This window comes from Protopterus annectens, chromosome 8.part0, assembly GCF_019279795.1.
Source record: "Protopterus annectens isolate FY-2018-M chromosome 8.part0, PAN1.0, whole genome shotgun sequence".
Classification (NCBI taxonomy): Eukaryota; Metazoa; Chordata; order Ceratodontiformes; family Protopteridae; genus Protopterus; species Protopterus annectens.
Window position 1 is genome coordinate 820092662 of NC_056741.1, and position 72089 is coordinate 820164750.

The following is a 72089-nucleotide window of genomic DNA, read 5'->3' on the forward strand; positions in this document are numbered from 1 at the left end:
ACATTAAAATTCAGCACAATAACAATACAATGCATATTTATTTTAAACTAAGGTTAGAAGTAAAACAATGATGTAAAAATTCATCCATTTTTCTATTTATTCAAAACTGCTTGTTTTGTTGAGAGTCATAGTGTTTGCAAAACTAGAAGAGTTGACCAATGTTCCCTAACACCACTAACAATCTCCAATTCATCTTGTGGGATCACAGTACCTTTCCAATTAAGAAGAAAGGTGTAATCCCTCTGATGTGCCTTGGGTTTCCCCTAAGTTCTTATCTTAGTGAGCTTGGCCTGTACATCTCTCTTTGGAAATGCCCAGGGATCCAGGTATCTTCATCATAAGCTGTTTAAAACAGCTCAACTGACTCCGCTTATCATGAGTAAACAGTGGCTGCACTCTGACATCATCCTGGGTGGCCAATTTTCATATTCTAGTATGGAGAATGAGTCTAGTTACCCTGAACAGGAACTACAGTTTTGCCACTTGTGTCTGCATACTCATCGTTCAGTCACTATCCAAAGCTCAAACCATAGATGAGAATGAGGACTTAGGTAGGTACATTGAGAGTATTGTCTTGTGCCCAGCTATTGTTTCATCAACATAGTCTAGGATAATGACTGCACTGCTGATTCTACTGCAACAGCACACTGATCAGTCATATGATCTCCTCTTCCATCACATACAAGCAAGACCCCAGTAATTTTCCAGTCCTCTTTCACCTACAGAGGGAAATCCACTCCTTTCGAGGAGCGAAACAGGACCTGTGAAGTTTTTATTTTATTCTCAACTACTTTACTCTTAGCAACAAATCACTTTAGTGCATGCTGTAGACCATAGCCATTTGAAGCTAAGAGGAAAATCATCACCTGCAAACAGCAGATATGCAGCTTTCATGTATACCAGCCATGGCTATATTTTGTCATCTTGACAAGAAAATAATAAACTGCCAGAGATAGAAAGCACACACTTGGTGATGTCCTATGTCCAGGCCAGAGACAGAAAGCACACCCTTGGTGATGTCCTATGTCCAAGCCAGAGACAGAACGCACACCCTTAGTGATGTCCTATGTTCAAGCCAGAGATAGAGTGCACACCCTTGGTGATGCCCTGTGTCCAATTTGAATATGTTTGGCTTAATGCCAGGAACTTGGACGCAACTTTTACTGTTCGGATACATGGCTGAATAGCATGCCAACAGTATCCTGGGATCTTGTACAGCAGAAACACTTCCCACAAAACAGTTCTGGATATATGGTGATATGCTTTCTAAAAATCCACAAAACATATGGAGATAGTACACTTTCCAAGACTCATGTCTCCCCCCTCCAATGGCCCCTGCAGCATCTGTGCTGTTTATCTACTGTTCTATTGCCAGGATGGAATCTGCCCTGCTCTTCCTATGTAAATCTTCAGTCATTGGATGAGGTTTCCCTTCCAGCACCATGGCATATTGTTTACGTGGAGGTTGAGGATCATGTTATCTCTGTAGATGAATACACCCAGTTATCCTACATATGATCATTCACAAGATAATTGAATTGTAACTGCCCAAATACAAGTAATCTTATTCACTTTCCATCAACGGTTTGATCACTAAGTGTTAGGCATTGCTGGATTGTTTTTTATGTGAGAAAACTGCGTGTTCTCTCAGGCGAGTTTCACATTTTCCTACTGCTGTGTGATTGTAGTGTTAATATGTTATGGAGTATGGGGTGTAAGAATGATTTATCCCCACAAAAACACTTATGACAGTCTTATGACAGTCTGTCTGATTAGGTTTAGATGAAGTGCTTTTGCCAGTGAGCAGTTTCTTTTAAGCATCATGTCTCAGTCATTCATAGGAGATGCACTATATTCCATACTCCTTGTTAGAAATAGGAAGTACTTCTTAAATTTGAATGTCCAGATATACTGTATGAGCCTTCTATGCAGCACTGAAAATGAGTATTAACCACAACACCCCAACAATGCCTAGTGCCTTTAACACTGCCAGCTGGACCTCACTCACTCTCATAGCTTTTCAACAGTCTTTAATTATGGCAATGTCTTCATTTACTGAAATGGATCCAGTTCTGCCATATGCTATTGGCAATCCTTCATGACAATAATGCAGGCCCACAAAATGAAGGTGTTGTGCAGTGTGTTCTTTCCACCTCACAACCCTCTCCATAGTTGAAGTCAGCATTTGTCCATGGGGAAAAACAGCCTGGAAAATATCGCTCTACCCCTTTATAAGTCCCTAAATAGGTTACCTAAAGCTCTCTGAGCTTAACAGCAAGCCATTCTTCCTACCATCTGTGAACTCTTGCCACATTCAGAACTTTACCTAGATAACTACTGTAACTGTTTCTCTCCTGTTTTGTTGGTATCTATCAGTCAAATCCAGAAAACATCCCTGAAAACAGTGTTAGGAAGGCCTCTTTCTTAACCTGACAGTATCCCTATCTCTAATGTCTACTACTGGGTCCTAGGGTTAGTACTATTTCAGACAATGACCACTTTTTTGTCATAGGTCATTGCTACTACCTCAGCTACTGAGGTCTTGAACAGGGTCCATTTGTATGCCAGTACTCGCCCCAGCCTCACTACGTGCATAGAAAACATATTTGGAGATGTGACAGTGCACACACAAGCATTGACTAGTCATTCTCAGGGCACCTTCATTGCATGTTTGGGGTTCCTGGGCCTGCTTAGCCATCAGCCTGACCGAATTCAATACCAAATGATGATCATATGAGAGATTAGCAGCTGCCTTAATCTAAATGTCCAGATCATATAGCCCCAAGTTTAATGATAGTACCGCAATGTCATTCACTAACTTATGACTTAAGGTGTTCTGTTGTTAAGTGCACTTATAATCATCCTTGTGTTCAAATGTGGCAATTTTTATGGACATGTATGAGTAATGATTATCACAGACATCTAAAACCAATTCAATACTCAGGTTCATGTCAGGTATAGCTTTCCTCCCAGACAAATCTACCAGTATTACTGCAGAATCCATTATGATACTTGGTCAGACACCACACCCAGTGTGTAGAAAGGCTGAAAACTTCAAAGTGCTGTTAGATGCACATGCGCACATAACTCACATAGTTTTCCTGTTAGTAACTGACAGTCATGTTAAAGCATCCCTTTCCTTTACTTCTACAAACTCCATATGAGCAGAATCCAGCCAGGAGCTCCTGACTATTGCCTACATATTCATATACATATTCATATACATTCTCAATAAATATAGATATCCCACAGCAATTCATGCGAGTTAAGAACAAATGCTAAAGAACATATTGAGAAAAAACTTTCACTGCCCTTAACAGAGTGATTTGTTTTATGTTAAGCAGCAAATTAGGGAAAATGAGACCAAATATTAAACTGCAGCTAGCCACATAAAGTTTATATATATATATACATATATATATATATATATATATATATATATATATATATATATATATATATATATATATATATATATATATATATATAGGGTCTACCTGAAAACGCCGAAATCTCAAAACACCGACGACGAGAACACTGACACCAGAAGATCGACAACGGAGAAGACTGACAGTTGAGAATCCCGACGCTGAGACCACTGACATGTAAAGGTAAGTGTGCAATAGGGATGGACGTTAGGGTCAGGGTGTGGGTAAGGTAAGTGTGCGATAGCGACGGTCTGCAGGGTTAGGGACGGGGTAAGTGAGTTAGGATTAGGATGTGGGTCAGGTGAGTTTGTGATAGTGACAGATGTTAGGGATAGGGGCGGGTTAAGTGAGTTAGGGTTAGGGTGTGGGTTAGGTGAGTGTGCCATAGTAACGGACTTTAGGGTTAGGGTTTGGGTTAAGGTTAGTTCATAGATAGTTGTTTATGTAAGGTTCAGTGTAGGTTTGTAAGGTTTTTGGTATGCTTGTGTTGTGTGTGTGCTTTTTGACAGGGGATTTGTTTTGTTTGTTGAGTGTCAGGATTGTGGTTTGTTGGGTATGTGAGATTTCGTGTTTCTGAACTTTTGGTTTTGTGGTATCGGTGATTTCGTTGTCGGTGTTTTAGCCCGTCGGTGTTGTCAGGTAGACCTATATATATCCCTCAGTCTGTCTGTCTTCCTATCTATCTATCTATCTATCTATCTATCTATCTATCTATCTATCTATCTATCTATCTATCGATCAGTCTAAGCAGAAACTGTATAACTGACTTTTTCTGATTGTAAGTTGTTTCATGTTTCAAAGACTACATAATGTAGCACTGTATGTATTCAGGAATGGGTCAGATGAGTGATGCATATAGTGATAGAGCGCTCTTCCTGGAGTGACTATATATATCATTTATGACTACAGGGGCTGCAGAAAAGGTTTTGTGAACCTGATGGCTATAAACAGCTGTCTGTTACTGTTCACATATCTTTAATGATGGTGTTATTTTCCATAATTTGACCATTTATCTTGTAATCATAACTTATGTACTTTCTGCCAAGTCTCATGTTCCTGCCTTTACTGGCAGTGAGGTCATTATGAAGTCATCAGCTAAACATTTTTGTAGACACCAGCTAAACATTTTTGTGGACAATCCTTTGAATTTAATCATCTTTTATTAATATGATTATGTTATCAATTTTGCAATAATCAGCATATTTCATTATCCAAAGCCATTTCCCCTTTTTATATCTGAGAAAAATAGTTTGAATAAAATTGACCTCAGTACTACAACACTGCTGGTGACTCCCATTGGGATAGACAAGTAATCCCCAGGTTGGTGTTTTGTGGCCTTTTTCATTACCTGTGTATTACCCAGTGAACTGACATTTAATGTTTTTAAATTTTCATTTATTCGCTTAGATGGAGTAGTGACTGACTGATTAATTCTTGGTTTGAAAAATGACACTAGATAAAGAAAGCAAAATTCCCTCTTCACAAATGCATCCAACTTCTTATTTACCAGAAATAGGTCCCTTGCCCCATTTTTGGATAAGCACCATCATGACTCTCTCCGTGATTTTACAAAAACTGATAGGCTTAAAGTGACTCCACCTTTTGTGAACAGGTACCACTACAGTCTGCCACCACAGATCAGGGATGTGCCTACATACTAGCATGTTGTTTGGCATAACTAATAGAGGTTTAGTAAGGGTTTCCTTAATTCTGAGAACTATTTGGCATTTTGAGTGGAGCCATGGAATTTGAGATTATAATTTTACCTCTGGTGGTACTTAACTGCAATTATAGAAATTATGTATCCTCTTGTCTTTGTAGCATTCAGGCATGGTAATGTTTTTTTATAAAGTCTTTACAGTTTTTTTCTATCAGTATGCTCACCGTGTCTTGTAGCTGAGTTTTAACTCTATTGCTTGAGAACAAGTTAGCTTCATAACATTTTCCTTTCAGTTTTTTGAGTTAATTAAAAATTATTATTTTAACCTTTGAGAACAGTCTGAGTTTATAGACAAATCAAGAGCTGACAAGTAGCTTTAGTGCTTTATTTGATTTCATGACTATGTTACGTTCATCGGTTTGATTCTCAGGTTTATGAACTTCTAGCCCTCAAGAAATTAAATTACTATACAATAGTTAATGTGTGTGTGTGTGTGTGTGTGTGTGTGTGTGTGTGTGTGTGTGTGTGTGCATATGTGTGCATAAATATATATATATATATATATAGAGAGAGAGAGAGAGAGATACAGCTCTACTAAATGTAATGTGTGTGTATAAATAAATAAATAAATATATATATATATATATATATATATATATATATATATATATATATAGAGAGAGAGAGAGAGAGACATAGATAGATACAGCTCTACTAAATGTAATGTGTGTGTATAAATAAATAAATAAATAAATAAATAAATATATATATATATATATATATATATATATATATATAGATAGATAGATAGATAGATACAGCTGTACTGAATTTAATCGAAGGACCCAAACACTGGCGTTCAGAATGTCGACTACAAAATGTTGACATGGTACTATTCACATACCAAGCAATAACATCAGCACATTTTTTGCAGTGGGGGTAGAAAGCCCCCTGCACCCACCCCATCCATGTGAAGTAGAGTTCCTTCCTAACCCCATTCAAGTGTAACTTGGACAATTGGATGGGGAACAGGAAATTCATCCCTGTTTGGCAACTATGTCTCTAATGGATGGAGGGAGCCTGTAAATGGTTCATCTCCCAGGCCGCTGCTTGTAAATGTTTCATCTCTCAAGCCCCTGCTCGCACTTATCAAGGGTAACAGAACTTGTCAGAGGTTTGAGATGCATGGCTAGGCTTAAAAAGGCCCTTTTGGTTGTTAGCCTAGTAAACACTTATGAACCTATGAACCAAATTCTCATCTCTGCATGTATAAATAAATGATTATTTTTCATGGATGTTAATGACTAATTTCTAATTATACAAAGACACTTTGAAATGAAATCATTGCATCAGTCACATTTTTATTGCTGATATTTATTTTAAGTATTAAACACTCTGATATAGTGTTAGCTTCCCAGATGGCCATTCCAGGCATAATTTACTTATACAACAGGAGTAAACATTGCCTTACAGATCAATCAATGATTACCTATATGTAACCTGGAAGAAAATGGAAGCATTGGAAGTTTCTGAATCCTTTCCAAACTATTCAGATTTCTGAGGCCTATGCTTTTTTTCTAGCAAGGAATCATATATTTTCAGGTTGTTTTGAGTAGCTTGTTCTAAAGCTAAAAAACACAGTATCACATTTAATAATGGATGGATGTTTGGTATAAAATGGTACAATTTTCTCCCTGAAGTATCTAGATATGCCCTTTAGAATTACATGGACTATAAGGTATACTTTTCTTAGGTTGATAGCAAATACTGGTAAAAATTGACATTGTCTATCATTAATGTCCTTAGATGTTTAATGTGGTGTCACTTTTATAATATTAATAATTATTTTGTAAAAATCAGGCTTATAAGGAGAGGATCTAGTGATCTTCGGAATAAAATTCTGCAAGGAAAGATCATTCATATCAACTGACCCTCCATCTGAGGATATCAATCATAACCTTCACCAGAAGTATCCCTGTACTGTAATACAGTGTTAAGCCAGGACTCCAAATGATATCTGACATCACGTCAGTCACCCTGCTAGACAGGGGTCCAGGGAAGTAAATAATGTGGGAAGAAATAGCCAGGGAATTGTTATGGCTAGGCTTGTATAGGCCCTAGGGTCGATAGCCTAGTACCAACCTATGAACATTATGGGGTACCAAGTTAAATTCTAGTTTTGAACTACAGTTTTTTAACAGTCTTCACAGAAAAGGAAGGCTAGAGGCAGTAGAAAAGTTACCTTGTCATTTGCAGTTACATTGATATTTATTCTCTTGAAGAGTGGAATCACCAAAACCTGTTTCAGTGTATTCAGAAACACTCGTCAATAAAGAAATGTACTGATGCACACAAAGAACAAGTGAGTGCACAGCATTACAAGCCTTATTAGGCCTGGGTCCAAACCACAGCCACAGATAACTTCATAATATTTTAGAAAGCCTTCAGGATGAGTTAATCCAAAAGTAGACTCAGCTAGTTTGGAATTATTTTTGCAGTAGCTTTTAAATGATCACCAAAATCGGTGGCACAGCAAACGAATGATTGCAGTTTGAATTTTTCACAGAGGGAGGAGAATGGTTCAGAGTTCAAAAAGAAAAAAAAGAAGAATTTGAGGCGGGGGGGGGGACAACCAACTAGCAGAGGTGTTCCAAGTTTGCAAGGCTTTATAGCAGACCTGGGTAGAAGTACTCACCCAACCAGCAAAGCCGTAATGCCAGTCACACCCAAAGAAGTAATGGCAGCAGAAGACATACAATTAAAGTTAATTGACATCAGTACATTGCATTTTGGGAACATAAAAACCTTTAGGATACTGAATTTATCTAGTTGACATTGAGTGATGACACCCTTCTTCTAAGTGAGGCCTTCTTTTTTTTTGTCAGCAGAGACAGACAACATTAGAATTTATGCCTAAGAGTATCTGCATAAATTGAACATAACACTGAGAGTGATACACAATGCAAACTTAAGTGCTGATTCTAGCATGCCAAAAAACAGAGAATTTATAACCTATTATTATTGCCAGACCTGTTAGCTTTTCAAACTACATGTTTGAGAGCAATTAGAGGGGTTCTAGCAGCACTACCTCAGAAATGTTTTTATGTCCCAGTCAGTAATAGGCAAACCCTTAAGAAGTTATTTTATTTTAAATTTTTGACCGGGATAGTCCGACTAGATACATGTCCATTTTCAGCGGATGCCCGGGAAGAAAAGCTCCAAACTTACAAACAGATAGAGAAAGCAAGTTACATTATATGCACAAACATATTGTATTAACATACAAGTTACAGTCTCACATTTCAAGTCTATGAAGAATGCAGTTTATATTCAGAAATATACACAAATATGTTACAGTTTCTCTTATCAAACCTATAGATGCAACTATATACAGAGTATCTGCAAAGATGTTACGCTTTCTCTTTTCAAACCTTTTTAGTGTAAGAGGTAAGTTACTGTGAATAAAAATTGCAGGGATATGGAAGTAGGTGTGGCTTTAGTCAGGGTTAGAGCAAGGACGTAACCAGTGAGTTTTAAAATACTAGGTTAGATTTTTTTTTGAACTGGTTAAGGGAGGGGTTCAGAGTTAAGTCAGATGGGAACGAATTCCAGGTTTTGCCTAATGAATTTGCAAACAAAGGTTCTGCAGAGAGGTTGTTAGCTTTAACAGACTGAAACAAAAGTTTTGTAGTGGAACAAAGTGGCCAAGCGTTTTTGTAGGGATAGATAATGTTTTTAAGGGAGGGCTTTTTTTCTGGATGGCTAATAACCTTGAATACTACAGTAAGCTGATTATATTGAATTAGCCTGGGGAGTTCTAGCTATCCTAAGAGGTTTATGTTTTGACAATGGTGTATCCTGTAGGGAGTTCCTGTGGCAAACCTGGAAATTTGATTGTAGTAGCTAGAGAGTTTGCTGAGATCAGTTTTGCTCAAGTTAGTGAGTATTGGCAAGCATAGAGTAGAGTTGAAAGCAGATGGGTACGGGCAATGACAGTCCTAGCCAGAGGGGTGAGAAAAGGTATGTTTTTGTATAGGGAGCCAAGTTTTTTATTAATGGTTTTAATAGTTTGGTTTACGTGCATATCATATTTGAGGTTGTTGTCTATTATAACACCCAAAAGTTTGGTATACATATCTGCTGAGATTATGGTCCCATTGTTAGATGTTATAGTAAATGAAGGTTGACAGGATTTGCAAGTAGGGGAGAAGAGCAATAGCTTTGTTTTATTAGGGTTTAATACTAGCTGTTGATTAGAGATCCAGTTTTCCACTGTATTAAAGGTTTTCTGGTTTAAACTAAGGAGATCTGTATGGGTAGAGGCTGAGCAAATCAGGGTGGAGTCATCATCATACTGTATACAGGTTGCATCTGGGATTACAGTGTAGAGGTCATTGATATAGAGGGAGAAAAGAAGAGGACCTAATATGAAGCCTTGAGGGACACCAACAGTAATGGGAAGAAGGGTAGAGAGTTTGTCCTGCCAAAGGACAGCCTGCTGTCTTCCACTAAGATAAGATTGAAACCATTGTATGGCATGGTTGTTAAGGGATATTTTATTTAGGGTAAGTAAGAGTAGCTGTCGAAGGCCTTGGAAAGATCTAGAAGCAGGGCAGAAGATAGTTTGTTGTTACGGTTGGAATTTATGACATTAGAAAAGGAGAGAAGGGCTGTGGTAGTACTGTGCTGTGGTCTAAATCCATGCTGGGAGTTAGCGAGAAGATTATGTTGAATAAGGTAGTGTAAGAGTTGTTTATGGATACACTTTTCCATAATTTTAGCCAGGATAGCTATTGGTCTCTAGTTTGACAGCTCAATGGAGCTGGCTCATTTGTGGAGTGGTATGACGTGATAGTTTTCAGATAGAGGGGATATAGGCTTTGTTATGGTTCTGTTTATCAAAATAGAGACAGAGTATGCTATAACATCAGTAGCTTTTTGCAAGTAGTCTGCAGGGAGGAGTTCAGCTGAAAGGGTGGTTGGTCTGGGTTTTTTAATTAGGGCTCTTATGAGTAAAGCTGGGACTTTTTGGAAGCTAAAGGAGAGAATGTCACTAGATTTAGGGGTTTCAGTGTTAGGACAAGTGGGTTTAAGTTTGCTAGCAAGGGCCTGGATGGTTTCTGTAAAGAAACTGTTGAAGGTGTTGGCAATGGACTCTGGCGATATTTAGATTGGAGCTGAGGGGGTTGGAGTTGTGGATTGCCCTGGATGGAGGAGTTCATTACCTACCCAGTACTTCTGTGTCTTGTTGTGGTGTTACTGTTGTAGATGGCAGAAATTGTTTTTTTTTTTTGTTTAGTAATATGGATTTTTTTGTATCATTCCTATATTGTCGAAATTTGAGTTGATCTTGTGGGGCTTTAGAGGAGCACTAGGTGTTCCAGGCATTATTTCTTTGGGTGATCTTTAGTTTGATTTCTTTAGTGAGCCAGGGGACAACTTTTATTTTAGTTCTAATAGAGCGTGCACGTGCATGGTTGTCAAGGATGGCTAGGAATGTGTTATTAAAGTGTGTTACTGCCTCATCTAGTGGTAGTTGTTTTAGAACTGGCGAATTGCATAATTTAAGTTCTTCTAAGAATTTATTAAGGTTGAAGTTTTTATTTCTTATTGTTTTATGGGTCGGTAGATGTGGACATTCAACTTTATGCCTAATAGTATGAATTAAGAAATGATCACTTAGATCTTCAGGGAGAGTACCTGATTTGTGCATGTTGTGGAGGCTATTAATTAGTATCCAGTCTAGGATACTTTCTTTATTGTTAGGCTTGCTGATCCTAGTAGGGGAGGTTATAGTTTGTGTAAAACCATGTAGGTTTACTTGGGTGGTTGGGGTCTCTGCAGTGCAGGTGTTCCAATCTATATTGAGGTCCTTGGGGGTAGACATTGGATATCCAGTAGAGGATGCCTTCTAGGTTCCCTGAGTTATTACCTGGGGGAATATAGACACATATTATGTTTATACATTTGTTTTTATTTATTTGTAGTTTAGAAATCATAATTTCTGCTTTGTTAAATATAGGTGGTTGAAGGTTGCTAGAGTAACATTTAAGGTGGTTTTATAGAGAACGGCAACCACTACCCCTTTCCTGGTAGTACAATCTAGCCTGAGGAATTTCATTATCTGGTGTAGTTGGTTTGAACCATGTTTCGGTGAGACAAAGTATGTCGGGGGAGTAGGTTGTCAGGAAGGCATGGAGGTTGTGGACCTTATTGTTGATGCTTCTAATGTTTAAGTGGCAGGTTAATAGTGAGTTGGGGGGTCTATTTAGGCTTTGTATTATGTTTGGACTGTTATGATTAGAGTTAGTGTTGTCTGTGGATTGTGGCCCAGGGTTGGGATGGATATCCCCATCAAAAGTAAGGGTGTGGAGCAAACTAGCTATGAGCTTTAGAAATTTATTTATCAGTTTTTGGTAGTATTTAGTTTTGGTGTTAACATATCTGGGTATAACAGGGTGGGTGATAGCAGGGGTAAAGGAGTTGGTGACGATGTACATGAATGAGTGGGCAGAAAGGTTTGAGAGGATTGGGGTGGTAGTAAGACGTTTGGGATGGTTGATTCCTATAGGGATTGGTTTTCATAGATGGTGAGAGAATAAAGGTTGATTAGTAAAGGTAGGGTGTAGAGTAGAGGTGGTATTTTAGAAGACTTAGTAAGGATTAGAGACATAATGGGGGAGATATACTCCAGGTAGGTAGGCAACCTAGGTGCAATAGTACGTGGGGAGATAGTGAAAGGGATGGGTTATAAATTAATTCCTATTAATAGTTGGTGAAGGAGGGGGAAGAGTATGGTTGGCAGGTTATAAATTCAGAGGTACTGGGGGCAGGTGGGAATAGGGGGTGGGGAGGGGTGCGAATCGAGCCCGGAGGGTGAGCAGAGCGGGGCTTAACCATGCCAGAGGAATCCTCAGAACCTGTGATTAAAGTAAGAGGCTTTTTTCTTGCTTTTTTACTTGCTTTCAATTCTAATTGGATGCAGTCCTTCTAACTGTGCAAGCCTTTCAGGGTGGGAGCCATGAGAATAGATAATACCTAATAATAGATATTTAGTGTTAGCTCATCACCAGAAATAGAACTATAGCAAAAAATAATTAAATAGTGTTTCATGCCATATATAATACAGCGAATGAGAGAAAAAGCATAATCCTTACATTAATTGTACACTGCACTGCCCTAAGAAACAGTTTCAAGTATTTGGTAGCTAAATAGAACAAGTAAGCAAGATTTAGCATGTATAAGAAGAGGAAACGCTATCCGGGGTCATGCTATTCTGCATACGGCATCTTGTATCTTTAGCATGAAAATGGTAGTAGCGTTTGGGACATAGGCTATTTGTACAGAGTCTGGAATTTAAGAATTAGATTAAATACTGCAAAAAAGTTATAGTGATCCACAATCACTTCAGTTTAGCAGTAACAAGAAAGCACAAAATCAGTTGCCCAATGCATTTGTCAACCTCATGTATTAATGCACTTTTAAACATTCAGTCAGCATAAGATTGCACATATTATTAAATCTACAGTTGTATTTAATGAAAGAGTCAGTAATACAGAAAATTACATACCAAGTTTACAGCAGGACAGCTGTTGATACGATGATAAGTTACTCTTAAAACAGGACATTTATAATTCTGAAAGTTATAAAAAGAGGGGCAGGACTCCTAAAATATAAAGATGTTTGAGTTATTACCAATTCTAGATAGATATCAAGATTATTCTTAAAGATATACAGAAACCATACAGATTTATTGATGCTGTCATTGAAGAATGGTTATTGGGGGAGGGCTATTATGGACATGGCACTGGCAGATAATTTATGAATAGACAATCAAAAGGCCAGCTTCATTTCTGATTTACCCAAGCTATTTATAAACTGTTTGTGTCTGTCTTTTAAGACCTATTATTGCTGACAATGGCTCTAAAACAGAATAAGTAGAAGACAAAAAGGTGGTACTTTTTAGCACTTTTATTGGAGGCTGCTGAGATTTCATTCAAAAGATTAAAATATGTCAGCATTGCTGATAAGGACACATTAATTACAACAGACATCATATTATTGCACTCAATAATTCCTAGAAATAAATGCTTGGTGGTGAATGAGTTCCATATTCAAACTGCTTTCTCTCTATTCGAAATTAAGTTGGTGACTAAAATGTTAGATATTGTTTTTTAAGGGAAATGTTTTTAAGCAAAAACACAAGTGTGGCAGTGGGAGGTGCTATGGCCCCCAAGAAGGCAAATTATGTATGGCAGCATGTGAGTGTGAACATACTCATCAATCTAGTCTTATGCATACGATGACATGTATGTTTTAAATATTTTATAAGCAACATTTTAAAATCTGGAATGATAATCCCCGGGATTCATGAAGCTCGACGCAAGGCCGGCGTTAGGCTTGTGCCGACTGTGTGGCGTGAAGATGGCACAGTAGCGCCAAATGCATATTAATGAATGCGTGCTGCCGCCACAGCCACGTGCATAGGAAATGAGTGCGAGTGCATAGGGCGTGTCGAAGTGCCGCACGGAGGCGTGGAAATGTGAGCTGTCGATGTGCAACCTAAAATGCTTGCATATAACAATTTGCATGCAATAGTAATCACATCCGTCAGTGTCCATGGATACTGAAACGTATGCAAAGCATGCAAGACAGTTCCTACAAACACAAAATGAAGAAGCAAACACAAATGCACGGTAGGGAATAACGGGTCCCCATCCCTCGAACAAATGACATTGAAAACCGTGTGTCCGTAGTCCAATGCAGTGTAGATAGTTATACCAAGTGGAAGTGAAATGCATCATGTTAGCACGCCGCCAATAGCTACATCCAGCCCAATGGTCAGGGTCACCAGCTGTCCCACATTGTGAGGGAAAGTACACAGCTGGGCAGATATGTCCATAACAAAACCACGATAAATGTAAATATCTAGCGACCCTATGACAGAATTATATCCCCACAACGCATGTAATAGTCACATACAATAGGTATGTCCATATTTAACATACCATATGTGACAGGAAATAGAATAAGCATGAAAACGAAACAGAAGGAGCATATAAACTGCTACAACAATAAGGCAACATGTAGGTTTAAAGGAACAGTATTATCCAGAGCGCTGACTGTGGGTATGTGTTGTCGAGTACAATCGGATATGTGTCCGGAATATATCCCATCCTGGACATAGGAAAAGGTGGCATCCTACCAATGATCAGAGCAGTCAGCCAAAATCCACACATATGTGATCCAAGCCGTACTTGTCAGGATGTGTCACAGTTGAACGGGTATTACCCGGGTGTACCAACAATGTCATGAACGTTAAGTATGGGCGTGTACCTATGTGCGTGATGTATAGCATGTAAAGGTGAAACATGCCAGGGTAGTCCACACAACCATACAGGTACCTGCCATATGTAGTGTATGCCATGTGTTACCTTGACCGTGTCATGGGCCATCAACCAAAGCAGTGATGGATGGAGTGTGAGGAATATGTGTGTGTGGGGGGGATGGGTAATGGTATAATCCTCAAAGGCGAGAATGTATCGTATGCAGAATAGGTGAATTGGAGGTGTATGAGGGAGCAGCGGGTGAATCAGAAAGAAACACAAAGAACATGTATACACATCTGCAATACAACCTGACAGGCCATACTGTAGAACACAATCCCACAAACATATGCATATTAAAATGTGCGATGCAAATGTACAGAAATGTCACCGGCACATACCCACAGATTGGTCCTGATGGAACTGGCCAATTCATATGCAACACACCTGGATGCAAAATGGAATGCCCATCATCCCCTCCACAGCACACAACCTGCCCCCATACCTGAACGTCCACCAAATCCAGCCATACTTGGCCTACTAGCTTGGCAGCCTGTCTACACATAGTGACCACTACTCATATGTAGTAGGCAGTGTCACCCTAGGCAGTTTCAGGATTGCAAACTATGTATCCCTTGCATGTAAAACCCCCAGCACATTTTCGTAAAGCCAAAAGAATGGTCGGTATTGGTCTTGTTAAATTTTTGGATATCCCTCATGGGATAAGTAACTTGTGTAAACACCAGAATGGGTATCAAGACACGATGTCCAATCCTGTAGACATCTGGACACAAGTTGGAATGTGCAGTAGTGGTGCACGAGATGTCCAGCCCTAGATGGTCATGCAGAACCTACTACCCAGGATCAAACACCTGCCAGTGACGCACGTGTCCCGACATGAATAATCGAGAGAATATATTGTACACATTTGCATAGTGGCACTTGGAAATAGGGTGATGAAGGCACTGACGTAAACAGGATAGCCCCTGATCCACTGTGTGAGGGACAGTCACTGTGTGGGTAGGTGTGTCCTGACCAGCAATAATACAATGCCAAATGTCCTGTGATTGTAGGAAATAACTATGTACCATACTGCATGTAACAGTTGCCTAAAGTGGTCATGTCAGGATAGAAAATACATAATTCGTACAAGAAACAGACTAACAACTAAAGTGCTAAAGGTATAGGCTCTCAGCTAGGAAAATAATGAATGTTCTAAACCTGCACTGACCGTGGGTATGTGTTGGCCTAAACAATCTGGTGTCCCCAGAATATATCCCAACCTGTACATATGACAATGTGTCAACCCTACCAATGGTCAGAGCATTTGCACAATAACTGGCCAGTCTCTTAATCACTCACAAAGCCAGTGACCTTTGGAAGAAAGGTGTTGAATGAGAATGACTAATTACAACAATTAAGAGTAATAGATGCATTTAACTGCAGAAAATTAGTAGTAATACGAATCTGTCAACACGCTCCAAGTTAATAGTACTAATATGGTAGAAGTGTCCGCGATTGTCCCTGATTTGTCATAGCCTTGTCCCTGTCACTGTAGAAACTAGTCCTCAAGTATCACAGAGGTCCGTACACATATGTACACCAACTGTCACATTTGTTGACAGGACTATTGCATACCTGTAGTGAATTTATAACTGATGTCCAGAATAATATTCATTGTATCTATAAATGAATGAAATAGTCAAATGTGAAGGGAAACGCGAGGTTACTTTACAGCAATTAGGGGTAACATATTTACAGCCCAGGCATATGTGACTGGGAGGTCCAATAAATAAATGTTGTACCCCCCACACCGCCCAGCTAGGCCGGTCAGACATATAGACAGACAATAAAGATAAATACACTGCTGCTGTCCAAAACACCGGCAGGAAAATACCAGTGGGAAAGATCTGCAAGGTCTACACTTTAAACATGGATAACGGTGTCCCTTGTGGGGCCCCAAAAATTCAGTGTACGTGTGAAGCCGTTGTCATCGATGCGAGCAGGATGTAGGTCTACATGGAACAGTAGGTTGTGCAAGTGTGATAATACATGGGTTGACAAAACGTACGACATGTGTCTTGAGACGGGGAGAGTGGGGTATGCTCATACCCCAGCTGCGCTCACAGTAAGTATTTGTCATGAGTGCTGTAAAGGGGTGCCAGGTAGGTGTACCATGGGTATGCAATAATGGGCTTAAGTGTGCAGGTGCTGGTTGGCAGAGATGTAGTGGGCCCACCCAGTGGAAGTCATTAATATTCCTATGTGGGCATAGCAGACGTCTATACCTCCCAAACCTGAAGAGCACATCTACTGGATAGATTGTAAACCATCGGGGAATACATAGGGACCAAATCAGTGCTGTGTACCCGATTAGCATGGAGGTCCATAGTTATGAATCAGAATGTAACAAAGTCCAACTAAACACTTCCAGAACTAGTGATATTAGGTGGACAGGTGGAGGAATACAGGTAATGACAGATGACAACATGTATGAGTCATAAACAGCATGTACCTCGACAAACGTGAATGAATACATATGCTCTGTGACTGTCAACGTGTCTGGTTAATAGAACCAATCGTCTAAACGTGTCCCACAGGGTGTTATGCAGTGTTCCTGATACAGTGTTCATTCTCCCCCATTGGTATGTGAGGTCTGCTAGTGACGGAAAGTGCATAATTTGCTGACCACCTTAGGTAGATGATAGCATAATAGATGAGGTTTACCACCTGTACGCCTTTGAGGGACACACTCGTCTGGGCAGTTGTGTCCTGCAAAAATGAATGTTATGGCACATGGCCTGTGAGTTCGGGAAAGGAGGCCATATATTGTGTGTAGTGGTGTCAGAAATTAATTTGTTGTATCAGAAACAGCTGCATGTAATAGGGAACAGTATTAGCAATTATAATGCTACAAGAATAACCTTAACGTATGCAAACCGTTGAAGTAGTCAATTTACTACTGGCTGTGGGTATGTGTTGCCTTGACACATGTGATAGCTCTACATATAGGATCTATAGGGCCACCACCATTCTGAATGGCCAAAGTGAGACCTGCACTGTAGAAATGTCAGACGTACCAGGGCAGAACATACCTACAGCCATGCATAGTACAGAAATATACATATCAGCACAAATCAAAGTGTAGTCTAGCAGCAGTAAAGTTACTTATGCTACTTCATATAACATATCGATGTGTCAGGTATACAAGACCTGTAACAAGCAACAACTACAGACACGTAGAATATGAGAATGCCCCTAATCAGGACAGTTGCAATGGTTAGAGTATTGTCACATGACATATGCCTAATGAGGGACTGTCCCATGCAAAGTGGGAAAGGTGTTACTCCTACAGTCTCCCGCCGTGAAATCCGAAAGGTGGAAAACGTACAGTAGGTATGCGGTAGCATGACTTGGTGGACAGCTGCGTTAACAAAATAATATTCACATGTCAGCATTGCAGAGTATCGGTTCCCATGTATCAGGCAGATGGGAGCAGATCGTATGAGGAGCACACATATAATATGATTACGTCATTATCATTGAAATAAACGAAAAGCGCTTTATCACTTTTACTACCAGTGTTGTACTACGGTGTGGTTCTTTTCTCTTTTCTCGATATTTAGTAGTTTGTTTTTGCCAGTTTTTTTCATCACTGGACAGGCCGCCGAGTCCGTACAGTCGAACGCCTGCCGTCGCCAAATGGTTAGACATACCCGATACTGTAGTCATGTAATCCAATGTAATATGCATCACAAGGGATCGCACACACCCAGCGTGAGTGACAAATGTAAGCAGAAATGTCGGTGAGCGAGCGGCTGTAAGCGTGTTTGTCTACCAGTATGCCAGTAGTGCACTGTCAAAGAATTGTGGAGTCTAAACGGGTATAAGGTGCTGTAACCAGAGGTCAGCAGTGCTTAACACTGCGCAAACCCATGCACAACTGCTCCCACCTGCTGGAATGTGCCTTACCCAGTCCGTATCCAAAGGCGTCGGTCTGTCCGCAATCAAATAGCAGTACCCTGTTCACATAGCTCATGTGAATTAACAATAGACCATGGCATATGTACAGACAATAGACCACACACACACACACACACCATACAGCACAGTCATCCAACAGTATAGCAATGTACTGGCAGATATTTCCGGATCACTGGTGTATGCATGCCTGGCCATCGTGTTTTAGTGTGTGAGCATGCCCAGTATGACTGTTACGCATGTTGTCGACCGACATTACCATCATACTGTCATGTGTGTGAGCATGACAAGTATGGTCAACTGTATCGCATGTGTCACATGTCAAGATAGTCAGTACTGTGATTTCCGACCCCTCTGTTCTACACAGACAGGTGTCATGCTGTGTCTGCAGGGTAGCTAATGGTCATGTGGCATTGACAGTTGCTACATGTCTGCAAAGTGTGGGGGGACATCCAACCGCATCCACAGTCCTACACAGCACCGTGGGTGGCGCACATGACTCTCACATGTGTAGGTTGGACGGGGGGCACAGCTAACTGTTGTACACATCTGCCGCTACTGTACTGGTATGCCAGGTACTCCATGTCAGTGTGTGGGCCTTCCTAAATTGCTGGTTGTAGGGATACCAGAGTACGTCAGATCCCAGCTTTAAATACCAGCATAGTGGTGTTGGACGTCCTAGCTTTCACAACCTACATCAAACTGCCTGGCCTGCTGTAGTCTGTGTGTGTCTTTGGGGGTTGGGGTCATTCATTGGGCATATCCATAGGCCATTGTATATCATTTGTCTGTATTAGTCCACACCTGTCCAGCTGCATGGAACGTGTGTGGGCTGTACGGACACACATGATGTTCAGCAAATAATCTGCAGTGGGTTAGGACACCCTGTGTACTACTGGCTACCATTGTGACCCCCGTATGTGCTACAGATGTCATGGTGCCACTATAGATGTGTACTGTCTGTTGCCCTAACATTCGGCCACCATAGTCTCTTGTATGCTCACATACATACCATAGCAATGGGTAAATACACATTCTAATACAACTGCCAATTGTTAGGTCGATAGATGTACCCTGGGGGTTTTCTGGACCTGAGGACGGTGCTGGAGGGCTGCCTATGTCGGATGCACACAGTGCACCTCCTATACATGGCGGAACACAGGTAGTGTCATGTTTGGCATCCATTGTATTGTGTGCGGGTCAGAGAGGGGAAATCTGTGGGTACCTACTGTGTCAGTGCATATGCCTTGTGTTGCCTCTTTGCCAAGGGCAGGTCAGACTGTGCACAGCCTTTCGCCGACTGGGCCCTGCTCAGGTAGTTCCTTCGCCAAGTCACACTGTGCCTGTACAGGCCTTGGCAGTGGTGTTGGGCCGTGTGACCCTGCCCCATGCTGTTCCTGCTGCAACTGTTACTGTAGGATCAGATTGTGAAGCATAGCAAATACCATAACAAAGTGTGTGCATGTAGCTAGTGAATACTGCACGGCTCCACCGGATTTATCTGGATACCAGAACCATGAACTGAGCATCCAAAACACATGCTCAATTATATGTCTTGCCTGTGCATCCGCCTCATTATGGTGTGAGGGTTCAGGTTTGTGTGAATTGCTGATGGGTGTCATCAGCCACGACACCAGTGGTTACCCAGCATCCCCCACTAGGAGACTGTAGGGGATGTTCATATTGGCAAAGGTGTGGTACAGCTGTGTCAGAAGCCATAAATCGGAATCATCACAGCTTCCAGGGCAGACAGCATGCACATTCAATCTAATGCCCTGGCCATCACATATGGCCTAGCTGTTGGAGGGTATGCCCCTGCAGTGACTGTAGGCCCTACCCCGCTCACCGGGTGGTGTTTGATGTGTACGTGTGTGCAGATTATAGCACCCAGTACCACAGGGTATTCATCCATGTGGTTAAAGAGATGCATATTGCTGGTCTACTAATCACGTGTGTTGAGGACTGGTGCAATACTCTGGATGCAGATGCCTGTAAGAGCCCCATGATATCCCCAGTTGTGCTGTGTGAGGTACCTCTGGCTAGTATACCTAGGCCAACACATACCGTGGTATCCAGTGTGATGGGTTTCCCTCAGCCTGTTTGATGTGCCAGGTGTGGCAGGCACAGGTCAACAAGCCGCTGTAGGAGGTCTCTGTCCACCCCATAGTGCCCCACCATCCCCAGCTCATGTAGCCCCAGTAAGGGTTATGTCACCCCAGTAAGGGTTGTTCGGCAGCATACACATCCTCACTGCCCTCAGCCTCCTGCACATGTTGGTCTATGTTGACTGCTGCAGCCCTTCTCATTTGGTTGGACTGTGTTGTGAAATGTCCCCGCCAGTATACACCAGTGGTGTAGAGTGCGGAAGAAACCTGTGCGTATGCTGCTTGCTCACATTACCATACTGTTCAGGTGCAGGCTGGCCATGTCATCTGCTGATTGTACTGATCATCACCTGTTTGTGCAGCCTGTATACCCTGACTACCCCACTACTGCTTTTGTCTCTCCCAATGTCACCAGGCAGGTATAGACACACCCCTAGCTTAGGCGTGTTAAGGCAGGAGCACTCCCGAGGCACAGTTCTGCAATGTGCATACAGTATGCCTGACCCCCCTCCCATGCTGTCAACTATATTCGAGCCCTGCACCCGGCTAACTACACATATACACTCCAGGGATCTGCATCACACCCCGCGAATAACTAGGATACACTATTGTCAACCTCATCTGCATAGTATAGTCTTCTAATGAATAGATATATGACCCATACCGAACCTCCAAATTAATAACCACTGCTTAGTGTCACTCAGATCCATACACAACTGGCAACAGGTGCCTTGCTATCACCATATTCGATGTCCCATGGTCTTCCCAGCAACAAAATAACCTATGTCTACACGATTACAACCTGGGACTCTGCACACAACAGACGATGTGCATTACCACTACACCATGGCAGATATACATACATCCCAGGTTATCGCTTACAGATCATCTGGCACAAACATTCAATAGTGCTGATGTCCCCAGATATATATGTTTATATCTATGTCTATCTCTCTATATCTACATATATCATATATATTATATGTATATATATATATATATATATATATATATATATATATATATATATATATATATATATATACATAGATAGCTATATATGTATAGATATATATATATATATATATATATATATACATATATACACACATATACATGTACACAGATATGTAGATATTGCATTTATATCACAACAGCGGACCACATGACAGCAAAGCATTAGACAGGAATGAAAAGGAAACTATATGTGCCACCTGCATCATGTAGTGTTGTTACTATCAAGGCATGTGTGTTTTGTTGCGTCACACGGGTCAGACTGTATTAAGGGTAAGAGTAGGGCTGCTGACATTTACTCACCAGACCTATTGGCGAATGTATGTGTTGACAACCCAGTGTCTTGGCAGAATATGAGGGCTGTGGACACTATATAGGTTAGCAACAAAACACACTGAACACATCCGGCAGCTAGCCACCCACAGATACCAACACATAGGGTATAACTGCCAAACACACACACCTGCCATGCCATGGAATCGAGCACCTACCTGTCTACTCTACCACACTACAGCATTACGCAGTAACAGAATGTGCTACCGAGTTTCAGCATCATCGCACTTCCAGAGGCATACTTCTGGGTGGGTGACATCATCAGCAAAGGCAAAGACGCCGATAGGGAGTGTACGGAGAGTGAGCTGTCTAAAAACATCATTCTGTTCCCAGGCAGCTGGAAACACACACACACACACACACACACACACACACACACACACACACACACACACACTTGGCAGGGCTGGGAGTCGAACATACACCTAACTACCTTATCACACTACAGCATTACGCAGTTACAGAACACGCTACCAAGATTACTGGAACACAGCACTCCCAGAGGCATACTTCTAGGTGGATGACATCATCAGCAAAGGCAAAGATGCCGATAGGGAATGTATGGAGAGTGAGCAGTCTAAAAGCATATTACTGTCCCAAGGTAGACGGAGACCAACACACGGCAGTGGTGTGAGCAGGACAACTGCCTATCTACGGAACACTATTACAACACTACATAGATACGGGACGTGCCACAGACAGTACACCCTTCAAGACAGTCAACCAGTGTGTTCAATGTAGGAATCCATCCTGACGTGGGGTATGGACATCTGTTGCCTGGATGACCACTATCGCTATACAGGATTTCAATGGTCATGCCCATACACAGAGGCACATAACCAACACAAGGTGTCACCGGGCATGCTCACACACTTAGCAGCACACATCTGTTTGGAATGTACTGTGTGTCCATCTACACAACGGCATGCTGGGCATGCTCACACACTTAGTAGTAGCGAAGGGCTGTCTTGTATGCACATGGATTCTAAACACAGAAGGGCAAAGTGTGTCGATAGTGAACATTGTTAGCACGAACGCTGCACTACATATATCTGACACCGGTCGTCAGTGCTAGATGTGTAGCATTCGTAATCACAGCTGACAATCCAGATCCAACAATGGGGAATATGGACATCTCTGCAGTGAGGAACACCTGACATATGGCACAGTTGTGCACAATAGCACTACCACCGTATACCTCAGATACAGACATGTGGGCCATAAGACCGTGACGGACCACTCCAGGTGTTACTGTACCCACATACATGAAGGCCACTCACATGTACTGACCAGTACACACTCAAGAGCCATCACAGATGTCTCAGGTGCAGATCACAGTGGTAAGCCGCATTCTGCTATGTAGCCCTCAGACATCACCATGTCCTTGGACAAGCAACACACATCCATACATTACTACAATACCATGTTACTCATGACCAGTGGACTGTACATAGGTCTACATCAACTTTGCAGACTACACATGTACTGACAGGGTTCCATCATGTGTTATGCAATGCAATGATACCACTGTTCATAACCAGGTCGGCTCTACACATAACAGGGGCCCTGGGTCCTACACAGCTGTAACAGATGACTGTCGCTGTACACCAAAAAACACTCATGTTTGGATATGACATACATGTAATTGCCATAGATATGTACATGGCCCACACACACACACAACACATATGTACACAGCATAGCTTTTGCTGTCCTCCATGCAGACAAGTGGCTACAGCAATCACACGCATGCACATGAAAGGTAGGTCCATGGCTGTTGAATGCTAACAGTACATAAGGTAGCAATGTTGACTGAGGTAACATTCCCTCTGTACTAGTTACCCATAACAACCATCATATCATACAACAGTCCATGTGTCATGTATGTCATCACGCATGTCCAGCAATTGCAATGCATACAAACATGGCTACATGACAGGAATGTAGGACCAACACACATGTACATGTAGTGGTGTGCATTCAGCTACCATGCATGTGCAATATCTGATGTATGCCGTTCATCTGTGTCTAACTACAATATGCAGTTGCAATGCAGCCCCATCATTGACACCTGTATATGGTGAAATAATGACAGTACGGTAGGATGTACATCAGGTATGGATGGATGTGTGTACATAAACTGGTGGTCCACCTTTGCAGATGGATGTTTGCTGAAGACAGCTCACAGGTGTGTCACAAGCCGTCCTACCATGACATGTGCAAACAGTACGCTATGTTACTATTACTTGAAGGTGAAGACATACAACCTACACAGCGGTCAGGGTGTTACTGACTGTAAATCACTTGACACCTGTAACACTTACGTCCTCCCATGTGCATATAGCAACACAATTGCCGAAGGTAGTGATGGTACACATAATGCGGCCAATACTGCTGCATGTCTGTCAGACGTATCATCATATAGCAGGTGTATGATTCACAGTACTGCCATGTGTGTTTGCTTGTGTGACCATATATGCCACGTATGGTGGGGAATACATCCCAATTGTTACACACCCCTGTAGACTGTTGTAGAGATCTGTACATACTGCAGTGTAGAAAGCAAGACGTAGGCAGGGGTGGTGTGTGTATCACACACATGTCAGCTATCTGCATGTGAATGACATTTGTGGACTCCACAGTGTGTGTGTGTGTGTGTGTATGTATGTATGGCTGTCTGGTGCATGGAGTGAGGGTGTATGCTACCATGCAGAACAGACAGGATCCCTAACCCCTCATGGTGATGCAGTCTACTACCCTGTTGATGCCATTGGTCTCAGCCTTAATGGATACCTGTACATGTTCATTCTCTGTGTCGCGTCATGTGGGTGCACAGTACTGTGAAGGTGATTACCAGATAGGCAGGGGTCCTCACCTCAACACTATCGAGTGTGTGTGTTATAGTGTTGATCTTGGGGCATGTTACTGTGTGTTTCTGTGTATGTCTGTGTGTGTTCTTATCCTGTAATGTGACAGTGTATTACTGCTACACAGTGAGGCCTCATGCTATCAACTGGCCTCTAATGTTGACATCAGCCAGACCGCTGTGTAAACCCCCCGCACAATGTCACTATATCTGTGATGTGACCCCGGTGTGGATGTCACATCTCTAGCCACTGTAGCCTATTAAACAGCTCACATGCTTCTGGATCAGTAGATGTGTGGACATCTGTGGAATGGTAGCCTTTCTAACAGTGAGGCTGAGGCTACGTATAGCATGCTGGTATTGCCATATATGTCTGTGAGTACTCCACATTTACACATGGGAAACTGCAAACACTGCTACTTATTGGCACATGCAATTAGACCTTAAGGAGGGAAGCAGGGCATCATTACCAACATGCTGTTACTGTTGTTACCAAAACACATACTGTGAACATGCAACAATGCACTCTAACTGCAAACACTGTAACGTAATGGCACATGCAATTAGACCTTAAGGAGGGAAGCAGGGCATAATTACCAACATGCTGTTACTGTTGTTACCAAGATGCGTACTGTGAACATATAACAATGCATTCTAAACATGTACTACATGGTATGTCTGGTGCGTGTCAACAGTACACAACAAATGTAATATACACTTATCTCACTATTCTGTTCACCCTGTGCATCAGACCATATGACCATGTCCCTGCACTGATGGTGTGGATGACAGGGATGCAGCACAGGCATCATCATATGCACAGGGTGATAATGTTTGCCAGGGGCATAGGCTGCACCACTGGATGACATCATGTGTGTGGGTTAGGGCCGGTGATCTGATTGGACATGTGTGGTTGTTATGCATGTGGGTGTTGCGGTGCCCTACAGATGTTTCTGCTGTGTGCGTGTATGTGTGCACACAGTTCTGCCATGTGTCCGGCCTACACAGGGGTATTATTTACAGCTCCAGATTGTACAGACCAGGATGTACAGCTCACTGTGTCCGGCCATGGCCACGTGACCTGTGCCTGCCAGGGTTTGCACGGGCACTACCAGGCAGAGGTACAGATTGGCTACTGTCCGAAGACACATGTCCAGGGCCACGTCCACATGGCCTGCTGTGTCCTGGTGTGGACAGCGCAGCACCAGCTGCACTGCTACTGCTACCGGCACTGTGGGAGCGGGCATGTGAGGTAGCTCGTTCATGTTGACCTGCACCAGGTGGTGTAGCTGGCCTACGTCCACATGGCCTACACCTCACTCCTACCAGATGTTCCAGCACAGACAGCTCACGCTTGCCGATTGCCATGCCACGGTCAAGGATTCCAACCATATCACCCAATCACCTGTCCAGAACATCAGCAATCTGCTGTTGAGCATTTGCCAATGCCTGGATGTTGTCCTTTAAAGAACGGATAGCAGCCCTCTGAAGCCTCTGCCCTTCTCTGTTCTGCCATCCAGCACATGCCTGTACTGCCATTACAGTCTGAAACATGTGTCTGGTGACACCAGCTGCTGCGCTCTGTCCTGCTGGTGCATGTCTGAAAGAGGTCCTCCTACGAGCAGCACTGGCCACATGGCTGTGTGGCACATCTGCAGTCATTACACTGACACCATGGTGTGAAGACCCACCTTCTGTAGCCACCACACTTTCCTGTTCCAAGCTAACACGTTGACTGTCCTTCCTCTATGGCCACTGGTGATGAGGTATGTGTTGGCATGAGAACTGTGTGCGGGGAAGAGGGGGACATGGCTGGGATGGTAACCATTGGCACAGATTCAGCCCCTGACAACCCTGCCTGTACCTTATGCATATGTTCATCACTGCTAGAATCTGTGGGGACACTAACATCAGATGGACCGCAGGAGGGTAACGCACCTACATCACTTGTGAATGCAAAGAAAGACTCTACATTACAATAGACACACAGACAGACAGAGACACAGACACACAGACAGAGACACAGACACACAGACAGACAGAAACAGAGACACAGACACAGACAGACAGAGACACAGACACAGACACAGACACACAGAGACACAGACACAGACTCACAGACACACAGAGACACAGAGACACAGACAGAGATACAGACACAGACACACAGACACACAGACACAGACACACAGACACAGACACACAGACAGACCATGCATGTGATTTGACAGACGGCATGCAGCATGCATGTGATACAGCAGACGGTATGCAGCTCAGACATTAGTAGTGGTAGTTAGCATACATCCCTGGGTTGCGCACAACAGCAAGCAGGTGTCATATCAGAAGCCATGCAGTTCACACAATCATGGTAGTAAGCATGCATCCCTGTGATACACCATGTGGACCTGCACAGGTTAACAGTACACATGGCTGATGTGACCTTGACATTAACATGTAGTATGACATGTAATCTGCTGACGTGTGCATTGACATGCATACATGTCTGACACAATGGTGCCCTGACACATGTACAGTGGTGTAATGGGTATCACATTGCAGTGTTGTCTGTATGCCCTACAGATAGAATGCACTTTTAGCAGATGTGCATGAGCATTGAAGGGTAGTATGAGGCATCTACATTGCTATACAGTGTGAAGTACAGACACTGTGCCATTGCATGGCATCATGAGGCATCTATATTGCTATACAGTGTGGAATACACACACAGTGCATAGCCATGACTGTGTGCATACACATTACATAACTACTGTGGATTGTGACCCACGTCGCTTTGGTGTATACACACTAAACCATGCTGTGTCATGTGACAGGTCACTGGAAGACCTATGGATGACACCCCTGCACAACTACTAAAATGCCTTAGCTGCCTGGCAACCGTGTCCACACATGGCAGACTTGTCAATACACCATGTCCCACATGACATTTATGTACCACACACACAAGGTGCATGGCTGACAGTGATGTCCAACAGCAACAAGGGAAATGTACAGTATCTGTGGCCTGATGTGGTGTCTATGTCTGTGGAAGCTGTACAGGAGACTACTGTCATGCTATGACACAGTCATGATGTTCAACACATCTTATATGGTCGAATTAAGTGACACCTCCACAAGCTGTGCACAGGCTTTTAGGATGTCCAGTGTTCCACATCAACTATATAACCATTCAACAAAGGCTATAGTTGGACCATGTGTGGACAATGTGCAGCAGGGTGTATACACATCACATCTACTGTCTTTTGCTACATGTCTCTGGCCATCCTCCATAGCCATGTGTGAACATGTGTTGGCCAAATGTTTGTGATGGCCATCTATCTCACATGTCTGTGTTGTCCCATATAACATACACCCATAGATGTCAGATACGTCATTGTCCACAGGGTTATGCAGACAAAGGGTTGTATGTTTGGTATGTGGGGTATGTATTATGGGATAGTGAGACAATATTGCAGCTGGAACACTGCATGTCTGGGATATGTCAGATGGCACATCACAATGTGTGCACCCATTGCAGGGGCATATTACACAATGATGAATCCTGTGGGCTGCCCATATCCCAGCTCACTGTGTGGTACTGTTTGAGTACCACATATGTGTTGTTCCAATGTATAGTACATATGCCTACATTGAACAACACCTCCACCATTGTATGCACATCTGTCCACACATCTAGCAATGACAGATACTGTGGTTTCATGTCGGTGTTTCATTTAGTTTGTATATATTGCATATGGGTAGCCAGTGTGATTGATGACAGATGCAACCTGTATATTGTGACTGGACCATACATTATGTGTACATGTGTTAACTGGCCACATGGCAAATAGAGCTATGCATTAACATGCCTGATACTGATAACTGTCTCACCTGCAATGGACTGATGTCTGTGCGGCACACCAGAGGTACCTGTATAGGGGTGACACAGCAGTTTGAACATTATCCATGACTGTATGACAGCTACAGGGTGCACTGTGCATGTTAACACATTCGCCTGTACAATAGCATATAGTATGCACATGTGTGCATACACAGGGTAGCATACTATAGTATGCAGCATGTGTGTAAACATACCTTGCATATGATGTTACATTACATATTGTACAGTGACACATGCAACTAAATGGGATATAATAGTCATATGTGCAGTAGTGACTTACCAGGCAAATCCAGGCTTGGTGGTTGGGAGACACCCACCTCCACGATGGCAGCTAGTGTGTGTGGATGCTGTTCTGAGGGTGTCCCCAGGCTGGCCAGTAGCTCCTCGGTGGGTGTGAGTGGGGGCTGGGTTGGTGGCCCATCACCTGTTCCACCTTGTTCCCTGGCGATTGCATTGGCACGCTGTTTTGCATGTCGTATCAGGTCCATGCAGTGTCTGCTCACCTGCTGGTAGGTGCGGTTATGGCCATCCACATCATTAACCCTCCTGCGAAGTTCCTGCCACAGGTCGTCATGCTGCTAGGCATGCTGTGGCACATGGCTGAACAACACCTCATAGTTATCATGGAGGTACGGTATGAGGGAATCATCCTCCAGGCGGCTATATGCTGGCAGGCATAAACGAGGCATTATCTGGAAGACATAATGATGGAGATAGGTCACAGTATCACAGAGATGTACAGAGATACAGCTGCACATACATTTGGATTAAATCTAGTACATATGAACAGTTATCTTTGCAAATCGTGATGACACTGACACGACTGACATGTTTGTGTCGCACACATGTAACACCCGTTGTGCATTGGATATCATCACCATATATGTGTGTCACCTCATTACATTGCTCATACTCCATGTGAATGCTGTCTTGATGTGGGCATGTCTGTTTGCCTGTACTGGTGTTCTTACCTATCAGCACATGCCTGGATGTGTCCACAGTAATGCTGTTGACCTTGATGCTGTGTATATGTCACATATCAACACATACACTGCCTTAACGGACATGAGCAGTGACAATGCACACATGCGCACGGAAACCTTTACATGCATGTGTTTTGCCATATACATCTACACGGCATTGTACAGCAGTTCAACATCCTGCCACGTATCGCCTGTGTTGCACATGTGATACACATGGGACAATGGCTAGCCGTACGTTATTTGCAGGGTTGGTTATCAACTATAGCATGTACGGGCAAGGTTTTCTAGCTGTATCTGACAGCCATTTTGCCACCGCCAGGTGCATCAGTGCCACATTACTGATCCAGAACAGTTAATGATACATCTACCATGCGGTCATCGCACCATGTATGACAGAGATGACATGTACAGCTTTGATGGACAGGGTTTCATGGTATGGCAGGAGTATGTAAAATGTATGGCACAGGGATCTGTTCAGCATGTGGCGATCCTTGTAGTAGGATGGTGGCTGTCCATGACGTATGTCTTTCAGATCAGGATATGTACGTGTAGCATGTCCAACATCACAGTGTAGCACATGTCTTTATGCAAGGTAGCCAGCATGCTGCATAGTGGAGGTGAGGATTGTGAAGGCTGGTATCGCCCATCCACGCATGGCCAATACCCCTTAAAGGTGATATGTGATCCGATGTTGGTCACCCAAGTGCTGAGTATGCCTGTCCAATGATCTCCATGCTCATGGATGGCACCTTATCATGACATGGGTGCCTCGTATGACTACCTAATAGGCCTGAAGATGTCACCAGCTCAGGGAGGTGAACTGCACAGCACCATCCCTTACACACAGTGTCCATAATGTTGACTGCTGCCTAGTTGGTAGTTAATGAGTACAGGGTTATTCACCTAGCGGTGACATTGCTATTAGCAGCTGTCAGATTGTGCACATATGTCACGCACCTCACCCACAATGCCCATTCTGTATGTTGTCTACAACACTGAGACAGCTATTGCTCCTAGGTCATGGCCATTCACATCCTTACATACGCAGATGCCTCCCATTTGTCTGTGTGGAATGGGCTACAATGAGGGGGGAGTACAAAACATTAACCCTGTTTTACTGTAGCTGCCACTGGTGTGATATGCACATGTCACTCAGACACCTTTTGTAGTGTTGCTTCTGTCAACAGGCCACTGGTAGAACAGTCCTGTGACATACGAAGGTACATCTAGTATACTCAGTGTAGCTGGAACACAGTATGGGTGATGATGTCCTGTGACCTGTCACAGGTATGCTATGCTGTGTGAAATCATCCGTACTGTCATCTACATCTGTACTGCTAACATCTACGTTGATAAAGGTTCATAGACTTACAGACCATACTCAGCAAGGTAATAGTGCAGTGCCTCCAATTATGACTGGCGTCTCCACTTGTGGGTTGCAGTGGGTTTATATTATCCAACACCCTATCTGTATTGCATATTCATGATCAGCACCTGTTCAGAATATGTAAGCACTTCATGAGCTACTAATTACTATAGCACCCATTCCAATTCATTTCTTACAAGTACACTGTCTGTCCTTACATTTCCAGCTTGCTTACAGTACAGCAGCTGTTGTACACACGTACCTCACATATCTTGTGAGACATGGTTGAATATACAGGCATGTCCAAGTGTCACTTACCAGTGTTATTGCCTGTCTATATGATGAATATGGCAAACATGAGGCAATAGAGCAATTGTCTCATGTACACAGTCAATGCTCACCTCCCAACATACAACACTACAGCCTGTGGGAGATGCACATAAGTAGCCATGCTGGGGGTAATGCTCTCACCAACCCAGACTGAACCTGACATTCATGTGGGGACATTAAACATTTGCAACACACCCCACTCATTACATAGTCTCACTAGATCTCCACCACCACAGGCCACACATCGTATGACTACGACATTTGCAGAACCTCTCCATACTTTCTGTGTAGGCAACAGTGGCAGCCCCCATCACCAAACACAACACCAATTACTTATAGCCCACAGACTCATGTGTGCCCATCAACTACAGCCAATAGGGTGTTATAACATACCCAACACACCAGTCATAGGTGACTCTGTAGGCGGTCACAATGATGTCCCACTCAGCAGGCTACACAAGGTGATAGTCGCTTACATCTGGCTGTCAGGTAACAGGATCCACAACATAACCTATGCACCCATGCCACACCTCATGAGGTACAATTTGACTGTCATTCTCCATGTTAGTGTGACTGCCCTGAGATGTAACTTCCTGGACAACATGTACAGGGACATGCAATAGCTCTCCGGTCTTGTAGCCCAGAAGGTATTGCCCAAGCCCTGAGAAGCATTCTGCATTCATCCAGACTGATACCACTGTACAACAACTGAATGTTTCACTTCAACAGTTGCCTACGCTTCTGCTGTCATTCCACAGGCATCCAGTATCTGTCTGCTTTGAATGACATGGTCAACAAAACACAATGCTTTGGCACAGATGACCTGCACCTGTCAGCCCTGAGATTACAGATAACATGTAAGGCTCTTGCTGCTCCTTGGACAGTTTCCAATAACATTCACCACCAGAACAGGAACAGGCAAGCAACACCTGGGGTAATGTTACTCAGTGCTTGACATCTTCATCTCTAATGCACTCAGGCGAGGCACTCCTTATAATGGACCCCTTCGATATCTCTGCAGTGACTGGAACCTGCCTCTAGGCTCCAGAGAGCACACCTGCACTGACAGGTTATACGCAGACCACACCTTTCAGTCATGTAACCAGGACCAGAACACCCACGGTGGAGGTGTGTCCATATTTCACAAGGATGTATACACCTCCAGGCTGGTTACTTAGCACAATGCATCAGAGGTGATCCACGTGCAACTAACTGTGGCCAGAACTGCTATACACATTGTAACTTGCTACGGATTCAACAACATACCCCACGGTTACTGGCCCTCATTTCTTGGTGTACTGGACAGTAGGGTTCAGACAGGTACTACTGATGTGAGACTGACACTACCCCACACTTAACTGGGATACCTACTCATGTACCGACACATTAGGCCAATGCTTTCTGGGATTCATAACCTCCACTCAGCTGGATCAACCCATACACATCACCACCAAGACCAACAATATCCTAGACATGGACATTACCAACATGTGACTGGAGTTCCACACCCGGGGTTATCCCCTCGTTGGTAGTTTCCGAACATATGCTAATCACCCTTGTTATCCACACCCCGGCACCACACCCTTCACGGAATACACAGTACAAGATTTCTACAAGGCCTACTTCAGACATCTTATGACAGCGGTAGTAAACGTCATGACACCCGTGCAGATGGGCAATGTACTTACAAACACTGAAACATACACCAGTGCACTTCATTAGCACTTACACGACTGCATGGATCATGCTATCCCAAACAGAGCCATGATGGTACCCACCAGATAATGGATGCCTCTCTGGGGGTCCAGTTCCATGGACATAATGTACAACAAAAGGTGGAGGCTGTTGCAAAGTGGAGTACAATCCCATGGGTGGGGTAGCTCACTGGTCAGCCTCAGTAGGAATCCGGGATCCCTTATCACATCCTACAAAGCTAGCTACTTAAACATTACTGTGATACATTCCAAGGACTACCACAAAGCATTATGGAGGTATGTCAGTACTCGATGGCAATACTCACATCTGCTGTGACATATGACGGTTAGACAGGAACATTACAGAACCAACTGATATTGGCAACATCCTGGCAGATAGGTTCAATGCTAACTTTACACCCTCTCACTCCCTACAGGGCCAAAATCCATACAGGAACAGTGCAGAGTCCCTGCGGTCACAACTACGCAGTTCCAACCTGCACTCTCTAAGGCCTGGAACACAGACTCCATGTGACCGTCCAACATCCCAGGCAGTGATTTAGACAAACCTCAGAATGACATGGCTCCCCACTTGGCTACCAGATTCACTAATAGCCTTGTATCAGACATTGTGGCCCCTGAATGGCACACAGCAGCAGTTATCACACTCCACACAGGTGGCGCCATAATGAACCAGAGGGACTATTGTCCTATACGCCTGACTGGACTGTTCTGCAAGGCTATGGGGCACATCATCATGGAAGTCATTCACAGAAACATTGGTGGGCTCCAGACCTTTGATGCCACCCAGGTTGGAATTGTTAGGGCCAGACCATGGCTCCTATACCTGGTGGACTCCTTTAATACAGTTACCAGGGTAGTTGATGATGGTAAGGGGGTCCACACAGCCTACATTGTCCTCTCATTGGCTTTCAGCACCGTTATCCATTCTGGTATTGACAACATACACATCCACCTGCACATCCACCCCTACGTCTCGGGATGTTATGCAAAGTGGCTCATGGACAGGACCCACACAATGAGGGTAGCATACCATAGTACCTACTGTAATTCAATTACACTTGGCGTACCACAGTCCTCGGTCATAGGGGCCCTCATGTTCGGTATATGCTTCCCTGAGGTACAGGCTAGCACAGAGGGATTTTCCCTGAATAGGTCTCCAGACGACTGCAAACAAGGAGCCATGATTGATCCACCAGCTGATACAGACACCATCCATAAGGGTGTCACTGTGATGGATATCTGGTGTCGATAAAATGGCCTCAAGCTGCATGACACAAGGTGCATAGACATTCCCTTTGGATTACACCAATCACCCACTGACTATCACATAGGTGGTAGTCCCCCACATACATGTGACATTATATGGGATCTTAGTACACACGTATCTAGCACCCACTCCTTTGATAACCATATTGCCAATGTGGCGTGGATATCCTTCTACGTGGCCACCCTTATCTGTAATGGGTTTGTAGCTGGAACAAAGACACCCACTGTACCTCTATACTCCTGACATATGACACACATTCAAGGGTACAACACCCCTTTTGGGGTGTACCTTACAGAACTGCAACGGCTTTACATACCACAACATTAACACACCATGAGGATTATTGACCTCCGAAGGATGACGTATGCGGCACAACTATGGACACCACGACTGTATACATTAGCATACTGCATACTCAGGGGTGACCTCTGCTGAACATACAGGGCCCATGTCCACAACAATATTTATGGATATACTCAACATAAAGCAACATAAGCAAAAGCCACTGAGAGTAACATGCTCATGGATATGTGCACAAACGCAACGATGAGTGGGACGTGCTTGAGGGATACATTCCTGAACCAGACACTCACCATGCTTTGGAACATGATTCCTATGTACATCAAGCAGGGACACTCACTAGCACTCTTCATGAGATACCATGATGGGTGGATGGGAGACACACATGTACGCCAGGGATCACTGCAGTGGCTGTACTGTACACAGGTGCAGGTAACACATGGCTCTGCTGTTCACAGACAGGACACTTCCCTAGGGAGGTGCCGCCAGTGAAAACACTGTAGTTGGGCTTACACATGGACTTGGCCAGACAGCATAGTACCTCACTATGAACCTGTGAAGCTATTACATGTCCTTTGTGCATGGATAATTGAGTAGCTCTTCCATTTCAGTTAGCTATCATGCTGTTACAGTGTCACATGACTACAAGCCATATGTATCCTGTTATTGTGTATTGTACATGCCAATAGACATACCCTTTGTTTGCATGATATAACAGTTATGCTGTGTAAAATATCTGACATATCTACCTACAATACTGTACATTACAAATATTTTAAACATTATCCCATAATGCAAAGCATACTTGCACAGCAGGACCACCTTAGGCATGTTATTCTCGTTATATGCCCATACACATGCCTACTGTGACAGTATATCAACATATACTATCCCCTGCTATGGCACGTACTTGTCAGACAAACCCTACCACTGATGGCGGGTGGTGTGGAATTGTTGTGTTTAAAGCCCTCATGTAGCATCCCTTGTGGTGTATGAGATGTTTACCTTGTGGCTCACAGCAGGACACACAATTTCTACAAGCGTTACTATGCTCAACAAGACATCACTACATAATACCTTTTCCCACTTTATGCATTGCGTACACTTTAATTAATGCAAAACAGGCTCTACATGCATTAACATACTATGTGTTCTACATACCTTGTTACCGTTCCGAGTCTTCATAAATATCTCTCTTACACCTTTACTGTTTAAACAGTTCTATGGTATGAGCATACAGTTTGAATGTATGGCAAGGCATCCTCATATATGTCGATACCTGTAACATGTGGTATCCTGCCACCAATTGGTGTTCCTGAGTAAATTATTACATGCACATCAGCTGTGCAGCTACTCCATTCGTCAATTACGCAGCAACAGTGGGGTATAATTGAATTCTACACTTGGGCGTTGCCCTTTTGCCCTACCTTCATATGTGTTTTGTTGTGAGGAATTGCAACTGCTATTTAGAGAGACACAGATATTTTGAATTCATGTCCCCCATGGATTGTGTGTGACGGCTAGAGTATGTGGTTCTACATGTGAGTGTACCTGTCATCTCAACCATCTGATAAGGGACTATTGCAAACAAAACCTGTAACATCGCCGTCTGTTCCATTATACAACAGCTACAATTTCACATGACGCCATTACAAATGTGTCTTTCACAAGGTATGTTAACGCTTCTGCAGATGTAACTGAGTGAGTGGATGTTTGTGATGTTATTACAGTCTGTATTGCAATTGTTTCGGGTGTGGGGAGATGTAGGTGGGTGTACATAGCATATACAGGTTTGTGGGGACTGCATTTCTACATATTCCATATATGTGTGTGGGCTCCTTCCCTAATTGAAGACCTATCATTTAGTAGACTAAACTATGGTTGTTACGGGCTTATACATTGAGCCATTGTTAATTGGTTCCTGTATAGCATGCAGGTGAGGTTGATACTTCAATACCTCCAGAAATACATCGATATGTAAAGGAATGTTACTAAATGACAACTGTCTCGTGTATTTCTGTCACAGATATTTGCACTCATTGCAGTTGTGTTGGTGACTGAACCTCTTTGGCATGGGTTGCCACCTTTTCAAATGGCCATAGTGGGACATTTGCAGGACACACATTGGTGTTTACAGGCCGACACATACCCATGGTCAGTACACAGGATAGAATATACTTTTATCCTAAATACATAGTTATTCTTGTAGCACTTTAGCTACTTATCATGTTTCATGTAACATTTACGTATTTTAGATACAGGAATAAGTGTTTAATGCAACTATTGCATAATATATGGGACATAATTATGTCCTACAATCTCGGACATTTGCCCTTTTTAATATTTTTTGCCAGGACACAACTGCCCAGGGAGGGGCTGTCCCTCTTAAAGTGGGACAGGTGGTAACCGTATGCCTATGGCCAGCTATGACCACACCTACCGTAATGATCTACCTCCGAGTTAGCACTAACAGACACACTATGCAAACACACACACGCGCACACACACACACACACACACACACACACACACACACACACACACACACATTACAGTCCAATGGAAATGCACACGGCACCCTCAACACACACATACACAGACTACAGCAATCACAAACACAGTTGAACACAGTACCTACCTGGACCGCAGCACCGGCAGCGATAACTAAATGTCCTTTAACATCATGATAATATTACACACAGTTCTAGTGTTCCGGTACTGTGGTCTTTCAGTCTTTAAGCTTCGTGATTACGCATGTCAGTATGTGACACATTATTTAGTTGGCAGTATCATATTTATTTTTACCTCCGTGGTTGTGTACATGTCATTGACCTATCTATATATTTGCAGATATAGGTGAATCCGTATATATCAACATATATCTCTCTATCACCCTTTCTATCAAGAGAGAGAGAGAGAGAGAGAGAGAGAGTGAGAGGGAGAACACACCTTTCGTTGTGTACATGGCGGTATATACTGTTTCCTGGACTCCGCACGTTTGTGTTTTAACCTGTCACAATACACATCTGCCGTTGGTACATCTCCGGTAGCTTAGTGTTAGGTGATTGTGTACATGATTGCGGGTTCTACTCCTGGCAGTGGTCGTTTTACCCTTCAGAGCAGGCACTATTAGTACAGGGGTGAATAATGCTAGTTTCACCTGTTCTGGACATCGTTGACTGTGATCTGCACGATATTCAGCAAAGCTTAGCTCTGTTTTGCGCATATCCGTATAGTCATGTTTAAACAACGCTTACCAGCACTTGCCATCGCATAATCCCGCGAACATGTGCTAAACCTGATCTGATGACCTGCATCCAACATCCATTATTCGTGCCTTCGGGATTACGTAACGTCCCTTGCAGGACTTGGAACTGGGAACATGCACGACATTCAGTGCATTTACCCCTTGGGCATCTGGAATTTGTACACGTGTTATGGTGTTTTGTATGTGGACTGTACTACGGCTGTTACTCCATACTGCAATCAAATGTGTAACTCAGTTAGTTTACATATGGATGAGACCTATTAATGGTATGTCCAAGTGATGTTTAATGGATGTACTCCAGCACTGGGAATGTATGTCACAGTGAGCCACACACTATAATGTGCTACACCTTCACATAACCATAGATGGAGCATGCTGGTGTGACAGATACCTGTCATGGGTACTCCCCATGCTTTGCCACTACATCCCTGATTACATTATATGGAGCCCCTCATTAACACACCAGGGAATCCATGCAGAGTGTGTGGGGAACAGTGATTACACACATGGATCCCGCAATTGGCTCTGCTCCACTGAGGGACAGTTGGTTAATCGATGTGGTGGTGAGAGCAGACACTGTTTGCCTCTGTTGATGAATGGCATCTGACAATCGGGCATGTACCTACTGATGTACCTAGGAACCTATACATACAGTATCAACATATGCTGTTAGGTGCGTGTACTGTTCAGGTGTTGACATTCCTTGTTCCAATAGCTGTTGTGTGTGCAATGGTTGAGGGCTGCCTATGTAGGATTCACACAGTAGGCCACCTATACATTACAATTTACAGGTGGTCGTACGTGTTTGTGCCATCCAGTTTACTGTGTGTGCAGGTGGAGAGGTGTGTCAGTCCGTAGGGGCCTACACTGTCAGTGTATGTGCTATACGTTCCCTCTTTGCCAAGGCATGGGCATATTGGGTATGCCTCTGTCTGCCTACTGGGGCTGGCACAGGGTGTTCGTGGTCTGAATCCCTCTGTGCCTGTGATGGCCTTGGCAATTGCGATGGGCTGTGAAAGCCTTCACCATTATGTCCCTGCTGCAGCTGTTTCCACAGGATCATATTATGTAGCATGGCACATACTATGAAGATGTGGGCACACATGCCTGGAGAGTACTGCAAGGCTCCACCAGATATGTCCAAGCAACGGAACCATGATTTCAGCATCCCAAACACATGCTCTATGATGATTCTGGTTTGTGCGTGTGCCTCATTATGGTGTTCTTGCATGGGTGTGTGTGCATTTCTGATGGGAGTCATCATCCATGGCTCCAGTGCATAGCCAGCATCCCCCACAAGGTGCCCATGTGGGATGTCCCCCCTGACAAATACCTGATACAGCTGTGAGGCATGCCAGATGTGGGAGTCATGGTAGCTTCCAGGGCTGCCAGCACACACATCCATGATAATGCCTTGGGCATTGCACATGACCTGGCAGTTGATGGAGTGGTATCCCTTGCGGTTTATGTAGTGCCTACCATACTCACCGGGTGGTGACTTGATGTGTATGTGTGTGCAGTCTATCGCACCCAGTACCTCCGGGTAGTGTGCCACATGGTGGAAGAGACGCATATTGCTGGCCAACTCCTCCTGAGTTCAGGGGAAGTATATATGCTCATTGGCATGTGGTAACATGGCATCCAGGAACTGGTGTAGTACACTGGATGCTGATGCCTGTGAGATCCCCATTATATCTCCAGTTGGCCTTTGAAAGATACCTGTGGCTAGTATTCACAAGCTTACACATACCTTCATGTCCACTGGGATGGGTTCCCCTCTGTTGTTTCTGGATCTCAGGTGTGGCCGGCACAGCTCAACTATTTGCTGTAAGATGTCTCTGGCCACCCTATAATGCTCTACTATCTCCAGATCATGTAGTCACTGGTAGGTTACCCTTGGTCTGAGCACTCTTCTCCTCCTCCGGGACCTGCGGTGGTTGTCAGCATCATCCTCCACAACACCTTCAGTCTCTAACACATGGTGATGAATCACAGCTATGGCAGCTGCCAACATGTACATTGTAAAAGTTCCCCATCTGTTTACACCGATGGTGCAGTGTTTGGGAATACACAGGTGTGTGTGAGGTGCCTTCACACTTTATACTATTGTGTTGTGCACACTGATGATGTCATAGGGTGTGTATGTACAATCGGAGCTACAGGGTATCTTATGTGTTTTACCACAGGTACTGTTATTGTGGTGCCTTTGGTGTTGAATTACATTTAGCTGCTGTGGATTACCTCTTGCCCTTCCCTTAACATTTCTTAACATTTCCCCTCCCATTTTCTGGCATGCATCCAGCAGCCTGCTTTCTTTTGTACTTTCCAAAACCTGGCTTATCTTGTGAAATGTGTTCTATGGCCAATCTACTGCAGGTTTGCTTTGCTCTGCTATGACAGTTCTCTTTTCTTTGCAATCTGACACCTCCCCTTTACTGTTCTGCAGGTTGCTGTGAGCAGACTTGTTAGCTGCTGTCGATTGCCCACTGTGAGTTAATAGGTGTTAATTGCTCAGTTGTACTCCAATTACCCTACTGTGGCATTTCCTTATTTTCTTCCCCTAACCTTCCTGTTTGAGCTATGGTGCACGGCGCGTGCATCCACTTACCGGGTTCAGGCACATTTTCATCCATGTACACATGCACTTTCAGGCACCATATGTGCTTCTCAGCTAAACAATGCTATACCTACATCCCCACCCCTATCCTGTGGCTTTGCTTAGCAATGGGCAGGCCAGATTTGCATTGCTCCAATGTGCTTACAGCTACGGTGGCACATCCCACTGCTGATGTCATGTATACCTCCAAACCACTCCTCTGTGTTGTAGCGCTGTGCAGTATGGTATATCCTTAGTCCGGCGGGACATTTGCGATTCACTATTACTTGCCTCATTTGCATAGCATTGACTACTAATTCATAGTTATCGTGCCGAACACTGTCACAGACCCTTAGCAACCTTTGCAGCTTGGTTGTGGTGTACCATGCATACCATTGAGTATTATGGTGAAATCATGATTTGTGTTACATTGCGATTTTATGACATTTGTATATATTTTCCTTGTGTTCCCGTTTGTGCACACATGCCTTGTAGTTGTACTTTGCGTTACTGTGAACATGACATTAAATGTTGTTTTTTAGGTGTTGTGCATCTTTTCTTATGCCACTGGCTGTATATTTAGCCATTGGCATATGTTAACTTTGTAATACATGAGTCTGGTCCGCTTTCATAGCTCCGATGTTCTGTTTGGAAAAATGTAAACTGTTTTTTTTGTTTAAATTTCTGTGGGCTTACGCTACACCTGCACCACTTAATGAATTGCTATGTACCTTCATTTGCATGGTGCAGTACTGCACATGGGGTGATTAGCATGCCTGAGCTCAGGGCTGCGCAGATCTGGCGTACGCTGGTAGTGCACGTGGAATTGGATCGTACCTGAATCGCTCGGTGGCCATATTTGGCATTATACCACCTACACTACACCTGCGCCTGGCGCAAGCTTCATGAATCCCAGGGAATATGTCAGTATGCAAAGATTTCATAACATAAATTAAGCAAGTGGATGACTTTTTATAGTTTTTCTCTGCAATTCTGATGATATAAATGTTCTAGCCATTTCTTTAACTTAAACTGAAGGGAGGTTGGTTATGAGTATCTATAAAGCATTTCAGGTAAAGTATAATTGTATATAAACCTTGTGGTCATACCTCTCAACCTCTTAGTACAAGAAATCTGGACAAAGGTTGTCAAAATGGGGGGACAATGGGCCAAACATAGGGATATATTTTAAATAATGCTCTTATAAACTTAGAAAGTTGCTAGGGTAACAGTGCTTGTTTTAGCATACATTTTCTGAAGGATATGAGGTCTGAAACTGAAACGTATGTCATTATTTACTGACAGAAATCATCAGATCATCCCAGTGATTTACCTGAAAAATATAAATTTTATGAGGAATAGACCAAAAATATGAGACAAATATCTGGACAGTCTGTGAAAATCTGGGCAGTTGAGAGGTATAATAACTGTAAAATTCCTTGGGGTGCTGTTACATGTCAGCAATATTTTGATAAATTTGAGATAAGCTTTGCTAGGCTTAAGTGGCTGTTGGGTCAATAGCTTAGTAACCACCTATGAATCTGTAAGTGTGTAGCACCTACTGTTTATGGTAAGGATGCAACTGCAGACCTATTACATTGGAAAGAATGCAGCTTGCAGTTAAAATCAGATGCATGCAATTCTCCAGGACTAAATGAAATGGAATATTTTAATGTTTATTTAAAGAGAAGAGCTCTTTTGCATTGACTTTTATATGTCTGTTGTGACTGTTGTGCTATTGTATATGCCACCTTTTCTTTTAACCTATCACAGTCTGATGAAGTCCATTGCGGATGGAAGTATTTACTATGATCTGTTGTTTTCATTATGTGATTAAAATGAGTTTGATGCCACTTTGTGGTATTTGTCTTTTATCTTTTTTATGATGAATTATGAATTGTCTTATCTGGTAAGTCTTTACTGTAGCCTTTAATATTTCTTTAACTGGAAAATATCCTGATGCAAGATACTTTACTTGAAAAGTAGAAATCAGGATTTTTATATTCTTCATTCTAAAATTTCTCAGAACAGAAAGACAAGCCTGAGTAGACAGCACTGATGCAGAAATCTTAATAAACAACAGCACTGCTTTCTACAGGTAATTTCAAGAAGATGGAATATACAGTTCATAGGTTCATAGATTAGTATTAAGCTAACTGCCTTTGCGAGCCATTTTAAGCCTAGCCAATTGTCCCTTGTGAGACTCAAACCCTGCACCTTGTGTTTGTAAGGCAAACACCTTAACTATTAGGCCACCCTCCCAACCTGTGTTTTAATAACCTGTGCCAACCCTTCCCCTAGGTTCACTGACCTCTGGCCATGTTTGCATCTTTTCATGGCTGTAAGAATGCAGCTAAATTATCTTTTATATTAACTGAATAATTAAAGAGAACATAAACTGTAGCTAACATATCTAGAGGAGAAATGATCCAGTGATAGAACCCCACTGATAGATTTGTCTTGTGAGCCTCGAATTGTATAGAAGATAAAGTTAGGTTCTGAAATGCCTTAAGGTCTTGCAAAGTAACCCCATATGATTTACAAAACCTGACCGGTTGCACACTGAAAAACGTTTTGGAAGGTGGCAATAGTCTGAAGTTAATGAAATGGTGGTCAGGTGACAAGAAAAACTCCAAAACCGGCAGTATGACTTACAAACATATTTAGAAGAAAATGTCCACATGGCAAATTTTACTTTTGGTCATATATGTATCTGCCAACGCTAATGCCATAGTTTCCATAAGCTTTGTATAGTCATCTGCAAAATATACTGATTCATTGACAACCAGTATATTAAAGTCAACCAAGTTCAGCTACTTAAGAAAATTCAAACTGAAGTCAGTTATGAGGTTAGTAGATTTTGGCAAAAATAAATTCTCATTGCATGGATGGCAATTGAGTTCATATGCTTAGAGCATATTGCATCCTCTGTTGGGTGTAATATACTTGGCTACAGTGATACTACTGTCTTCTATATTGCATTGGATCATTAGGAATGTACTCTGAATTATCATGCCTAGATGAGAACATAGTTTGAATCAAGACAACTGTTAGTGATAAAAATTCTTCTCTTTGCATCGGAATCAGTTATTACCTTATGGCTTGCTGTGCAGAGATCTAGCATTACACAGAAGAACCCTAAACAGGATCATATAATGGAAAGGTCAAGCTGCTTGCCTAGAAGATGATGATGTAATATCTCTAGATAGTGGAGTAAGGTAGGAATGATCCTGTAACTAGTCAGTTTTACACCTGGTATATTGTGGTCATCATAATAAGGACTTATCCTCACTCACCCTCTCTCTGTGAGCCCTCTGCTTCTTATAACCAGTTATTAAAATCCCACGTTTTACAGTTAATGAAATTAGGCAAACAACAGAAGAGTACAGGTAATGCCAAACAGCCTTACCCTGAAATAAACCAGACAAGTAAATGATCAGTGTTCATCTGTCTGCTCTAGACATTCCAGAATATTAATACTTGTAAGCAAATTATATTAGATTAATAATGGCTGTCTTAAGTAGACAAACATTTACTATACATGCTAGAGTAGTCAGATGAATATTGACTGGGATTTGCTAACTAGGAGTATACAAAACAGGTGGCCCAGCAAAGGATGGCTGGATGAGCTACTTAACATGTAAGATGAAGTTCATCCTAGGATAGCACCTCATTAAAATAAGGGTGTGGATCAGTGGGTATCTCATGAAATGAAACAGATGGTAAGGTGTGGGAGGTTAAGGATGGGGAAGTCCATGCAGGTCTTCTGGCTGTGTTCCAGATGGCTTGGCATTGGCTAGCAAACTGGCTGCCAGAGGAGTAAATGAAGGAGGGAGGGAGTGAGTGCCATATATTAGATCACCTTTCTCAGTGGAGGGACCCATTCTGGTGCTCTGCAGTGTTGTCATCTACAAGTCAGTGAGGAGAACAGTATGGAGCATATGGGCTGGTGATGTCTACTGGACTGTACCAAGCCTTATCTATGTTGTGCCCTTTATAGTTTCTGCCTAGGAAGGTATACATTCACAGAGGAAAGCATAGCAGATCCTGTCTTCTGGGACCATGCATATCAGCTACTATGGAAGAGGACCTTGTTGAGGGGGGGGGGTGTAAAAACTCTGATGGCTGTTTGATTCTTATGATTGATCAGCACTGCACATGGGAAGAAATGGACCAGTCAGTCAAAGGAGGACTAATGACTGACAGGAAGCATAGATTAAACAGGACAGACAGACAGACACACACACACACACACACACACACACACACACACACACGCTGCAGACACATGCACGCTGCACACACACACACACACACACACACACACACACACACACACACACACACACACACACCCACACACACACACACACACACACACACACACACACACACACACACACACACACACACACACACACACACACACACACACACACAAACACACAAAAATACATTACAAGGTTGACTTGGAGGGAACTCATTATTATCCCATCTCTTGTGGCACAGTCTGAGAAGTTAGTGTCTCACTTTAGGGGCATGACTGTAGGATCAGAGTGCTGGTATTCCACTGGAGGAGGTGGGGCTTTCCAGTAATTGGACAGGTTGGTAAGGATAGAAATGCTAGTTGTTGGCCAGCTCTTTGGCATGTGGGGATAAGTCCCTTACTTTCTCCTATGACTTGAGTTCCATTAGTAATATAGGTGCTAAAGAAGCTGGCAGGAACCATGAGGAAGCAGAGGACATGTGACTCCAACTGACTGATTACAGCTTCCTAATGCTGAACATACCATTTACTGCTTTCCATAGGTTATCACTGAATGTATGTTTTCTTAGTACTGGCAGTAATTATTTTGTTGTTTTGGAAACAGTTCTTTTTTGTTATTGATCATGCCATCATAAAGCTGGTTTATATACATTGGAGTGTGGTGGGTCTTGGACCTCACATGGGAGGCAGAGTCTGCTTCTCCCCATGCAGAAGATATTTTCATTAATTTTTTCATCATGTTGAGATCACAATGAGTTGAGCTTGATCAGCTGAGTTCTTGCTTAATTGGAACTCTTTGATACAAAACTCTGACATCTATCAAAGCTCTATCGCATCACCAGCATAAATCTCTGCAAGGAAATCAGCTCTCAGCTCATTAACTTACTTTCAAAGCTTCCTGAGTGGTTATTAGTTTTGAAGGTCTGGCCTGTTGAAAATTAAAGTTAATTATTTTTATTAAATTAAGATGGATGCTTATACCCTGAAATATGAATTTTGTAAGTTATAAGTGACAATATTTTATGTTAAAGTAATATCTATTAAATGGAAACAAATATCAAGGGGAAAGGAAAATATTAAATAGGTACTGGATGTATTTAGTTACAGAACAAGCTGGAACAGAATTTCTAAGGACCCTTTTCTTAAAATAAACATATCAGTGAATCTAAAATATGCTAGAATATTAACAAAAAACTAGAGAAAAACTGCAGAATAATTGTACCACTGGCTTATAAGGCAGCTGGCATAGCTAGTCCCCAGGGTTGCTCTTTCAGCATTTGTCCCAGTCCCCTTCAATAAACACACATCACACCAAATGACTTTTGACAACCTTTATTAAAATTCCATAAACATAACTTTACTGACCAACCGATATTTTAATTTATTAATCACAGCATAAACATCCATACAATTGTTAACTAGGTCAGTGTGACCCCGCTCACCCTTACCAAATAAGCAGCGTCCTTAACCCCCACTTACTTATTTTACTAATCAAGCAGCGTCCCGCTGCTCACTTTCATTTCCCACTTATTGAATTAGACATCCAACCAAATAAGCAGCATCCTTACCTCTGCTGAGGTTACTTTTACTTATCAAGCAGCGTCCAACTGCTCACTTTCATTTCCAAACTCATTGAAACGATCATCCAACACCAGAGGGGGAACAGAAGAGGGACAAACCTGCCTAACTACCTCTTCCCCACTCAACAGTCTGACCAGGCTGTTCCCCCTCCTTCATACCAAAACTTCCAAGAAAACCTTCCAGAACAAATCTAACTGTACATTAAAAAGGTTGAAGATAAACATCATTTGGTATACTCCATCCTCTCTGAACCAAAATGGATCCCTGTCACCCTCAAAAAGCCCTGTCATATAAATACCCAAAGTCTCCAGCTGCATAAACTGTCAAAAATTAAACCAATTATCCCTCACCAACACCAAAATGATACCCATGCCCTTGTATAACCTCTGCAAATCAAACATATCCTCACTTATCTTACTACCAATGGTAGCTCTGTAATTATTTCCAAGTCATTACCTGCCAAATGTACCACCAATAGACTGAAAAACCCAACACTATCCAACACAAATCATGCCCAACTGCATACCATCCTACCTAACCGCAACATATTATTGCCACCCAAAGGATATAATAATGGCCAAAATGAGACTTCCTTCTAAAAAGATCAATTTAGTAGCAATCCAGCCACTATATGCACTATTATAAGGCAAAACATCTAATGATCAAAACAGCATTTGCTAACCAACAAACCACCCTCTTTAATGACTTCAACACATCCATAAAGCCAATAGCCCCCCAAATTGTAACCTAATGAGCCTCCATCTCCCAACGCCAACCCTTACCACAAAATATATCTTGTCCATAGCCATAGTCTGCCAGTCTTCACACTATCAAACCTACCCCAACCCTTCAAACATATAAACCACCATCCAAGATTTAGTAACATAACCCTGTCACCTGTGCAACTATACTAATCAAAGATAAACCCACCCTTAATCTGGTCTTATCCTGAAATTTCAACCCTCAAGTTTTTTTTTTTAATTAATTTTATTTTATTATTTATTGCATAACCTTCACCTCAGGTGAATCAAACAAAGCATTGTCTGCAACCCCAGAAACACAATGGCTTGCTTAGACCTTCAAACATCTGCTTAAACAATGGAAACCTGTTCCTCACATATCCCCAACACACATGCCTATCTTGCAATATTATGTCAAACCATTCACCTAAACTTAAAAAGGGGATCCAGATAATGTACCTCCATCTGATTGGCTGCCCAGTGCTGCCAAATTCCATGAAGAATAGAGCTAAAATCAAGTAGCACAGACAATCAAGCACTCCATCTGCATAGTCTTGCCCCAGGAAAATTCAAATCCAACTACCATGCCCACAAAATCTGACCCAATATCACATTGTTGTGCCTCTACCCCACCTGTGGATAACCTCAAACTCCCCATAACAATCCCCAAACCTGCTTTACCCTGGACCTGACATATTTCATCCTCACCTGCACCCACACTACTCTCAAACTGCACCAATTCTGACGTACCTTAATGAACACCTAATAAAGTAGGATTACCTGCAACCTCATTGTGAAGCACTCCAGAGGCCAAAACAGCCACCACATTAAGGTCCACACACTTCAAATCCACTGACTTTAGCTCACCAGCAGATGCAAACTCTGCCCTTCCCCAAAAACGTCTACCGCAGCAGCACCCATCACTTTCTAAATCCACTTCCTTCAAGCCACTGACTGCTACAACTCTGCACTTCCCCATCTGTAAAAGAAAAGAAAACTGTAAATCCTCTGCATCCCATAACCAAGACGTCTTAATGACAGCATTAAATACTGCCAAGAACCTACCCTGTTCATCAACTGTTCAGGCGCTACAATGCCCTGCAACCCCTAGTCTCGATAATCTGACACTGCCTTATCCTTTAGCAATTCCTTTAGCAACCAGCGAGAGAACATACTGCCACAAAATAGTCTTAAGACACAAGCAGCAGTAACTGAACCTGTGCATTTAAATTACACCTATTAAACTGCAGAATGTAAAGTGCACTACCAGCTGAAATATGTAGCAACTACAACTGCGATGATGGATAACTTAAATATCACAATACCCAGGGTTACTTTGTAATTTCCATACCAACAAATACAGCACTATATGGGCCAAAAAACATTTTTGGGAGCATTTTTGTAAGAAAGCACTATAAATTATCCCAACAAAATCACCTGTACACAAATTAAAAATTTGAGCAAAACTACATACTTATCTGTTAGAAAGTCCGACCTTGCCAGCTTCTCCCAAGTACTGGTCCTCCACAAGTGGCTCTAACAACAATAAGCAGACCTCAATGAAACTTAAAATGCTTAAAACAAAAAAGTAAAATACAGCTATAACATACCCAAATCTTTGAAGTGTACCTCACTTCGAGGAATGTTCCTCATCTGGGGTTGTGAAAAGTTCATGCTCCTCAAAGTTCCACACTGAAAGAACCTGTCACACATTCCATGTTAGCAATTTAACTGATAACAATGGTAAATAGAACTGAATCATATCAAGTCATTAAAATGCCTATTCTATAAGTAAAATATCACCTTCTAACCATCCTATGAGCTTCCTAGGAAAAGCAGTTAGTAAAACATCTTTTGCCCATTTGTTCCACATTATGAGAAGCTGCGTTTGTAATTGTGGAGATGAAATGTTGAAAGCTATGAACATACCCATAGAGCCTTTTGACCATTCAAGCTGCAATAGAAATCTGCCACATTCAACGACTCCGATGAAGACAATAATCAGGGTAAAGAAAATTTACCAGTCCATACTTCCTGCCAATACAGCAGATTATGGGGTTTGCAATGGCATCCATGTTAAAGGGAGGGCTCTACCCAACATAACCTCCCCACCATTACCAAAATTTCAACAGGTCTCAGATATGAAGCCCTCTGTGAAGAGAAAGAATACATTAGAATTCTGCAGACACAGGACAAAATTGTTCTCATAAGCTTAGCATGACAGGTCTTGTGTTACCTTACATTTTGTAAAGGCTACATAAAATTCTCTCCTGACTAATTTGCAAAAAAATCTAGACCTACTGCAAAACAAATAGACAGTTGAAGGATGTAGCATTATGCACACTCACCAGGATTAATCACCTACCCTCCCTTCATAGTGGTTTAAAGCACCACCATGCATGCGCTGCAAGTAACCACTAATCGTGGGTGCCTCGCTGAGCAAGAAACACCCTACCAGTCACCTCTGGGGTGACTTGAAGCAACCCAACCACCAGCACCACACTACCACTGAAACAACCAAGGTGAAAAGCACCCAAACAACCAATACATGATTTTCAAAGATTTGTAGGACAATTGAAAATAATTTTGCAAGACCTCAGCTAGGGAGCTTCCATATTATTCTTTTAATATGTTCTTTTAAAACACAACATGGGACACAGAACTGATTCTGGTGACTTCTTATTGGGCAAGGCAGCCTTGGATCTCCCTTCTCTTAATGAACATGGTCTGGTCCCTGCAACTACTATCCAGGGAATAACCTGTTTTCCGGTAATATATCAGCATTCTGTACACATCTCTTTAGAGTCATCTAACAAGTATTCTGCCAATGTTCTAGTATTAAACAAGAAATTCTCCTCAGAAAATCCTTTTTTATTTAAGCAGAAGATTTTTTTTTTATTTTTATTTTTGGAGTGTGTGTGTGTGTGTGTGTGTGTGTGTGTGTGTGTGTGTGTGTGTGTGTGTGTGTGTGTGTGTGTGTGTGTGTGTGTGTGTGTGTGTGTGTGTGTGTGTGTGTGTGTGTGTGTGTGTGTGTGTGTGTGTGTGTGTGTGTGTGTGTATTTCAATTCTTCTTTTCTTACTTATCTTACCTGCTTGTTGAGTTATGCTTCATCCTATTCTTCCTTCAGACTCAAAATTCTGTTCAAATTCATCAGTGTATCTCGTTTGGCTGTACTCCTTTGAAGCAAGATGGTGAAACTATTCACAATACTTCTAAAATTACTTAGGAAATGTTCTCTTCCCATGAGACTTGAGTTTTCAGTTACACTAGTTAACTAAGAATCTGTCTGAGCTTAAGTCATGTAGGACCATCATCTTTTTTTTTTATATGCAATATCACATTACAAATCTATGCAAACAATATTGTCATTCTAAGTCACAGGTGGCTTCTCAATAGTAGAAGATGTTTTAACACTCATCACCTTCCCAGGCAATTATATCATGATCTGCATGCCAATGAAAATAATGCCACCCTCCACCCAAAATAACAGAACACCACCAAGGCAACACACAGTGAGGGCCTTGATGCCATGCTCCACCCCCTCCAACTCCCAAACCAAACCAAACAAAACATCAAGGCCACACCGATCCATCAAAAGCAACAGCAAGAGATAACAATGCACACCCCAAAAGCCAGTCAGACCATGCCCACTTCCAATTAAAACAGCTGCCTGATACACAGTACCATTCCTGATAAATCTTTCCTCTCAGACATCTGCTTGCGACTCCTCCTCTGCACATATTCCAACCACCCAAAGAACCTCCACAATCACTGGCCCCAAAGAAAGCACTTTCACTATATGCAACTCTACCAGCCCCAACAATGCAGAGTACATCCCAAATACCCCTCACACAGCTGGAACAAAGAGGCACACCTTGATCACCAACTTCAATATTTATCCTCTTAAATTCACTTCCAATGACTCCCACTAATCTGCCAAAACCACGAATCTATGAAACAGACTACACTGTGAAGCAAATCTGGACACTCTGCAACACCATTGAGAGGACTGGCATGAAAACACCTATCTGCACTATCCTATCCATGACTGTCACCACCGCATGATGCATGCGCATAGGGAAAAGACCAGTGAAGCAGCACAAAATCTGCGAAAACATCACACAACTTGGCCACAAACACCCCAACACAGAAAGCCACAGCATCCTACTACCACCACATTTTATGAGGGAATCAAAAGCCAATAAAACCATAGTTGACATTGCAAACTGTTAATCATAGCAAAAAAAAAAAGAAAAAGCATATCTAAATATACCAACCTTGAGACCATACAAGCTGATGAGCCACCCCCACTGATCCTTGACACCCTCCACAGTACATATGCACTGCTAAAGAAATGAAAGATGAGAATTTATCCAAGTGGTTCAGTCACTCCTGTCTCATCACATCAGGCCTCCTGTCTGTGTCAGTCACCAAAATAGAAAACATGTTACCCAATTCACATCTGCTGTGGCATTGATTCACCAACTCTTTCCCCTGTAGCTGGGCCCGTGCCATTCCACTGTTCATTGTTGGTTGGTTGACATGTTTGAGCAACCAGTGCTCAACTCACAGACAATAAACCAGGACATTGAGTGGCCCGCTCCGTAACTGCACATGAGCAGTAAACAATTGCTCCCCATGTTGCCACTCAATCTGTGAAAGGCTGCTCCACCGATCGCACACCAAAAGGCATGCTCCATAAGTACAACGTGAAACCACCCCTATACAAATGTGGATAAACAAAAGTATATATTGGCAGCATCTGCAATCCCACACTACACTCCAATCCACTTTAACACAAATCCATGCCAAGAAAACCACCATTATAACAGCATCGCTGCTTTAACAAGACAAAATCAAAAAACTGCAGACAACTACTCCATTATTATACATAGCTAAAATTCTACAGCAATGGTCTTATCAGTACTGACAGATCATGTAATTGCACAAAAACATTTTATTGACTGAATGACAATGGAGAGTAAGGCCAACATTAAAAAGCAGGATCTGAGTGCTTCCTGTGAAATTTCAGACGTATGTGTAGATGGCCTTATGATTGTCTTCATTAAGTGTGGCCAGTTTGGACTCGAAGTTTGCTTTGGAGGATTTCACTAATGCTCTTATTTGCTTGTTCAGGCTAAGGAGAGATTGCTTCTGACATGTACATGTCCCTGGACAAATTGGTCTGTTACAAACCTCATTTACCATTTTTTTCACAGAAAAACTGATCATTAAAAATTAATTAATTTTTCTAATGAATTAAGTCCAAAGTATGTACATATTATTTATTTCAATGTAGGACATTGTAATATTATGGTTTAAGACATACTAAGTAAATTCTGTGCATTAATATGCTACCACCATATCGAGTAGTTTGACATCTACAGTAATGAATATGCATAACTTAAAAACTGAATTATGTATTAGAAAATCTGACACAAAAATAAAAACAATTATTTACAGACAGTAGAAAAGCAATGTCACGTTGACATGTACATAAGCTGATTTCTCAAGCCAAGACATGCTGCAAGCTGTTTTGTAATGCCATCCATTGTCAGCAACTGTATGCTTCATAGGTGAATACTATATATGTTTGAGAATCTTGGGCGGACCAAATGATAGTTATTAATATACTTATTTCATTGAGTAGATATTCCTCCAACACAGGGTACTGCTATGAGAACTCAAATGGCTCACTAGTCTCTTTTTGAACTAAAAGGAGAATGAGTTTGCTTTCAGTCTTAGGATTAGCATTTTCATGCATTTTAAATCTTTTGATGATACCTCTGTCTTACAAGACTAAAAAAAGATAAAATTAGAATGAGTTCAGGCAGTTTGTAGAAGCAGCCAATGCATGTTAGGGATTTACTTTTACCATTGATTCTTTTTAATCATTTTTTGATATTACATTATTTTATGTTGTTTAATTGTATGGTCACTTCTAACTCTGAGACCAATTTTTCCAACACAAATAAGGTGGGTTTATATAATCTTTTGGGAAAGATGAATAAAGCTAATGCATAAAATAACACTGCAGACATGATAATATCTAGCAGAGTGGAAAAGAAATGACAATGTTCAGTGTCGGTGGTACCTTGAAGATTTATATATATATATATGTATGTATATAAAAAATGTGTGTGTGTGTGTGTGTGTGTGTGTGTGTGTGTGTGTGTGTGTGTGTGTGTGTGTGTATATATATATATATATATATATATATATATATAGGTCTACTTCGACCCACCAAAAGCACACTTCTACAAAACTTAAATAGGCAATCCCAGTTCCACGAAAGTGCATTTCAGCGAAAATGCACTGCTGCAAAACTCAGTACACTGAGTAGTTATTATAGATTGCGGTAAAGTGAGGATAAAGGAATATTCCTTTTTCCTCACTGTAATGCGATCTTGGAGTTAGTATGTATATATATATATATATATATATATATATATATATATATATATATATATATATATATATAAGTAGTGAGGGTGTGTGGAGGGTGCAATGAGGGCTTGATTGTAACATGAAAGTGTTAATATTTCCTGGGTTTAATAAATCTGCTGTTCTGTCATCCCAGTTGCCGTTGGTGAAGTGCAATTTCTGTGGGTATTCAATACCTAAGACACCAGAAAACATATATTGCTTAGGAAACTTTGAGATAAATATGAGCCATAAAACTGTTTTGTTTTCCTTCAGTTTTTATATATAAGGACACAAGTCTCAGCAGGTTTGGAAGTCCCACTGTTGCTTGTCAAAGAATGATTTTTTTAAGACTGAAATAATCATTTTCTCTAGTGTAGCATGCCTTATTTCTTAGTTCAGGTTCTTTGGACTTTGATTTACTTATGTGCAATGCAGGACATTCTACTCAATCTGGTTAAGTAAATATATTTTTAATATGGCTGTCTAATGTTACACTTGTATGTGTCAGTAGCAGCATCACGTGCCAACTATTTAAGTTAAACAAAGATTACTTTTATGTGTACTCGTGAGGAAACACCACTCGACTGACAAAGCTCATTGGTGACTGTTAGGGGCGTATCTTGCATGCCTTTGCAGAGTTGCACTGTCTTAAATGAAATGTCTCAGTATTGCTTCTGTGACCTCTGCTTATTTAAATGTCATAAATTCAGCGTGAATGACAGAACCATGAAAAGTCATGGTAGCATGTGCTTTCAGTCCTTGCTCATGACAATGTTCATGAAAATATAATCATCTTATTTGTTTATTGTTTTACTTTTCAGTTTGTTGAAACACTACTGCAGTTGTAATATCAACCCAATAAATGATCTTACTGAATAACTATGATAATTTTTGTTTATGAAAACGAAAAGTCTGCATAGTTAGAAAGCTTACTGTCAGATAATCATGAATCTAAATGCAAATTATTACTGTCTTTAGTAGCCACTTGTCTATCATGCCACATAATAGAGTAAGTTGCCATTGTGTAGACCTTTAACTAAAAACTGTGATAATTTATTTATTTAACATTTATTGACCAGGAAAGTCCAACTAGTACAGAACGTATTTTCAGCTGAGGCCTGGGAAGAAACGTTCCAGATGATGAGATAAAGGGAGAGAGAAAGTGACCTTTTTTTGTTTTTGACAGTGTCATTCCCTCAGATTCATGAGTACAAATTCTGATTTTATGTAAGTAATCATACCCCAGCTAAGTAGGAGATCAATTTTTGTTTTTGCTTGTTTGTAAACCAGATGAAACCACTTGCCACAGATGACTTTCTTCAGGGTTAACCCAGGAGCAAGGCTTGGTTAAGTGATTTATTCAGTCACACAGAAGGCAATGGAAAATGAGGGAATCAAACCCAAGACAAAAGGATGAAAACAGTTAGCAGTTCAAACCTATAATCTTCTGTAATAAACTGTCTGACATTCATAGAGTAAAGTGCTGTATTTCCTTAATGTCTTCAGCAAGAATGAAAGAGCTACTGTGCTGCTGGACTAACATGTAAAGGCCTCTAAAAATATATAAAATAGTCACTTTGTCATGGGTTTGGAGTTAGATACACACATTTTGGAAACTGTTTAAAGCAAATAATGTGTGGTAGTGAGGGTTATGGTTGGGCCTGCATTTGTAACCATGCTGTAGTGCATAAAGGGCTGTGCTTATGCTCCAAAATTAGAAAAAAATAAATCTATTATGCACTTCTGTAATACACAAGACCCAAATATAACAGCACTTTCAGAGTTGTGTAGCAAATGTTACTCACCCCATAAGTGCTGTTACAGTCTGGTAAGGGACATGATATTCCTTCATTCCCAGTGGCCCCTAAATATCCTTCCTCCTATGCCCATGTAGTTTACATCCTTCCAGCTATAAGTAACTTATTTAAATCAGAGCAGAATTTGAAAACTGTCTCTGTTTCTTTTTTCCTTGCTTACTGTCTGTGTGACAACACTTGCTAAGTACTTTACTGGCTTTCAAAGCTGGTAAAATACTACAGCATTTTTTGTGTAACTAGTAATACATGGAGTAGATGCAACTCTACACTACAAAGAGTTATGATTGGGTGTCATTGATTGTAAACCATTATCAAACCAAAAAACTACACTCCATGCTGCTATAGGACTCATGAGGAGCTCAATGTCTCTCCAACTTAACACCACTCTTAAGTATTCAACTGCGGTACTGCCTTTATGATTCTTGTAAAAAAAGCGCAGTCCGGGTCTGACCTGTCTCCAAACAGCTAAAGTTAACTTTGAACCTAACACCACTCTTAAGTATTCAACTGCAGTACCACCTTTATCATTCTTATAAGAAAAGCGCAGTCCAGGTCTGAATTGTCTGCAAACAGCTAAAGTTAACTTTGAACCTAACACCACTCTTATGTATTCAACTGGGGTACCACCTTTATCATTCTTATAAGAAAAGTGCAGTCTGGGTCTGAACTGACTGCAAACAGCTAAAGTTAACTTTGAGTATGTGTCTACCTGTTTGAGCCAATATTCATTTTCCCCTGGAGAGCACTCTGCTTTGGCTTGTAAGCAGCCCCCTCACACACACACACACACACACACACACACACACACACACACACACACACACACACACACACACACACACACACACACACACACACTCATCTTCCACTTTCTCTCTTACTACCTTCTGTTAGCAAATAGTATCCATAACTGATCAATACTGTGTGTTTGTTAATTTAAACTGAGACCTCAGTAGTCTACTGATACAAGTTTATCCTGTTTTTCCACCTGAGAAATGGTTAAGAAATGACTTGCAGTTACAGAGCAGTCCTTGGTCAATTCTAATTGTTTCTTAAACACAAACTTGTCTTTGCTTTGGCTCATTAGCAGCAGTACAAAAGAACTGCCTGCTCACACCCTTGTTCTCCCCCTCCACCTTCCCTGTTTATTACCTTAAGCTAATCCCAAAGTTAATAAATATTACCCGTGCAGGTCCCATTTTTAAAACTACAATCCACTCTGCTACAGGCCCCATGAGGAGCTCAGTGTCTCTCCAGTAAGTGTTTTACAACTGTATATGCTTATTTATGTTGAATTGTGTTAGACATTTTACAACTATATATGTTTATATATGTTGAATTGTGTTAGACATCAAATATGATTTATGCTATATTATTGTAAGTTACTATGGCATGCTAGCATTTTGTCTGCACCAAGTTGTTTTTAGTATATTAGTATGGTCTATTTGCACAGCTGCACCTTGTTCACTAATGTTAATAATGTAAATGTGTTGTGTGTAGACAGCTCATACTGGTGTCTAATTATTTCTATATAATTGTGCTGTTACTGGTGGATAGAATAACATTTGAGACCCAGGACAGAGTGCTGCTTGCTATATTTTTATCTATGACTGCATAACTGTCTGATGAGGTTCCTTCTAACAGATGTTTTTCCAGTTGGCTCAGTATCTGCATATACTAGTAGTTGGTTCAAAACATATTTTCCTGTATGCAGTAGCTATTTGCTCGGTTTGTTTTTTGTAATCTTTATACTATATCTTTACAATCTCAAAAGTGCTTACTCCTCTCTGTACTCTTCTTTTCTAGACCTAACACCACTCTTAAGTATTCGACTGTGGTACCACCTTTATTGTTCTTATAAGAGAAGTGCAGTCCGGGTGTGAACTTTCTGCAAACAGCTAAAGTTAACTTTGAGTATGTGTCTAACTGTTTGAGCCAATATTCATTTTCCCCTGGAGAGCACTCTGCTTTGTTTTGTAAGCAGCCCCCCCCCCCACACACACACTCATCTTACACTATCTCTCTTATTACCTTCTGTTAGCAAATAGCATCCATAACTGATCAATACTGTGTGTTTGTTAATTTAATCTGAGACCACAGTAGCCTACTGATACAAGGTTATCCTGTTTTTCCACCTGAGAAATCATTAAGAAATGACTTACAGTTTCAGAGCAGTCCTTGGTTAATTCTGATTGTTTCTTAAACACAAACTTGTCTTTGCTTTGGCTCATTAGCAGCTGTACAAAAGAACTGCCTGCTCACACCCTTGTTCGCACCCTCCCCCGTCCCTGTTTATTACCTTAAGCCAATCCCAAAGTTAATAAATATTACCTGTGGCAGGCACCATTTTTAAAACTACAATCCACTCTGCTACAGGCACCATGAGGAGCTCAGTGTCTCTACAGTAAGTGTTTTACAACTGTATATGCTTATTTATGTTGAATTGTGTTAGACATTTTACAACTGTATATGTTTATTATGTTGAATTGTGTTAGACATCAAATATGATTTATGCTTTATTATTGGAAGTTACTATGACATGCTAGCATTTTGTCTGCACCAAGTAGTTTTTAGTATAATAATATGGTCTGTTTGCATAGCTGCACCGTGTGCACTAATGTTATTCATTTAAATGTGCTTTGTGTAGACAGCTCATACTGGTGTCTAATTATTTCTATATAATTGTGCTGTTACTGGTGGAAAGAATCACATCAGAGACCCAGGACAGAGTGCTGCTGGGTATATTTTTATCTGTGACTGCATAACTGTCTGATGAGGTTCCTTCCAACAGATGTTTTTCCAATTGGCTCAGTATCTGCATATACTAGTAGCTGGTTCAACAGATATTTTCCTGCATGCAGTAGCTATTTGCTCAGTTTGTTTTTTGTAATCTTTATAATATATCTTTACCATCTCAAAAGTGCTTACTCCTCTCTGTACTCTTCTTTTCTAGACCTAACACCACTCTTAAGTATTCAACTGCGGTACCAACTTTATCATTCTTATAAGAAAAGCGCAGTCCAGGTCTGAACTATCTGCAAACAGCTAAAGTTAACTTTGAGTATGTGTCTACCAGTTTGAGCCAATATTCATTTTCTGCTGGAGTGCACTCTGCTTTGGCTTGTAAGCACCCCCTCCATATACACATACACACACACACACACACACACACACACACACACACACACACACACACACACACACACACACACACACACTCATCTTCCACTTTCTCTCTTATTCCCTTCTGTTAGCAATTAGTATCCATAACTGATCAATACTGTGTGTTTGTTAATTTAAACTGAGACCACAGTAGCCTACTGATACAAGGTTATCTTGTTTTTTCACCTTAGAAATCATTAACAAATGACTTACAGTTTCATAGCAGTCCTTGGTCAATTCATATTGCTTCTTAAACACAAACTTGTCTTTGCTTTGGCTCATTAGCAGCAGTACAAAAGAACTGCCAGCTGACACCCTTGTTCTCCCCATCCCCCTTCCCTGTTTATTACCTTAAGCCAATCCAAAAGTTAATAAATATTACCTGTGGCAGGCACCATTTTTAAAATTACAATCCACTCTGCTACAGGCACCATGAGGAGCTCAGTGTCTCTACAGTAAGTGTTTTACAACCGTATATGCTTATTTATGTGGAATTGTGTTAGACATTTTACAATTGTATATGTTTATTATGTTGGATTGTGTTAGACATCAAACATGATTTATGCTTTATTATTGGAAGCTACTATGGCATGCTAGCATTTTGTCTGCACCGAGTTGTTTTTAGTATAATAGTATGGTCTATTTGCATAGCTGCACCTTGTTCACTAATGTTATTCATGTAAACGTGTTGTGTGTAGACAGCTCATACTGGTATCTAATTATTTCTATATAATTGCGCTGTTACTGGTGGATAGAATCAGATTAGAGACCCAGGACAGAGTGCTACTCACTATATTTTTATCTGTGACTGCATAACTGTCTGATGAGGCTCCTTCTAACAGATGTTTTTCCAATTGGCTCAGTATCTGCATATACTAGTAGTTGTTTCAAGACATATTTTCCTGTATGCAGTAGCTATTTGCTCAGTTTATTTTTTGTAATCTTTATAATATATCATTACCATCTCAAAAGTGCTTACTCCTCTCTGTACTCTTCTTTTCTAGACCTAACACCACTCTTAAGTATTCAACTGCGGTACCAACTTTATCATTCTTATAAGAAAAGCGCAGTCCAGGTCTGAACTATCGACTGTGGTACCACCTTTATTGTTCTTATAAGAGAAGTGCAGTCCGGGTGTGAACTTTCTGCAAACAGCTAAAGTTAACTTTGAGTATGTGTCTACCTGTTTGAGCCAATATTCATTTTCCCCTGGAGAGCACTCTGCTTTGGCTTGTAAGCAGCCCCCCCCCCCCACACACACACTCATCTTCCACTTTCTCTCATATTCCCTTCTGTTAGCAAATAGTATCCATAACTGATCAATACTGTGTGTTTGTTAATTTAAACTAAGACCACAGTAGCCTACTGATACAAAATTATCCTGTTTTTCCACCAGAGAAATGGTTAAGAAAAGACTTACAGTTTCAGAGCAGTCCTTGGTCAATTCTGATTGTTTCTTAAACACAAACGTGTCTTTTCTTTGGCTCATTAGCAGCAGTACAAAAGAACTGCCTGCTCACACCTTGTTTCCCCCCCTTCCCTGTTTATTATCTTAAGCCAATCCCACAGTTAATAAATATTACCTGTGGCAGGCACCATTTTCAAAACTACAATCCACTCTGCTACAGACCCAATGAGGAGCTCAGTGTCTCTCCAGTAAGTGTTTTACAACTGTATATGCTTATTTATGTTGAATTGTGTTAGACATTTTACAACTGTATTCGTTTATTTATGTTGAATTGTGTTGGACATCAAATATGATTTATGCTTTATTATTGGAAGTTACTATGGCATACTAGCATTTTGTCTGCACCAAGTTGTTTTAGTATAATAGTATGGTCTATTTGCATAACTACACCTTGTTCACTAATGTTATTCATCTAAACGTGTTGTGCATAGACAGTTCATACTGGTGTCTAATTATTTCTATATAACTGCGCTGTTACTGGTGGATAGAATCACATTACAGACCCAGGACAGAGTGCTGCTCGGTATTTTTTTATCTGTGACTGCATAACTGTCTGATGAGGTTCCTTCTAACAGATGTTTTTCCAATTGGCTCAGTATCTGCATATACTAGTAGTTGGTTTAACACATATTTTCCTGTATGCAGTAGCTATTTGCTCAGTTTGTTTTTTGTAATCTTTATAATATATCTTTACCATCTCAAAAGTGCTTACTCCTCTCTGTACTCTTCTTTTCTAGACCTAACACCACTCTTAAGTATTCGACTGCGGTACCACCTTTATCATTCTTATAAGAAAACCACAGTCCAGGTCTGAACTGTCTGCAAACAGCTAAAGTTAACTTTGAGTATGTGTCTACCTGTTTGAGCCAATATTCATTTTCCCCTGGAGAGCACTCTGCTTTGGCTTGTAAGCAGCCCCCCCCCCCACACACACACACATCTTCCACTTTCTCTGTTATTCCCTTCTGTTAGAAAACAGTATCCATAACTGATCAATATGGTGTGTTTGTTAATTTAAACTGAGACCACAGTAGCCTACTGATACAAGGATATCCTGTTTTTCCACCTGAGAAATCGTTAAGAAATAACTTACAGATTCATAGCAATCTTTGGTCTTCTGATTGCTTCTTAAACACAAACTTGTCTTTGCTTTGGCTCATTAGCAGCAGTACAAAAGAACTGCCAGCTGACACCCTTGTTCTCCCCATCCCCCTTCCCTGTTTATTACCTTAAGCCAATCCCAAAGTTAATACATATTATCTGTGGCAGGCACAATTTTTAAAACTACAATGCACTCTGCTACAGGCCCCATGAGGAGCTCAGTGTCTCTCCAGTAAGTGTTTTACAACTGTATATGCCTATTTATGTTGAATTGTGTTAGACATTTTACAACTGCATATGTTTATTTATGTTGAATTGTGTTAGACATCAAATATGATTTATGCTTTATTATTGAAAGTTACTATGGCATGCTAGCATTTAGTCTGCACCAAGTTGTTTTTAGTATAATAGTATGTATGGTCTATTTGCATAACTGCACCTTGTTCACTAATGTTATTCATGTAAACGTGTTGTGTGTAGACAGTTCATACTGGTGTCTAATTATTTCTATATAATTGCGCTGTTACTGGTGGATAGAATCACATTAGAGAACCAGGACAGAGTGCTGCTCGGTATATTTTTATCTGTGACTGCATAACTGTCTGATGAGGTTCCTTCTAACAGATGTTTTTCCAATTGGCTCAGTATCTGCATATACTAGTAGTTGGTTTAACACATATTTTCCTGTATGCAGTAGCTATTTGCTCAGTTTGTTTTTTGTAATCTTAATAATATATCTTTACCATCTCAAAAGTGCTTACTCCTCTCTGTACTCTTCTTTTCTAGACCTAACACCACTCTTAAGTATTCGACTGCGGTACCACCTTTATCATTCTTATAAGAAAACCACAGTCCAGGTCTGAACTGTCTGCAAACAGCTAAAGTTAACTTTGAGTATGTGTCTACCTGTTTGAGCCAATATTTATTTTCCCCTGGAGAGCACTCTGCTTTGGCTTCTAAGCACCCCCCCCCCCCAACACACACACACACTCATCTTCTACTTTCTCTCTTATTCCCTTCTGTTAGCAAATAGTATCCATAACTGATCAATACTGTTTATTTGTTAATTTAAACTGAGACCACCGTAGCCTACTGATACAAGGTGAACCTGTTTTTCCACCTGAGAAATCATTAAGAAATGACTTACAGTTTCATAGCAGTCATTGGTCAATTTTGATTGCTTCTTAAACACAAACATGTCTTTGCTTTGGCTCATTAGCAGCAGTACAAAAGAACTGCCTGCTCACACCCTTGTTCTCCCCTTCCCTGTTTATTACCTTAAGCCAATCCCAAAGTTAATAAATATTACCTGTGGCAGGCACCATTTTTATAGGTTCATAGGTTCATACTAGGCTATCTGCCCTGGGGCAATTATAAGCCTAGCCCGATTCTGTATGGCTTACACCACCAATTGATTTGAGTATACTGTGCCCTTTTTAAGGTTTAGATTACTGTGCCTCTGTCTAATAGTGACAAGGAGTAATCCCTGGGACAAACCTATGACCCCCCCATCCACCTATTGAGATTCTTCTTGAAGAGATTCAGTGAGGTGCTCTACCTCACATGAACTGGAATTCTATTCCAGAGCGAAGGGAGCCTCTGGGTTATGAACCTGTCCCTCCAGCAAGTTCTATTTATTTCTGTGCTGAGGTTCATCCCTCGAGCGTGTGGCTCTAAGGGATTTAGATTTACTGAGGTGGAGCATGTCCATTAATTCTGGATTTGATTGTATGTCAGGCATAGATCGCCTCGGAGTAGGCGGTATGTAACTGAGTAGAGCTGGAGTTTTTTTAACCGAGCAGCATATGGCATCTGTTTGAGACCCTTGATCCTCTTGGTGAGATACTTTTGGGGTCTTTCTAATTGCTGCAGGTGTCGGGTAAGGTACATCCCAAAAGGGGCATTTTATTCTATGATGGGCCTGATGATCGATGAATAAAGGGGCACGATTACCTCTCTTGATCTAGATGTGAAACCCTTCGTGATGAGGTGGGCTATGTAGAAGGTCTTTCTAACCACTTTGGCAATGTGGTTTTCAAAGGAGAGATTGCTATCAACTTGGGTCCCCAGGTTCCTATTAACTTTCTCTGTACTTAATGGGTTTCCGCCTATGTGGTAATTTGTGGGCACATTGTTTTTGCCAAAGGGTATGACTATACATTTTTTTGGCATTTAGCTTTAAACCATGGCGCTGGCACCAGTTATCTGTCTCTGTGAGACCTTTTTGAAGGATGTTTGTGTCAGCTGGAGAGTCGATTATGGAGCCCAGTTTGCAGTCGTCTGTGAACTTGGTGAGCCATAGTCCTCCCACGTTTGCCTGTACCTCGGAAAAGTATATACCGAACAAGAGTGGTCCCAGGACAGAACCCTGTGGGACACCACTTGTGACCGGTTTCGAGTCTGACATGGCTCCAGCAACTCTCACTCTGTGGGTTCTGTCTTTGAGCCAGTTTGCAACCCATCTTGTGACATAGGGGTTTATATTTAAGCTGGATAGCTTATCTATGATGCCCAAGTGGGGTATTGTGTCAAATGCCTTTGCAAGATCCATATAGGCTGTGTGGACTACCTTCCCTTCATCTATGGCTTTGGTGACTATTTTGAAGAAGAAAACCAGGTTCAAAAGGCAGGATCTGCCCTTGACAATGCCGAACTGGGTAGGATCTAGTGTCTGTAGGTCCCCAATGTCTTTGTTTATGAGCTCCATGATGATCGTCTCCATAGCCTTGCAGACTAAGCTAGTCAGGCTTATGGGGCGATAGTTTCCAGGGTCCGTAGAGGCTCCACCTTTGTGGAGTGGGACCACTGTTGCTGTACGCCATTCTGTGGGCACATATCCTGTAGTGAGGCTGAGTTTGTATAGCTGTTTTATTTGAGGGATTAGTTCCTCTTGGAGTTCATGTAGGATGCAACCTGGGACACCATCTGGTCCCATGGAAGCAGTGTTTTTTGCTTTGGAGAGGGCAGTTTTCACCAAAGCAACAGAGATGTTTGGGAGGCAGTCCTCTGCCGGGATAGATACTTGCTCTTTTGGGGGGGAGGGGGTGGAGAAGTATGCACTGAACCTGTCTGCCAGGATATTGGCGATGTCTGTGGGTTCAGTGTATTTTTTGTTGTTTAGAATCAACTCAGGACAAGTCTGGGAGTTGCATCCCAGGTTCCTAACATAACTGAAAAAAGCCTTATGATTGTCTTTGGTGTCCTGTGCAATTTTTCTCTTGAAGCTGGCCTTGGTGGATTTTATGAGGCATCATAATTTTTTTGCTAGTACTGATCAGAGATGCCTTCCCTATTAGGGATTTTGCTCTATCATGTAGTAGCTTCCTCCTTCTGTTGTACAGTTTATTTATGGCAGGGATCCACCAGACTGGACGCCTGCCTTTGGACGATTGGGTCTTGGTTTTGTTTGGGATAGCATGATCCATGCATTCCTGGAGATGTCCGCAGAATGCGTTTATATAGGATTCTGCAGTTTGGGCCGTAGTTTCCACTGGCCCTGGGGCCTTGAAGGATTCCACTTTGGTTTTGAGAAGTGAAAAGTTCGCTTTTGAGAAGTTTTTCACTGTGGTTTTCTGGGCTGGGGGTGGGGTCAGGATGTGGACATCCAGTGAAATTAATTTATGGTCTGATCTTACCAATGAGGGATATATTTCTGGTGTGGAGCATAGAGTCCCCATGTTGGTAATGATCAGGTCTAGTATGTTGTCCCCTCTTGTGGGAGTGGTGACTAGTTGTTCCATAGCATTTGAGTTTATAATTTCCAGGAACCTTTGGGCCAAGGTGCTGGGGCTTGAGTAGTGCTCCCAGTCAATGTTTGGGTAGTTAAAGTCACCCAATATAATGGTGTTCGGAGAGATCTTCATGTTCTCCAATGTTTTCAGGAAAGCCGAGTGGGATTCCTGACTTTGAGAGGGTGGTCTGTAGAATGCTATAAACTGAAAAACAGTGTTGCACATGGATGGTCTCCGATACTTCGTGCAATGCCACTAACCTGGAGGTGTGGATATCCTTGATAAATATGGAAACTCCCGCTCCTTTTGTGGTTCGGTCCGGGTTTTGGGGCCGAAAAGCATGATATGAGGTATAGCCTGGTAGTGCTGGGGTGCTCTCTGGAGCCTTGAACCAGGTTTTTGTCACTGCACAGATATCGATGTTCTCCATACTGATGAGAGCTTTGAGTGCATGCATCTTGAGGTTAAGACTTCTGGCGTTAAGCAGCATTACCCTTAGTTTCTTGTTCCTTGTGCTGTCTATGGGGGTGGGTTTGAGTTTTGAGCCTTGACTAAAAAAGGCACTATGGGGGTGGCAAGAGCCTTTGCCAATATCCGAAAGCCCAGTGGTGACAGGTGCAAGCCATCCCTAGCGAAGCAACGTGGCTTGTCGAGCATGTCATCCCAGGCTGACAGACACTGGATCCCCTTTGAATGACACCAAAATTTTAGCCAATTGTTAAAATTGATCATTTTGTCTTTGTACTGTGGCATCATTCTAGGTGAGGGTAAGATGCTGCTCAAGGTCAGGGTCATACCAGCCTGGGCTACATGATCAGAGAGCTCCTCTATGTCTCTTTTCATGTAGTCCAGGGATGTACATCTCAGGTCATTCACACCAGCATGTACAATGACTGAGTCATATTTGTATTTGCTTTGGAGTGACCTGAGTGCTTGCGTTATGTGGCAGATCCTAGGACCCGACAGGCAGCTCACCGTGACCTTCTCTTTATTCAGCCTGGTGAAGTCAGTGTGTCTGACAATAGAGTCACCTATTACAAGAGTATCAGGATTGTTATTCAGCCTTAAGGGCTGTGGCTGCTTGGCACACTGACTTTGTGGGCTATGTGTTGTGCGTGTTTTGTTTTGAGGTAGCGTTTGCTTGGATGTCTGCTTTGGAGGTCTCTGTTGCTTAGGTAGATTTTTATTTAGAGCCTCCGAGTATGTTTTTGTGTATTTATGTGTTTGGTTTGCTGATGTGGTGGGACTATGTGATACTGGAATTGTGTTGTGTGAGGTTACCTTCTCCTCCTGACTGGTTACACCAGTTTTGAGATGAGAGAGCTCAGCCTCCAGTTTGGCTAAATAGTTGCAATCTCACATATATTTGAACCTGTTTGGAGGAGGAGAGGGTTGTCCGTGTACATGAGACAGTTGTAACATTGCCTCAAAATTCCCAGATTCACCAGCTGGACTGGAGAGGAAACCATTGACTGACCTTTGGACATGCTAGAGTAATATAGGGAAACTGAATTTAAGATGGACCAATAGAGGACAGGGTAATCGTAGAGAGTATAAGAGTAAGTAGTGCTTATGGTTTAATAGTGCATCCTGTTCATTTATCAGTTTATTCTGTTACCTGATTGTTTCCAGCCCCTCATAAGAGCTACTAACAGGGTCTCTACCCGCTTCGTTCCCCACTCTGCTTCTTATTCCCTTCTGCCCCCAGTGGTCCTACCTTCATTACACTCACAAACCCCTCCCATCTTTCCAATAGCCAACCACAGTGCTAACCCAGCACTACCTCCTCCATCTTCCCACTCCTATCACACATCCTCAACTAACATGTACAAGCATACCTTACCTATGCTCAATGCATGCACTCTCCTTGCATATCTTACATACTACCAAAGCTCCATCATTCCCCCACTCAACCACTACCACTGTACTCTACTCACACTACCACTCATGTCTCACCCTCACTCAGCTCCCCTCCCACCAATTCAAGAACCATCCCTATGCACCCCCCACATATTCTACCAACTATATTACTCAAACATAAAGCATCCCTACAACTTAACATAGTAACCCTCCCACCATACCTATTACCCACAGAGCACAATCATAATGTTTCCCTAATAAATAAACACATTCAAAAACTGATAAAACTAATAACCTCATGCATATCAAAACTAGCCCTAAGTGGAGACATCCACACCAACCCTGGCCCTACCATCTCCAACCCCAATCCTCATAATCAGACTGGAAACCACAACTTCTCCCATATCATAGTCAATAGAAAGCCAAGTGACTTCCTTCTACTAAACCTAAATATTAGAAGTATATCCAACAAAGTCCATGAACTCCATGCCACCACAGACTTGTTCTCCCCAGATAAAGTCATCCTGACAGAAACCTGGCCAAAACCTCACATTACCAGTAAGCAAATATTCCCTACCGGTTATGGTATACTAAGAGTAGACCGGCTAAACAAGAAAGGAGGCGGTGTAGCTATAATATTTAAACAGCATCTAAACATCCAGATCTTAAAATCATCAGCTCCACAAATAGGCAATGAAGAAATAATATATACCAACCTCAAAATAAACCAAAACAAAACCATCAACATAATTGGATGCTACATCCCACCTATCCAAAACATTCCTCCACTAGAAAACCTCATCAGCTTGTCTACCCACCATCTCCCCCAAGAAACTATAATTTTAGGTGATTTCAATATTGACTGGCAATCCTGTTCTGGCAACCATCCAACCCATCACGTAAACCTTCATGGCTTCACCGAACTAGTCCAGTCACCAACCAGGATAAATAAAAACTCCAGCAAGCACACTACCCCGGATTGTATACTAGTCACTAAGAGCCCCCAGTCATATATAACAGGCTGCTTATCAGATAGCCTCAGTGATCACTCCCCAACATTCCTACTCAAAAAATACCTATACCAAGCTAAAGCTGTCATCTACCATCAAATACGTAAAAAACAAAACTTTAACCCACTCACATTCATCTCATCCCTCAAAGAATGTAACTGGCATCCTCTAAAGTATCTCAGTCTTGATGACACTGTTGAATTGTTTAATACTACCTTCCTGAGCATCCTTAATTACCACGCCCCCATAAGACTTTCCAGAACCAAAGCACAGCCCTCCCCATGGCTACAGAAAAACACTAAGTCAGAAATGAAAAACAGGGATAAAGCGTGGGAGCACTGGTGCAAAACCAAAACCCCCTCAACTAGACAGAAATTCCTAGAACTATGCAACAGAGTCAAAAAGCTAATAAAACAGGACAAATTCCAGTACTACCAGCCTGCCCTAGACTCCTCCCAACACAGCCCCAAACAATTCTGGCCCTCCATAATTATACTCCATCCTCCACCCAGGTAAAGTCAGTACCCCTCACTTCTCCGAAAATATTGCTATCTCATTCAACACACGCTTCACACAAACCATACTATCACTAGCTAAACAACGCAACCCCCCGTCCCCTCCAACCCACACCTTCAACTTGTAATCTCCCCACCGCCTTCTCTTTTACTCCTGTACCTACCTCCAGCATAAAAAAAACTGTTAACTAAACTTAAGCCCACCAAATTAGCAGCATGCAACCTCCTAAGTGAATACCTACATATCGCAGCTGATGCTCTAGCCGACCCAGTATCCATCTTGATTAACCAATCTCTGTCAGAAAGTTACATTCCCACACTGTGGAAAGTATCACATATAATTCCCCTTCACAAAGATGGCCCCCTCCACAGAGCTAACCAATTACCACCCCATAGCTATTCTCTCTCCACTCTCCAAAATACTAGAGCGATGCATACACTCTCAGGTCTCAGACTACCTCCTTACTAACATCCTCCTTTCAAATACTCAGCATGGTTTCTGACCAAACCATAGCACCACCACTGCCTTACTCTCCTTTACTAACACTATCCTTCAGCATAAAAACAATGGCTATCTCTCCTCTGCTACTTTCCTAGACCTATCTAAAGCATTTGACATGGTCCCACACAAACAACTCATCTCTGTCCTCAATAACCTATCCTTCTCTCAATCAGTCGCCAACTGGTTTCAGAGTTACCTGTCTGACCACCAACAATCAATTGTATGGCAGAATGACATATCTCCCCAACTACCTGTCTCCATAGGGGTTCCCCAAGGATCCATCCTTGGACCCCTACTCTTCTCTGTTTTCACCAATAATCTAGCCTCTGCACCAAACATGTCACACTCATACAATACGCAGATGACTCAACCATCATCTGCTCAGCCCAGTCCCTACCCAAACTGCAAAAAGTCACACAGAAAGCCTTTTCCTCTGTTGAAACTTGGTTATCCGATGCCCAATTAATACTCAACCCAAACAAAACTAAACTACTCATCTTCCAACCCACCAAACATACTCAAAACTACTCTCACTTTAACATCACAGCAAAAGACAACACCACTATATACCCAACAGAACACACCAAATTGCTAGGAGTGGAAATAGACAATAAACTAAAATTTGACATTCACATATCCATGACCATAAAAAAAGTCCACAAAAAACTAGGAGCATTATACAGAAATAAGCAACTTCTCACCAAAGCAGCAAAGATTTCAGAAGCAAATTCCCACCTTATCTTCACCTTACTTTATGCTTCTCCAATATATATCAACCTAAGGCAATGCGATCTAAACAAGCTAGAGACCTGCTACAACAAAATCACCAAATTCACCACAGGGGCATCCTACCGTAGTCACCATTGTCTCTCACTTGCTGAACTGGGCTGGCTTGAACTCCCTCACCTCCTTCGATGGTATGAACTCTCACTCGCCCACAAACTAGTAAACCATCCACTAAATGTCCCATCCCTCCAGAATCTACTCCAATCCTATCACACTACCAGACCACTAAGATCCAGCAACAAAAATCACTTGCAGATCACTAAAGCCAATAACTCTGCTGGTGAAGCACTATTCTCTTGCACCATAGCCAAATTATGGAACTCCCTCCCACCCACAATTATCTCCGTACCATCATGCACCCACTTCAAAACTTTACTAAAAGCGCACCTAAAAACATGCTGGCTATGCCCTTGCAACTCCCACTGTAATATCACCCACCCCATCCAACCACTACCTTTCTTTCCACCCCACTAACCACCTTGATTATAGCAAGCTCAGATGCTCATAAGCCTAGTACTTATTATACACCAGGAACTTCTTATTGTAACATTTGTTAATGTCTGTTATGTACTTCGCAGATAAGGATTCTAATTGTCTACTGATGTACTATGTTCTTCATCTGTAAATATGTTTGTAATTAATTGCTAGTTTAAACAAATTGAGAATCGCTATGTATTCCAATGTAACTACTGTCTGTTTATTTTAACTGTGGAGCTTTTCTCCTCAGGCCTAAACTGAAAATGGACCTACATCCAGTCAGACACTCCCGGTCAACAAATGTAAATAAATAAATACATAAATAAATAAAAAATAAAAATTATGTATTCTTAACATAAGATTCACCTGTCAAGCTTTTGAATTGAGGTGAATTTCTTGGCATTCATGTCTCGAACACATATTAACATGGTTATGATCAGAAATATAGTCAGGACCCTCTGACAAGGAGGCCAAGAAATTCATCTCAAAGGCAAAGCTTGAGAGGTGAATCTTGGCATCCATGTTGAGCAAACATAATAACTGGTTATCATCAATGAGACCAGCTCATAATTCTTTGTAGTGAATGTAGTTTTATCTACTTCAGTGCCTATTAATTACAAAAGAAAAAGAAAAGTGAAATGTTTTACTGTCTTTGAAAGCCGTTAAACCACTTAGCATGTGCTGTTTCATACACAGTAAATAAGTATACATGGAAGAAAAAGTCAGGGACACTTTATTTAGCTAAATAAGTTACTTACAGTCTGATGTCTGTAAACTTCCCAGAATGAAAATATGAGGCAAGATATTTAGTGTCAGTTGAGATTGAAGGAACATCCATTTCATGAGACCAGACTATAATAGCAGATAGGGGGTGTATAACAATTGCTAAATAACTCTGAAAGCACTGTTATGGTTGAGTCTCATGCTACAAAGTACTTTACAGGTTTGTCTTTTTTACGATTTTGGAGTATAAATACAGCATTCCATAGACTATGTGAGTTTTGCTGTGATGTAATTAGTTGTTCATCTAAGATAAAATGTAGGCAGCTAGTGTGCCTTGTTACTTTCTAGAAATGGAATAAGGAACTACAGCAGGGCAGGCAAACATGATGCCCACTGCACACATGTGTCTTGGCCACCCTGTAAGCCACACAGTTAAGGCATTTCTTGATTAGTACTGTAATTTTAAGGAGACTGATTTACCACAGGTGAGAAATTACTCTAGCAGTTAACCATAGCAGGCCAATAATGGTATATTGCAGCACTTTTCAGCAGCTACTTATTTTTAATGGAACCTTCTTCCCAGTGAAATGTCATCACTGTCCTCTATATCACTTTTCAAAAACAAACTGAAACTTTTCGTCAGAACACACTGGTTATGCCCCTGTACTAACCCTAACTAACTTGCTCTTCTTACTAGGTTCTGCTTACCCTCTACTTCTCAGTAACAAGTCCTACTTTGCTTGATAACAAAGACAACTTTATCTTCTAGACAATGCTACTGTTTGTACTGACATCTTCTGTGGATACTTTAATACACATGTGATAATTTGTTAGATAGATATACAATGAGCTGCCATCATTGCTAAATTCTGTATTGTACCTACATTGTCTTATTAAATTTGTGTTCTCGGAGCTTATCTCCCCGGGCCCCTACTGAAAATGGACATATATCCAGTTAGACTAGCCCGGTCAACAAATTTAAAATAAACAAATAAATAAATAATGCACACAACTATGCATGCATATTCTTAACATGCAAGAAGTAATAAAACATCCACATGCTTGCCTATTTTTAATAATTTATTATATTTATTTTTACCTATATAAAATTAAGTGGTTCTATAGATGGATTAATATGTTTTTCTGTCTTATCATAAGATCATAGGAGATTACTAGGCTAGCAGCGTGAAGCTCATTTCAAGCCTAGCTGTTTCATCCCAATGTAATAGCATAGAAATATTAGTTAATACCCAAGATTGCATTTTTTACTGGCTCCCCATATCCAGGAGGGTTGTGGGTGTTATTCCCAGTAAGAATTCATGGTGACCAATCCAGTCATCCAGGTTCCCCTTGAACAGTGTCAAGAGGAGCTCTGTTTCATATGAATAGGTAGCTATTCCAAAGATGCGGCAGTCACCGAGAGATAATTCTGCCCCTCCAACATGCCCTGTTTAAGTTGCAGGCCATATTTAGGTCCCTGGAA